The 72,089-nt window shown below is 44.9% G+C and overlaps 2 protein-coding genes across 2 annotated transcripts; one reads left to right on the forward strand and one right to left on the reverse strand.

The window, feature by feature from the left end:
- Nucleotides 1–16,928: 16,928 nt before the first annotated feature.
- Nucleotides 16,929–19,870, forward strand: LOC125519931 (bZIP transcription factor 12-like). The gene is made up of 4 exons (XM_048684712.1): nt 16,929–17,744; nt 17,859–17,930; nt 18,711–18,740; nt 19,460–19,870. The coding sequence occupies exons 1-4, from the start codon at nt 17,166–17,168 to the stop codon at nt 19,538–19,540; spliced, it is 762 nt and encodes a 253-aa protein (XP_048540669.1). The 5' UTR covers nt 16,929–17,165; the 3' UTR covers nt 19,541–19,870.
- Nucleotides 19,871–49,287: 29,417 nt separating this feature from the next.
- LOC125519941 (tubby-like F-box protein 8) lies at nt 49,288–52,500 on the reverse strand. The gene is made up of 5 exons (XM_048684724.1): nt 52,232–52,500; nt 51,074–51,579; nt 50,816–50,903; nt 50,428–50,560; nt 49,288–50,340 (listed from the first exon to the last, which is right to left on the reverse strand). Exons 2-5 carry the CDS (start codon nt 51,437–51,439, stop codon nt 49,560–49,562), a joined length of 1,368 nt encoding a protein of 455 aa, XP_048540681.1. The 5' UTR covers nt 51,440–51,579; nt 52,232–52,500; the 3' UTR covers nt 49,288–49,559.
- Between the last annotated feature and the right edge of the window lie 19,589 nt (nt 52,501–72,089).

Consider the following 72,089-nt stretch of genomic DNA (forward strand, 5'->3'; position numbering starts at 1 on the left):
TGCTGCGACGGTGGCTGCAAACACCGAGAGCGCTCGAGCTGCCGCCCGTGCCGCTGATGTCGCCCTGGCTCGGGTCGAGGCCATCCACGCCAAGATCGAGGATGCACACGCCAAGATATTCCAGGCCACCTCGGACTCCAGCATGCAACCCACATTTGAAAAGGCGGCGGTGGCCATGGAGCACCTGCTTCCTCATGAGGTCATCGAGCGGGAGCTGGAGATGCAGGAGGCGGCGGAGATCGAGGAGCGTCGGGAGGAGGAGTTTCGTGTGGCCAGGTCGAGGTAGAGAAGAGTCTGTCCGTTGAGGAATCGGTGGTGGAGTACCAATGCGCAGCCACTACTACGAGTACTACAACCTTGAGGGCGGTGCCAAGGATGAGGACGAGGACGTGGTCGACTTCAGCAGGGGATGCGGAGTCCACCAACGGCGGCATGTCGCCAGGACAAGTCATCGACATCTCATCTCACACCGGCGATGCATAGGCCGGCACGGCAGCGGATTTTTAATTATGCATACTTAGGCTTTGTTTTTAATGCTGGTCTTTTGTTAGAGCAATGTTTAGGTCAACTGGCTCTATGTAATTACTGAAATTGCTCAATTCAGTAAGTGTGGTTTGTCTGCTGTACGCTTTTTTCTGTGCCCAAATTAGCAAGCGATGTTAAATTATGCAATGATGTACCCGGGGAAATTTCCACCAAAATTTTAATTATCAAACTCATCCCATGCGCGTAAAGCAGAAAAATCATTTGCGATGCACACAATCGTTCAAAGTGAATGGTCCGGCGGCACCACGCGCGTTCAAAGTGAATGTGCCCATGCCTTGAGACCAAAATTTGAATTATCAAACTCATCCCATGCGCGTAAAGCAGAAGAATCGTTTGCGATGCACACAATCGTTCAAAGTGAATGGCCCGGCGGCATCGCACGCAAAGTTTCCCTCCACATTTCCAAAATTTTGGCCTACCGCCAAAATATCTACCCCCGCCCCTTCCCCCCTTCCCCACCGCCTTTTCTCCCCGACCACAAGTCACATTTCCCATGTTTCCTCCTTCCTTCCTTCCTTGCTAAGCTATAGCCGCATCCTCGCTCTCGCCGTCTCGCATCCTACCGCCGGGGTCGCCATGGTCTTCTTCAAATACATCTCCAGTGGTTCCTCCTCCGGCGACTACTCCTTCACCACCCGGGTATGCCTCTCTTCTCTCTCTCTCTCGGGCTATGACTTGGAATGAAGGATTTTTACCCGGAGGTCGATTCGAGTCGTTTCTTCCTCTTGTAGCTCCCTAAGACCATCGGTGGCAACGAATGGAGAGGGGTGGCTGAAGATCTATCTGCTCATTGTCACCATCAATCTCCATGTGTGAAGCTACTTGTGTTTGATTTTGTGGACACTGGGGGAAGTTTCTGGCATGTGCAGAGAAGGTTGGACCCTCTTTCGTTGTTACAAATCATTTGTTAGATGTGATTCAAACACTGTCATGGTCCCAACCCATTCATACCACACATTCAACCAAACGCATCCTAAGTCAGTGTCACAGTTTGTACCTAGTATCTTAAATTGTTGCCATCTCATCAGCGGTGCCATTAGAAAATTATTTGGCATCGCTTCAGCAGTTTGTGCAGCCAACTTTGGTCCACACATCCGAGCAACCAAGCAGTAAAATACTAAATCTTTATGGCACGAAGGAACTGGGCATCGGAGCAACTACGTGCTCCGAAGTCCAGGTCCTTGATTTTTTTTTCTGTTGCATCAGCTCGCCAGTTCAGGGCACCGGTGCAAGATGTAGCAATAGTTGTCTTTACACCAGTTTTGGCATACATAGTGGACGGCCTTAGTGCTATTAGTTCTATGTTACTAAATTTGTGCGTGTACACACCTGTTAGTATCAATTTGCTGTCATCCAAACACTTTCGCTATATTGTTGCAGTTATATTTACCTTCCTCATAAAATGTTCAATTTTTATTTATTGTACATGAGTAAGAACTTGTAGCGTCGTTGTAGTTAATTATAGCTTTTGATGTTCTAGAAGTTGGTTGTTGTCTCAGTACCAATTATTTCATTTGCACATTGATCTTTTTGAGAAGATATGTCATAATTAACATGTTTCTTCAGTTTTTCAAAATAAGCATTGGTGACTTTCTATGTTGCTATAAACCCATTTCCCCTACAATTGTTACTGATCTAGTTTTAAATATTATAGGATGAACGGAAGTGTTCTTAATTGGAGTGGGTTGTTCAAGAGTGGCCACAGTCTTTGAAGATGTGCCTAACGAAGCTTTAGAGCATGTATGAGGAAGTGAACACAGCTAGGCTTAGAGAAAGTCTTGTCAACACTGAAGCATATTTCAAGATGCGGGATAAAAAGTTGAAGGTGAAGAATGAGCTCATATTTTTTAAAGACTTTGCTAAGATGGTGTTGGCGAAGGAGGAGGCACTTTCCCAGTTGGCCCGTGCAAAACGGGTTCTTACTGAACTGAAAGCAGAGGTGGATAAGATGAACCTATAGGGAAATGAATATATTGTTCTTATGAAGTTGAACTAGCTATATGTTGTACTGTGTTGTTTTCATGTAGCTACCGTACTGTGATGTTATAATATATTTATGTGCCTGATATGAAATTGGCAAACAGTTGTTCGATATGAAATGTGAATTTGCGTAATACTGGAATTATTAATTGTAAACTAATAAACCTGCTAAATGTGTCATGGACCTTTGCAAACGGTTCTAGCAATAAAAGCGGTTGCGATGGATAGCCCAATGCCACACAGTTTTCTTCATCAAATCGTGTGTGATATATAGTTGATAAAAGCAAACAGTTAACCAAGGAAGACCGTGTGTGATAGTTACACCTTTCACACACGAGCCTGCACATAAAACTGTGTGGGATTTACGTTCGAACGGAAACGTTTTCCCTGGATTGACTGTGTGGGATGTACATAAGAACGGAAATATATTCCTTGGATTGGCTATGTGTGATATACATACGAACGGAAATGTTTTCTGGGATTCACCGTGTGGGATGTACATACCTACGGAAATGATTTTCTCAGATTACCGTGTGGGATGTACATACCTACGGGAATGATTTCTGAGATTCACCGTGTGGGATGTACATACCTATAGAAATGATTTCTGGGATTCACCGTGTGGGATGTATATATCTATGGAAATGATTGGGTTTCGATGCCTCGCCCGATCGCACACGGCCCCAGCCTGGGTCCCAGGAGGGCCTATCCCTGACGATTTCTGGGTCGTGTGGGAAGGACACCCTATCGCACACACTCACTTGGCGATGGATCCAAATGCCGTCGCAGAAAGGGGTAAAAAACCATTTGTTTAGGACCGACGCGCACCAGTGTTACTTGCTCATTGCAAATTATCTTGCTATCAAACTACTCGCTACTTACAATTTCAGCACTTGCAGACAATACCTTACTGAAAACTACTTGTCATTTCCTTCTGCTCCTCGTTGGGTTCGACATTCTTACTTATCGAAAAGAGCTACAATTGATCCCCTATACTTGTGGGTCATCAGTTTCGTACCCTACAAACAATTTATTCTTATGTTCTCCGCTAGATAGGAACTTTGGAGTGATTCTTCGTTGCACGTTGAGGGATAGTTATATGATCCAATTATATTAGCACCATTGAGAGGTTGCACTAGCGAAAGTACGGACCCTAGGCCTCATTTCAAGCATTGTAATACCGTTTGTGCTCAGTTTTATCAATTGCTACCTTGCTGTTTTTTATTGTTCTTATTACAAAAATCAATATCTACTATTGTTACTGCACTTTTATGACCATCTCTTCGCCGAACTAGTGTACCTATACAATTTGCCATTGTATTGGGTGTGTTGGGGATACAAGAGATTTTTTGTATTTGCTTGCAGGGTCATTTGAGAGAGATCATATTCATCCTACACCTCTCATGGATTGATAAACCTTAGGTCATCCACTTGAGGGAAAATTGCTGCTGTCCTACAAAACTCTGCGCTTGGAGGTCCAACATGTGTTTACAAGAATAAAGTTGTGTAGTAGATATCAAGTCCCTTTGCAAAGGACGTTGGGTTGTTGGGTGGAGGAGTTGCCCTCAGTACTATGGAGTATCAATACTACCCCCAACAGATCTACAGGTTACACACCCCTCTTCATGGTTTATGGAGCAGAGGCAGTTCTCCCTAGTGACATACGTCACGACTCGTCCCGTGTGGCTGCTTATGTTGAAACTGATAATGAACAAGCACGTCAGGATGCTCTTGACCTGTTGGATGAGGAGCATGACCTTGCGGCGGCTCGTTCGGCGATTTACCAGCAAGATCTGTGTCGTTATCATAGCCGCCAGGTTAAAACCAGGACCTTTCAAGAAGGTGACCTGGTGCTCCGGCTCATCCAGGATCAAACTGACATGCACAAGCTATCCCCACCTTGGGAAGGGCCCTTTGTGGTGAGCAAAAATCTGAACAACAGGTCATACTACCTTATCGATGTTCAAGACCACAAGGACTCACGCACGTCGGAGGAGGAGACCGGCCGGCCATTGAATATTGCTCATTTTCGGCCTTATTACACCTGAGCCACCGGCTCTTATGATGTACATACTTCTGCCAATGTATATATTATGATTAGTATAATAAAGCCGGCATCCCTGATAATTCAGGGCCTCTGTCGTTTCGTTTCTGAGAATCCGAGTCTTTATTGTTACTTCATAAGATCGCTTGGGGGCTTCCTGCTTATTGAGCATAGCTATGACTACCCTCTTGATCCGGCTTGTACGCCTTGATTAAAAATTGCTTGGGGGCTTCCTGCTCATTGAGCATAGCTATGACTACCCTACTGGCCTGGCTTGTACGCCTTGATTGAAATATTACTTGGGGGCTTCTTGTAAATGAACAGAGCTTTGTTGTCCCTCATAATAGGCTTGGACGCCAGGTGTATTCACCAAAAATCCGGGTTATCCTGCCTTTGTATGCCTGCCACTCCGACCAGTTAATCCTGGAATGACTCACTATACTCTTGACAGTCAATCTTATAAAGACCCTGAACTTGTCAAAGTTAAAACGACGATTGGTCATGTGAGGCTCGGCTTACAGGTTTGAATTAAGGATTAACTAAGCGGTCGTGCGGCCCTTGAATAGCAGTTGATCTTGAGGCTTGGCAGCCTATGAAGGCCTTGTTTTCAATAATTTGTTATTTGTTTTTGAACTTTGTTTTGGGTCATAGTTTTATACCATATCGATATATGGTTTAATATTGATTCAAGCCATGTTGCCTTGATCCTTATGATTCATATTTGATTCTATCCGGAGTTTTGCTAACCCAGCCTGGCTTTGGATGTTAAAGTTGCCAGTGTGTGATGATTATGCACTTGGAGTTCTGCACTCTAGGTTTTGGGATGTTACCCTTTGTTGCGTCTGGCATTGTAAGCCGACGGTATGAATAAATTGAACAGAGCATTGTGCTATAAATCTTTGGGTTGTTACCCTTACTGCATACAGCATGGTAAGACGGCGTTATGAACAAATATCACAGGTATGACTTTGTTATGATTATATGAGGTTTTGATAAACCCACCCTGGTTATGGACTATATAGTCACCAGTGGATTTTACATGGGGCGTTGTGACCCGCCCTGGGGTAAACCGCCAGGGCACTTGTTATCTGCTTGTATGCGGGGCTAATGACAACATGATCAGCAAGGTTGACACAAGTTATGAGCATAAATAGTGGAGTTTGAACTCAACTCCGGTGGCTTAAAAGTGTTATGCAAATAAAACACGCACGATGGCATGGCAGATCATGATTTTTTAACTAGCCTATTATAAGGCATCATGTGGCCACAAAAGAATCAATGTTTTGAGACGCACAACCTCTCAGTGTTGAAGCTGATAGACCAGGTCATGGCTCACGATTCCTAGTCTTGGCGGGTTGAGGCTTCCGGGTCATCTTGTTCCGGCTCTCTTCTCCTTGGTTATCCATTGGCTGGAAGTTGGGTGTAGACCCGTTGATACCGGTCAAATCTCCAAACACAGCCTCGTCATCTATAAGACTTGATGGATCAATGTCAGGAGTGAAGGTATGCTTACGAGTAGGTGGGATGAGATCCACCTCCTAATGAACTGGTGTCTTCACCTTTGAGTTTTCAGCATCATAAGTCGGGTGGTACTTGGAGATATATGTTTCTTCGGCCAACTTACTTGCCCAAGGACACATCTCCCTCACGATGTTGGTATGATCATCAGCATTGAAGGGAGATCCATCTTCTTTAAAACTGGGACAGTCAGTGGCTATTTCTTGAGGGTCAAGCTCTGCTTGCCATGCCTTTGCCTGGCTTAGGGGAGTGATGGAGTCGGCTCTAGTGGCTGATCACTTTAATTCCTCAATTCTATGGGCAGCACAGATAGCTTCTCCAATGTTTCCTTGATGAGGGAGGATGGCTGTTTTATATGAATAGCAGCAGAGATTGCCCGTTGAGCACCAGTGTATAGCTGCTCCACAAGAGTGTAGACAGCCTTAAGTTTGATGCGCATGTCTGGACCCAGCTTGGAGCTTCAGGAGCCCGCATCAGTAAAATTCTTCATAAACCGGCAAATGATTATGATATGTTGTTGGTACATAGGAGAGTATTTTTTGCTACTTACCAAAGATGGTTGATGTCATGTTGTTGATTTGATGCCTTAAACTGGACAATTCATCAGTTACCGATTTAAGGGCTGCTTCGACATCCTCTGCTTTTTTCAATAGAGCTACCTTCTCGATCTCCCAGCTGGTTTTATCAGCGTTGAAGTTTTGTTTTAGCTTTTCAATGTCTTCCAATGAAGTCTTTAGCTCGGATTTGGCTTTTGCAGTCTCAGATTGCTGGGTTTGAATGTTGGCCCTCAGATCTTTGACTTGGGATTCCTTCACATTAAGTTCATCCTGCAATATGAACAAGGTGGAAGGTATTATGATCATATTATTTTTGAAGTCCCAAGCACAATACAAGTATTTTCCTTGGCACTTGGGGGCTAATGTCTATTGCTCTTTTAAAGACAATTTCTGTGATGACCCAGACAAAATGATATGATTTACTCCGGCTCATGGGGGCTATACATATTTGGATTTTCTTCATGATTATGATGAGAAGTCCCAGTTTAGCTTCTCGGCTTAAGCTGACCCTTGGGGGCTACAAGTGCAAAGTTGATCATCGCTATTGAAAGGCCCGGCTTAACTTCTCAGTTTAAGCCGGCCCTTGGGGGCTACTTGTTTTATTCTACAATGAGTATGTCATAACATGAATGAAAGACTATAAAGTTATTTAAAGTCTACGGCATATTTGATTCTCATATCCAGTAGACTTGGCGACTGATATAGATATGTTTATATAGAAGACTGCAGTGCTTACCTCAAAACGCTCCTTCATGAGGTTGACCAAGCCGGCTTCAAAGTCACGACTGGTGTGGAGGCGGTTCAAGTAGCCCATGTGAAGCTCCTGGGCATTAAATTGGGCATAGCTCTCCAAGTCCAACTTCCACTTGCCCTTATCAATGGCAGAAAATTCTTCTTTCGCGCTATGCTTAGATAGGACAGTGGGGTTTCCTGGGGCCGTGTAAGTTATCCAGTAATCATTATGTCATCGGTTTCATGAGCCGGCTGAGCCGGACTGGGCGGTTTATCACTTTCTGGGTCAATGTCCATGGCATCCTTGGTGACAGGGTGTTCTTCTGGTGGCGGATCATCCATGGCTGCTCCTGAAACTTGATGCAAAGATTCAGAGATGGTGTGTTTCTCCAGATCAACAGTCTTGGGTTCTTCAGCTGGTTTGTCAACTTTTTGTTTCTTGCTAGGCTTGGCCATGGCGCTGAAAATAAAGCATAAGACAAGATTGATATGACAGTTAAATGCATGAATGAAAGCAAAATAGGCTTAAATGTTTCTTACCCAGGCACAGCCTTGAAAAGAGGGACCTAAGTCCCGGTTGAGTCACTAGAAGAAGAGTGAGAGGACCCCTGATAGTTTGAATCAAACGGGTTAAGAGGTTGCCGAAAAAGACCCGCCTTGGGGTAAGCTAAGTTGGAAATATTTGGAACCTCTGGCTGGCGCTTGAGAGGAGCCGACGTGTTTGGTAAGCCAGAGGAAAGAATCCCGCCACCACTGTTCCGGGTCATGCGGCGAGCTTCATGTTGCTACTTCTTCAAAATAAAGTTGGGATCCAAATAAGCTAAAGGGTGAGAAAACTTTACTTTTCGGCTCGCTTGACGAACTTTCTATCTTGGCAGATGTTCTGAGTCGGAGAAAAGGATAATTACCTCTTCACCATCCGTGTGGCTGCCTTCCGCGTCATCTTGATAGTAATCATTGCCAATAATATGTATAAAAAATAAGCCAAGAGAGTCAAGTTCTACCTCCGGCTCATCATCATCATCATCCAAGTCAAATAGCTTGGAGGTGTTGGTCTTTTTCTTAGCAGGCATTTTCTGAGCCTTATTCTTTGTCCGGGTCTTTTTCGCCGGCTTATCCTGGAGCTTCCTATTCCAAAAAGGTGAATCAGCCTACAAAAAATCAAATGAGTATGAGATGGAAATTTAAGTGAAGATATGATTCAATTGAGAATTGGTTAAAAACTTACAACTAGCGGCTTGTTAAGAGTGCAGAAAGGATTCAATCCAGTTCTGCTGCAATCTGCCAAGCTCTCGTTTAGCAGAGACTTGGTCATTTCATTGTTATCATTGTCGGTCAATTGTATCGGGCAGTGGCGTTGTGGATCTTTTAAGTCACAGGTGTAATCGCACATCAAGCTGGAGCGGCGGCTTAAAGGCATGATTCTCCAGGTGACCCAGCATCGAACCAGGTCTATTCCAGTCAGACCATTGGTCGTCAAGGCTCTAATCTTTGAAAAGATGGGCATATACTTGGCCCGCTTTGTTGTGCTAATCCGGTCGGGGAGGGGGTGCCTGTTACTGAGCCGGCTTGCACGATAACCCGGCAGAGGGATTTCCCCTTCTGGAGAGGTATCTTGACAATAAAATCAGGGTTGGTTCCAGTCCTTGGGGTGACTAGACAGTTTGGCGGCTGGGAAGGTGGCATCCTTCCGTCTCTGAATTGAAATTCTGCCTAACTCTAGGCTTGGCCCGTCTGTAAATTCAGTCTGGCGGTTTAAATAATAGAACTCTCTGAATAGTTCTACGTGTAGGGTAACATAGTAATTTCAAAAAAATCCTATGCACACGCAAGATCATGGTGATGCATAGCAACGAGAGGGGAGAGTGTGTCCACGTACCCTCGTAGACCGAAAGCGGAAGCGTTAGCACAACGCGGTTGATGTAGTCATACGTCTTCACGATCCGACCGATCAAGTACCGAACGCACGGCACCTCCGAATTCTGCACACGTTCAAATCGATGACGTCCCTCGAACTCCGATCCAGCCGAGTGTTGAGGGAGAGTTCCGTCAGCATGACGGCGTGGTGACGATGATGATGTTCTACCGACGCAGGGCTTCGCCTAAGCACCGCTACGATATGATCGAGGTGGATTATGGTGGAGGGGCGCACCGCACACGGCTAAGAGATCAATTGTTGTGTCTATGGGGTGCCCCCTGGCCACGTATATAAAGGAGTGGAGGAGGGGAGGGGCCGGCCCTCTCTATGGCGCGCCCTAGGGGAGTCCTACTCCCACCGGGAGTAGGATTCCCCCTTTCCTAGTAGAACTAGGAGCCCTTCCAAGTAGTAGGAGTAGGAGAGAAGGAAAGGGAAAAGAGAAGAGAAGGAAGGAGGGGGCGCAGCCCTTCCCCCTAGTCCAATTCGGACTAGGCCTTGGGGGGCGCGTGGCCTGCCTCTCTCTCTTTCCCCTAAAGCCCAATAAGGCCCATACACTCTCCGGCGAATTCCCGTAACTCCCCGGTACTCCGATAAATACCCGAATCACTCGGAACCTTTCCGATGTCCGAATATAGTCGTCCAATATATCGATGTTTACGTCTCGACTATTTCGAGACTCCTCGTCATGTCCCCGATCTCATCCGGGACTCCGAACTACCTTCGGTACATCAAAACACATAAACTCATAATATAACCATCATCGAACTTTAAGTGTGCGGACCCTACAGGTTCGAGAACTATGTAGACATGACCGAGATACGTCTCCGGTCAATAACCAATAGCGGAACCTGGATGCTCATATTGGCTCCTACATATTCTACGAAGATCTTTATCGGTCAAACCGCATAACAACATACGTTGTTCCCTTTGTCATCGGTATGTTACTTGCCCGAAATTCGATCGTCGGTATCTCAATACCTAGTTTCAATCTTGTTATCGGCAAGTCTCTTTACTCGTTCTGTAATACATCATCCCGCAACTAACTCATTAGTTGCAATGCTTGCAAGGCTTAAGTGATGTGCATTATCGAGAGAGCCCGGAGATACCTCTCCGACAATCAGAGTGACAAATCGTAATCTCGAAATACACCAACCCAACAAGTACCTTCAGAGACACCTGTAGAGCACCTTTATAATCACCCAGTTACGTTGTGACGTTTGGTGGCACACAAAGTGTTCCTCCGGTAAATGGGAGTTGCATAATCTCATAGTCATAGGAACATGTATAAGTCATGAAGAAAGCAATAGCAACAAACTAAACAATCAAGTGCTAAGCTAACGGAATGGGTCAAGTCAATCACATCATTCTCCTAATGATGTGATCTCGTTAATCAAATGACAACTCATGTCTATGGTTAGGAAACATAACCATCTTTGATCAACGAGCTAGTCAAGTAGAGGCATACTAGTGACACTCTGTTTGTCTATGTATTCACACATGTATTATGTTTCCGGTTAATACAATTCTAGCATGAATAATAAACATTTATCATGATATAAGGAAATAAATAATAACTTTATTATTGCCTCTAGGGCATATTTCCTTCACTACGGTGGGCTCCTGTTGAAGGTATACTTTGCAAAATACTTGGAAATTGAAGATGTTGGTGATTGAGTTGGGTCCGATGTCTTGAGGATGGAGTTGGAAGAAATGCAACACATCAGGGAAAAAATTTGAGCCGGGCGGAGTGAACCCCCGGAGCATGTGATCAGTGAAGACAGCGACTTTGCCTTGGGCTCAGGGATGGTTTCCGTTCCTGGAACTCTCCAGTGGATGACGTTTTTTGCGGCTAACACGCCTACTTGAATGTGTTCGTTCAATGTTTGCTCAGTAACCCGGGAAGGAACCCAATTGCACGAGGTGACAGTCATGGTCATTTTGAGGAAATCTAAAAAGGAAAAGATTCCCGGTTTAAGATCATGCTATTAAGTCGGCCATTGATTCACAAAATTGCTACAAGGAACCGGTATGTTGAGCCGGAGAATAGTACTGAGGTATACAAATGCATAGCATGGCGACTTAAGAGGGGACTAATGGTATCTGGCGGGTTATGGTTTCTTAGTTGAGCCGCCCAAATAGTTATGACTCAGATTTATAAGTGAAGAACTGCTAAGTGGTGGATAAACAGATTTCACAAGCTGGTGCTATAATTTTGGATCTACAACGGCTCTGAAAATAGGATAAATTCTAGACTAAAGCGATATCAGTGGAAGAACTCCTATATCCAAATGAGATTTTTACTACAACAGCAAGATCTTTTTTCATTGAAAGGGGATGCTAGCAGGTGCCTCACCACTTTGGCAACAGATTCGAATCCAACCATGAGATCTAAAGAGGAAAAACAAAGAGCAGCTAAGAAGACCAACGAACTAGGGCTAACCCTAATGGAGATCTGCTGCGAGAAAGGAGGAGTACCTGTTGGGGATGTTGAACAGCGAAGGCGTGTCGCGGTGCTCGGATTCGTTCAGGTCGATGCAGTGGCCGGAGTAGAGGCAGTTGACGAAGTCAACGGCGGCGGAGCTCGGGCGTGCATAGCATTGCGAGGAAGACAAAGATGAGGAGGCAAGGGGGGAAATGAAAAGGACCTATTTATAAGGAGATGGATAAAAGGCATGCGCGGGAATCGAGGAGGCCAGAATCATCATGTGGCTATGTGGACGCCTCGATTTTCAGGATGTTCATTAAAAGATAAGGATATGTTAGGATATTCTGGGCCTCGTGCGGAATTAATGAGAGATGACATCATGGCGGGTCAATATGATCATGTGAGCTGACATCGTGGCGGGTTATAGCAAGTTCATAAAATGGACGATGCAAGATTTTGACAAGTCAAGCACTGAAGATTGATGTGAACAAGTTCAAATCAACCTGGGGCCTAATGTTGGGGATATAACTATTAGGTATGACCCGCCCAGGAGGGGCCGGGTTATACCTCTGGCGGCTTATAGATGAAGATGGAGGGTCATGAAGGAAGCCTATTGAAGGCCCAAGACCCAGAGGCGACTTCAGGCCCAAGAGGATGAACCACCATGTGTGTAACTTATATTGTAAGGCAAGCTTAGTTTGTCACCGGGCCAGACACGTTGTGTATGAGCCGGCCGGGACTCTGTAAGCCGCCAGGCATCAACCTGTGTATATAAAGGGGTGACCCGGCGGCGGGTTAACTCAAGAAACAACTGATCGAGAACTAGGTTAAGCGTATTCGCTCCCTGGTAATCGAATCCCAAGCAATACAACTATAAGCAAGACGTAGGTTTTTACCTCGTTGAGAGGGGCCAAACCTAGGTAAACTCTTTGTGTCCTTTATCCCATTTAACCCCTTCAAGCTAACCTAGTTGCGATGGCTCCACACCTAAGTCCTTTTGCTAGGGCATCTGCCGTGTTAAGTCCACGACACAATTCCTTCATTTGGTGAGTCAAATATGTCGTAGGAGTTGGATGACACAAGTGCAAGACCGGCAACACCTTCATCTTGAGTATATTCAGAGTCGGAGTGATAGCTTCTCTCGGTGTAGTTGTCGGAGTCGAAACCGGATACCCATTCACCAACAAGAGCTTGATGTCTTCGTCTTGTGTGGATCTTTGATGACGTGTCCTTCCTTTTCGAATCCTTGCTTCTACGAGAGGGTCTTCGTTCATAACGATCATCTCTACTCCTTCTCTCTCTTGGTGGTGATTCATCTCTTTTACTTCTCCTTTTTGGTGAATAGTCTCTTTTCTTGTAGGGATTTGTACACTCATTGGAGTAGTGTTCGGGTCTTCCACAATTGTGGCAATTGTGATCACAACTAGAAGATCTTTTGTCATTGTAGGATCTTGACTTGGAGCTTCTCTCTTTGCTTCTATTATTTTAGAACTTGTTGAAGTTCTTCGCCATTAAGCTCAATTCTGCATTGAAGACTTGTTTCTCACTTGATGTTGTAGGAGCATCACTTGAAGCTTTGTAAGCACCGCTTGACTTGTTATGGAGCTCTTCCTTAACATCTCATGAGCAACAATTCTACCAATGACTTCCGTGGGCTTGCGATCTTTGTAATTGGGCATCATTTGGATCAAGGTGCACACAGTATCATATTTTCCATCCAAGGCTCTTAGGATCTTCTTGATGATGAATTTGTCGGTCATCTCTTCGCTTCCTAAACTGGCAATCTCATTTATGATGAGAGCAAGCCTAGAGTACATCTCAGTGACTCCTTCACCACCTTCATCTTGAATTTGTCAAGTTGACTTTGAAGCACATCCAATTTGGATTCCTTGACGAACTCGGTACCTTCATGCATATCAACCAAAGTACCCCAAATTTCCTTTGCATTCTCAAGGCGGCTGATTTTGTTGAATTCTTCAGGGCACAATCCGTTGAAGAGAATATCGTAAGTTTGAGAATTGTATTGCAACATCTTCATTTCTTCCGCGAACGCTTCACGATTCGGTTCTTTTCCATCCTCAAATAAATCACCTTGCAAGCCAATGCACACAATAGCCCAAACGGTGGGGTTATGACTAAGAATATGCATTTTCATCTTATGCTTCCAACTAGCAAAATTAGTACCATCAAATCAAGGACCTCTACGGTGGTAATTTCCCTCGCTAGACGCCATACTCTCCTAGGTTGTGAAACCAAGGCTATGATCACCAAAGCTATGGAAATCCAAGCAAATGGAGACCAAAGCTCTGATACCACTTGTAGGATCAAAAGTAGGTCTGGAGGGGGGATTAGACTACTTGACCAAATAAAAATCTAACATTTTCCCAATTTTAGTTGTGGGCAGATTTTAGCAAATTGCACAAGTCAAGTAATCAACCAACACATGCAATTATAAGAGTGTAGCAGCGGAAAGTAAAACATTGCATATGAAGGTAAAGAGAAGGGTTCAGAGAGTGCAAACGCAATGATGACACATAGATTTTTGACATGGTTCTGATAGGCGATGCTATCATACATCCATGTTGATGGAGACTTCAACCCATGAAGGTTAACAGTTGCGCGAGTCCACGAAGGGTCCATGAAGAAGCAACCTTGTATATCCCACAATGGCCATCGCCCACGAAGGACTTGCCTCACTCGGGTAGATCTTCACGAAGTAGGCGATCTCCTTGCCCTTACAAACTTCTTGGTTCAACTCCACAATCTTGTCGGAGGCACCCAAGCGACACCTAACCAATCTAGGAGACACCACTCTCCAAAAGGTAATAGATGTCATGTTGATGATGAACTCCTTGCTCTTGTGCTTAAAATGGTAGTCTCCCCAACACTCAACTCTCTCACACAGATTTGGATATGGTGAAAAGATAATTTGAGTGAAAAGCAACTTGGGGAAGGCTAGAAATCAAGATTCTTATGGTTGGATTGAATATCTTGATCTCAACACATGAGTAGGTGGTTCTCTCTCAGAAGATGTAAGCTGGAAGTGTAGGCACGTTCTGATGGCTCTCTCACATATGGAGAAGGGGGTGGAGGGGTATATATAGCCTCCACACAAAATCCAACCATTACACACATTTGACCCAACTCGGTCGGACCAAATAGAAGAACTCGGTAAGACCAATTCAGTTCAAAATGTGAACGTTAGGAATCTCGGTGGGACCAACTGGAACAACTCGGTGGGACCGATGTGCTAGGGCTATCTCGGTGGCGCCGATTGCGTGAACTCGGTGAGACCGGTTTCAGCAAAGAGCAAACAAAGAGTTGGTCAAGCAAATTCGGTGTGACCGATCGCTCATTTCGGTGAGACCGAAATGATACAAAAGGGAAACAGGGAGTTTGCAGGGCCATCTCGGTGAGACCGAGATACGTATCGATGTGACCGAGGTGTTAGGGTTTCTGGCAGTGGCTAAGTCAAATGAACTCGGTGGCGCCGGATAGAAGATTTCGGTGGGGCCGAGTTTGACTTTGGGTTTTGGACAAATTTGGAAATGAGAAAGTGGTTGAGGGCTTTGGAGCAATATCACTAAGCATTTTGAGCAAGTAGACCATTAAGCAACACCTCATCCCCTTTTAATAGTATTGGCTTTCCTACGGACTCAATGTGATCTTGGATCACTAAAATATAAATGAAGAGTCTTGAGCTTTTGCCAATAAGTGTCCTTTGCATTTTGAGGGGTCCACATCTCCAGTCCATTCCATGCCATTCACTGAACTTTCTGAAATATTAAACTTGAATGGATGTTAATTCAATGAGCTGTATGTTGTTATGAATTACCAAAACCACACGGGGATTAGTTGCACTTTCAAGCACCCAAAAATTGTTTCTCCACAAACCATCTCCCTACTTAATCAAGTTTGGCATGATAAACAAATGGCGCCAAGGGTTCAAACATTTGCTTTGAGGCTCCTCGGGGAAGCACTCCCGACGAGAAAGAGGGCAAGCATGTATTCCAAACACATCAAAAAATGTTGCTCTAGATGTGGTAATAGAGAAGATGAAATGCATATGCTTTTCTTATGTCCTTTTTCTAAAGCGACATGGTTTTGTTTTTCCTGGTCCATTAGAACTGAACTCTTTGCCGCTCAATAAAGCTTCCTTACTGATATGATTCATGTCTTACTCACATGCATATGGACATCCACCAATAAAACCCGCTACTCTTTGTACCTTTTTTTGGTGTCTATAGAAGCCTCAAAATGACACTCTATTTTGCAGAAAAGTTAGCACACCTTCACAGGTTTTTGAAGAAGCAAATGCCATTATCAATGCAACTAAGTCAGAGGTCTCTAGCTCCACTGAACAACACGATAGAGTGCATTTGACCAACATTCAGGTACCTAAACACATGCTACACCTCCAAGACTTTGAATTTACTGCAGGGAATGCGATCTTCTGTTATGCCACATGGGAGAAGCAACAAGATTCAAGGAAAAGTCAAGCAGGATTAGGCGTAGTCATCCAATTTCAAGGGAATCGACATCTTCAACATTTGTATATCTCAGTGCTCTCACTCCAGCATCTTCACCACTCCAGGCAGAGACTTATGAGCTTTTTCTAGCAACCAAGCTAATCGATATTTTACAGGTTCAACAACCACACTTCTATACGGATTTCTTGGTGTTGGCTTCGGCAGCTGCAGCGAGGACGGTGTTTCAAGCTCTTGGACATTAAGATAACAAATCGCAACTAGCAACAACACATGCTTCTTCCTCCTTCCATCATAGTAACATCAGTCCAAGAAATTTCAAAGCTCATCACCAAGCTCGTTTAGCATTGAGAATACAATCTACCTCTTTGGCTATTCGGTGCTTAAGTACCGAAGCAGGGCAATGTCCTAGTAAGGACATACTCTCTGTATCAAGCTTGATGTAAAATGCTCCTATTGGATAAAATCTTTATTTTTTTTAAAAAAAGAGCTTATGCCAATGTGATATTTTTCTTATGATATATGTGATCCTTTTTCCTTGAAACCGATGATTTAGTGTAATGGTTGCTTCAATTATTGCGGATGTGTTTAATTAGTGACAAAAGAGGAAAGAAAAAGCTATAGACTCAGCCATCGAGAGCTCACGCGGAAAGCAGGCTGTGGTGCGCACACCACACCACACCACACACACACTGGCAAAAAGCACGGAGCCTGGCCTGAGCCCCCGCCTCCGCGCCATAGACAGTCGCAGTCTCACACAACCCTCCCGCTTCCATCGTTCCCCCACGTCTCGCCTCGCCTCCAGAGCTTTCCCCCCTCTCCCTCTTTCCCTTTCCCCCTCCCCCGAAACCTTCGACCCCGAGAGCCTAAAAAATTCGAGCCAACAACACACAGAGAGACTGCGACAGCCCCCCGGCGCCGGCCGCCGGGTCCTCGCCGGGCTGCGGGCCGCCAGCGCATGGCATCGTCGCGGGTGATGGCCGCGTCGTCGCAGCCGCCGCCGTCCGGCTCCTCCGATCTCGCGCGCTTCCGGAGCGCCAGCGGCATCGGATCCATGAACATGGACGACATCCTCCGCAACATATACGGCGAGGCGCCCCCCTCCGGCGCCGGCGCCCCGGCGGACCCCGCCCCCGCGCCGGAGGCCGCCGCCGCCCGCCGGACGGCCGAGGAGGTCTGGAAGGAGATCTCGGCCACCGGGGGCCTCTCCGCCCCCGCCCCCGCCCCTGCCCCCGCCGGCGCCGGAGGCGGCGAGGCGGGCGGCGCGGCCGTGATGACCCTGGAGGATTTCCTCGCCAGGGAGGACGACGGTAGGGTTACGGCCGTGGAGGGGAATATGGCGGTAGGGTTCCCCGATGTGGGGGCGGATGTGGGGGCGGGAGTGGCCGGAGGGCGACGACGAGGCGGCGGTGCCGGCGGCGCCGGAAGGGCAAGGAAGAGGGCGCTGATGGATCCCATGGACCGCGCGGCCACGCAGCGCCAGAAGCGCATGATCAAGAACCGCGAGTCTGCGGCCAGGTCCAGGGAGAGGAAGCAGGTTACGCCAAATGTCTCAAAAGGGACAAATTTCGATGCATTTTGCACGGTTTGACCTTTGTCCCAGTTGTACAGTCCAGTGAAATTTGACGCTTTCATTTGGTTTTGGATGCAGGCTTACATCGCAGAACTGGAGGCACAGGTCACACAGCTTGAGGAGGAACATGCCGAACTGCTTAGAGAACAGGTATGTTTTTGGTTCTGCCTTAGTTTGGAATGAAAGTTATGAACTGTGGGGATTGAGCATGCTGCCATGACACTATGAACCTATGCTTACTTTCCAAGGTTCGATGGCTTAACAGTCAGTTAGATAGTGACCCCATTATATGTTCAGACTGGGCATGAGGGAACACTATGATTATGGAACTAGGCTAACCAAGGCAATGCCGAATTCATCATTCTAAGTTGTTATATTTATACTCATACCAAATGTGCCAGCTCTTTCACATAACTACAGCAAGCTATTTTATATCTTATGAGTTTCTGGGAAATACTTATGTGGTTATGTTACTAAGCGATAGATACCTTAAAAGTGTGGTTAGTCTTTTGTCACCATTGCATCATAGACCATCTGGATTCTTTTCTTGTTGTCGCATTAAGAATTACTATTAAGTGATAACATATTTCCATCGGGGAACTGAGTTTGGCAGTGAAGTGTATTTCTTGGTAGTGTCATTTGCTGGGTTAGCACTTATGTAATGCATTTTTTTGTAGTGCCAATAGTTATTGCAACCCATATCTTTGTTCGTTGATTCATTATGGTTTCGGCTTTTTATTCCTGTCAATGTCATACTGCCATCACCAGGATTACCCACCGATATAGTGTGCCAAAGTATCTTCCTGGCAAAAATAGACTGGGGACTAATTGCCTCTTGCATGCACCTGGCTGTCTGTATGTGCCTTCATCTTTAACTTTTGGTTATATGACCTTCTGCTGAATTGTCTCTATTTTATTATTCTGTCGCAGGAGGAGCAAAACGAGAAGAGGCTTAACGAGGTATATTCTTTGCAAAACGTTATTGCTTACAAGCATGTTTAGATTTAGCAAGTTGCTTTAACATATATATGGATCACCATGTCAAGTATATTTTTCGTGGATTTCATTACTCACTATCTTTCTTCCTCCATATGCCAAATAGATATGTAGAAGCGTTTTTCTTTTTATTTAAAGATGGCCCAGCCAGCAATTTTGGTAACTATTTCACCCTGGAAAGCTAGTCAAGTTGAAGCATCATAGTACTCTATGTTGTCACCTTATCTGTGGTACACGGATGTTTTTTCTGCACAATTGATGACTATGGGCAGATAACAGTAACAACATTGGCATTACATCCTCTATTCTTATATCTCAGTGCACTCAAGGCCTTGCAATAAAGGATTTGTATATGAATTAGTCATTGTATTCCCATGTCTCCACTATCGAGAACTATCCTTTTTGTTGCTAAAGCTTAAGTACTCTTTGATTGCAAACCATAGGATTTTTCCATAGGATTAGTTCGCACTAGATGTCATAGAAAAACTTCCATCAGCTCCAATCTCTCGGAAAGAATTCCTATGTGTTTTCCTATGGCATGACACTCTAATCTTGCATTTCCTTACCCCTGGTTTTGGAAATCCTGCGAATAAAAAGGGCCCTTATTTGTTGCTCGGTATTCAAACATGCATTGGCGGCTGTTTTTCAACTTCATTTCTTACAATTATTGTGTGTTTATGCAGCTCAAGGAACAAGCATTCCAAGTCGTCGTAAGGAAAAAACCATCGCAAGATCTTAGAAGGACCAACTCGATGGAATGGTAGAAGTATCCGCAAGCTCTGTTGTTATTCTCTTACAGTTACAGGGTTTCTTCTTTTGCTTTCTGTTTACCCTAGTCGTCGTTGCTGGCGGCGATGTAGAAGCAGCAAGACTTGTTAGGTGAAGGGCTCTAGCTCGAAAAGAGAAGAGAAGATGTAGTAGACGAGGTTCTGTGCGTGATCGGAAAGGTCACGCCATTCAGTATCGGTGTGTGATCAGCTATTTAATTTTGCTGTCATTGTATGTACAAACCAGAATAAGCAATGTTTGCATAAAATGTAGAATAGAGTTGCCTCAGTTACAAAGACATTTGAAGAGATGTTTGTTTATGTTCAGTTTTCAGCCTCGTACAGTTTCAGTTTGACACATTGGCGTGTTGGTTCATAGCCACACATGCCAAACTTTGCCACAAGTGTGAAATACTTTTGTCAAATCGTGCCACACTTGTGATGATCAATTTGTTCACCAAACTTGTGATGGCATGCCCCAACTTACTGAGGAAAGTGTGGTGAAAGCCTGGCTATAATCAAACATGACCTAAATGGTCAGTGTGCATATTTTGAGACCATTAAATGTGGATAGAATCTACTCCCTCCCGTCCCATAATATAAGATCATTTTTCAAGCTATGTTAGCTTGAAAAAACAATCTTATATTTGGGGACGGAGGGAGTAATTGCAAACCGTAGATACTCAAAATTCCATGGAAGTGATTCAGAAAGCGGAATATTATTTCTGTGAACTTTAAGCTGTAAGCAACTTTATATTACACAAAACAAAGGGGAGCAAATGTTTGGATCACGAGCTTCTCAAACATATTGAGATATAAAACGCACCAGTTATCCATTCCATTTGAAACGGCTACAAAACGCGGGTGGCTTTGTGAGAAGGGTTGACGTTGGCTCCCTCACAAATAAAATGAGATGTTACAATAGAAACGTTCCATCAATCAGTAATGGCACATACCAATCACTGAAACCAGAGAAATCCAACCACCACTGAAACATCAGAGATGTACTACACAATAGTCACATATGTGCCCACCAGCATATTGCATCTTGCCAGAAAAGGTATCAATTCCATTTCAGAAAAGATATTGATATACAGTTACAAAAATCTGGTTGTCCCAAAGGTTCTAGACAGGCATGAAAGAGAATAGAAACGATACGCACTCAGACACAAATGATACGGCACCATGGATAGCACAAGCTTTGATCTGACATCCATCGTCTCTCAAACCCACCACCAGCAGCAGCGGCAACAAGGATGCAAGTAGAAGACTTGTTGCGTCAGCAGCAGCAGCAGCAGCAGCAGCAGCAATGAAGGGGCTACACAAGGAGCATCGGCAAACATTATGATTCCCCAAATATATTGTACAACCTGCGGAAGGAGGAAATGAAATGAAGTGTATAAATATAACGAAAAATGAATCACACAGGGGCTGTTATGTCTGTCAGGGATTGATCTTATGCCTTCAGATCTAATACATTTTGGCCTTCCTAAATGGTTAAAGAGATGATCATCATGGGTTATGAAAAATCAACACAAAAAAGCAGTCATGAAATCTGCTAGCACATAAAATGGAGTCAAAGGGACGTATCAGCTAGGGCAGAGGCAGCGATAACAGTACACGTGAGCAAAGCAAATGGGAGCAGAGAAGCAGGGCCATGCAGCATATCCTCCCGTAGGGAGGTTCCAGTCCGATAATATAACATAATAAAAGACAATGTGCAGAAAAGCTGTCTGTTTTAAAGTATGACCATGCAAGAGAGTTCGAATAATTCCGAGAATTCTGAATCACAACATGGCCCTCAGATTTCAGTTTCATCATAGGCTAATGCAATGGGCTTCAAAGCTTGGCACTGGGGCATGTCTGGGTGAAATGAAGAGGAGGCATGGCGATGGCGGCGACGAGGAGGAGAGGTAGACCTGCAGCAAGAGCCGGCCCATCACTCAGTGGTAGGGCTTCCGCAGAAGCAACGGCTGATCCAGACACATGCCCCAGCGCCCAGAACAGAGAAGCAAGCGCTGCATTAGCCATTTCGTGGGCTTCAACCTTGCGAATGCAATGGCTGACCCCGTTTCGAGCTCAAATCTGAGCCAATCTATCTATCCATCCCCACATGGGGCTTTAAACATCATCATTGGGCCAAGGGGAAATCCATGCAACAAGCGAAAATATAGTAATGGATCAAACAAACTACGAAACTAAATCCGTACAGAGCTCGATCAAAACAAATAATCAAACCACCAGAAAACTGGATAATCGAAAAGGAAAATAGCCATAGGAGACTTGTTGTGCCACCAGCAGCAGCAGGAGGAATGAAGGGGCCACAGGAGGGACCATCGCATTAGCATTCATTCAAGAGCAGCAAACAGAAAGATTATGATCCCATACTGTACGGCCCGAGGAAAGAGGAAATGAAATGAATATACCGAAAAATGAACCACGCAAGGGTTGTGGCATCTGTCAGGTAGTAATCTTATGCCTTCAGATCTAGTAATACATTTGGCCTTGCAAAATGGTTCAAGAGATGGTCATCACGGGTTATCAAAAATCAACAACAAAAGTTGTCAAGAAATCTGCTAGCCCACAAAAGAGAGTCAAAGGGATGCATCAGGTAGGGCAGAGGCAGCGCTAACAGAGATGGGGAAGGGATGTTTTAGTGACGTCATGTCGTCAATCAATCATCAAGGCAAACAGAAGCAGAGCAGGCACGCACCGATGCACCATCTCCTCCTCTACCTAGGTAGGTTCCAGTCCACCATTGCGCGTTAAACGATAATACAACACAACAAAGACACGGTGTGTATACTGATGGTTTCGTAGCACGCCCATCAGGAAGATGGCCCTCAGATATCAAGAGTGTCCCAAATGGATCGGTAGAAAACCTGAATAGTACGACCATTGCAATGACAAACACAACAGAAGCGCCAAGCAGAAAGAAAGAAAGAGTAGAAGCAGAGAGATGACCCTTCCACATGAACAGCAGGCCCATCTGTCAGTTTTCACCTGATTCCCACTTTCCAAGAACAGAACAGAAGAAGCCAACTCTGCATTAGCCATTCCAAGAGCTTAGACCTTGCAAATGCAAAGGGCAGCCGCATTTAGGCACAACCAAAGTCAGTCTATCTTTCCATCTATTAATCATCATAGGGCCAATGGTAAATCCAAGCAACAATTGTAACTATACAAACAATATAGTGCAAAAACAAACAGACCAGCAAAGCCTATCTGTACCAAGATCAGATAAAAGAAATGGAAACAACAACACCACAATATTGGTGTGTGGGCTTGGCGGTAGGACAGGAAGGAGAAATTTGAAGAGCAACTCATAAACATGCCAATTGAACCACTAATGAACATTGCAGAGAGAAACCAGCAACACTTAAGCCACTTCAAAATCTTCACCCTAGTAAAGGGCTACCACTTGGGAGATCGGAACTCAATTCCAAGCTGATTTACAACAGTGATCTCTCCTGATAAATCATCAAACTACAAAGTTTTTCTCCACTGAGGCAAAAAGCAAAACCATGAAATAAAAAGGTACTAGAAATGTATGAAGAAATCAACCACACTTGATCATAATCAGATGAAACCATAGCAAATGCAGAAAATGATGTAAAATCTAAACATAGGAGGCAACAATGCCAATTACGGGTCCCCATCAAGCCAACGAGAAGTATCTGGAAGATGGAACTGAAAATAAATAAAACAATCAAAACTTAGCCGGCAATTTGTACAAGGTATGAGAAAGAAACATCATGCCCTCAGGTGCAATAGATGTAGGATGCAACGTTCACTGATGGCACAAGAAATGATCTTCCTTTTGTCCATAAGGCCATGTGAAAGGTTGATCTGCTGTGAACTGCTGTTGTTGTTGCTGCTGCTGCTGCATGCGTGATTACCCATCCAGAGAGAGAGAGAGAGAGAGAGAGAGAGAGAGAGGGGTGCCGGGTGGGGGGAGGAGAGGATCATGTAAGTGCCATCTCTACATTTTCAGTTTTCATCATTGGGCAATGCATTATAGAAGCTAATATTTCAATGATTCTATCCACCACCCAAAATGAAATGAATCAAGATTCTGTCAAAATAGAAATTTAGTGCCCAGATTCACAAGTGGGTATTAATTGGGTCAAGGTGTAATATGATGTTTCATAAAGAGGCACAGGAAAACTGATAAAGAAGCAGAAAGAAAATCAACAAGCATAGGCAAGAGAACAATGATAACGCAAAGAAGCAAATAATGAATGTATGAAAAATTATCCTGAGATGGACTGCTACATCTGTCAGAACATGATCCTATGACGTCATATCTAAAGACATGACAGAGGGATGTGAGTGAATTTGTGTCATCCATTAATTACTCTCTGGATCAATGATTCATCAAGCACGTACCTTTATTCAGAGCACTAGCCTAAAGCTTTGCCAAGACACCAAGATAGCGAAACAAGAGAAGCAAAGGATGCATGCCCAGAGGATACCTCATGCTATGTCTGACTTATTGTGAGGTTCCACCATTGAGCATCTAAATGACAGTATTGCACCATAAGAACACATGTACACACTGGCTGTTGGCAGTGAGCACGCGCAAAAGTGTGCAATTCCAATGAAAACACCAAGAAAAGTTGTATTACAACCCTCAGATTTCAGTTTCATCACAGGCTAATGCAGCGGGCTTCAAAGCTGGCACTGGGGCGTTCCTGTATGCACCGGTATACGAGGTGACCGCTACGACGACGACGGAAAAAGAAGAAGAAAAAGAAAGAGATAGAGCTGCCGCATGGGCAGGTCCATCTGTCAGTGGTCAAGCTTGCATCCGATCCCCACACACCTTGCGCCGAGAACAGAGAAGACATCGCTGCATTAGCCATTTCAGGAGTTTCAACCTTGTGATTGCAATGGCTGACCCTGTTTGGAGCTCAAAACTGAGCCAATCCATCCATGGGGTTCCATCATAATCATCATCGGGCCAAGGGCAAATCCAAGTAACAAGGGAAAATATAGCACAGTAGAGATGCACCAAACAAAATAAGAAAGCAACATTATACCAAGATTGATCACATCAAATAGCCATGGCAAAGCCAAACAACGACAAAAAAAGGATACTAGAAACATAATAAACAAATTAATAGAACAAACCTGACCTTGACCAGATTAAACAAGCAAATTCACAAATTTGAAGCCAAATGGTGATAATGCAAAATCTAAGGACAAGAGCCAGCAAATGCAGATGAAGGGTTTCCATCAAGCCAATATATACAGATCTGCAAGACTAAATTGAAAATCAATATATCAAACAAAGGTTTACCAGTAATTTGTGTAAGATATGAAAATGAAGCCTGTGCCTTCAGTAATTCATATATGTAATATGTAATATGTAGCATTCATTGACGGCACGAGACAGAGAGACAATCTTCAATTCATCCATAAGGGCATAAACAAAGGTACTGTCAGCACACACAGGCCCGCACACACAGAGATCATGACATGTGCCATCTCTACATACTACTCCCTCCGTTCCATGATTCTTGTCGTAATTTTAGTTCAAATTCTCGCTCCATTCCATAATTAGAACGGAGGGAGTAGTTTTCATCATTGGGCAATAAATTCTAGAAGGCAATACTTCTAAGAACAAGCCAAAACAAAATAAATCATCACGATAGTCAAAATAGAAATTTTAGCGCAAAGCCCCAAGTTCACAATTAGATTCTTAAATGGGGTAAAATGTAATATGAGGTTAAACTGCTAAGAAAAAAGAAAGAAAAACAGGAAACATACTCCCTCCATCCATTTTTACAGGGCCTAAGTTGTGAATCTCTTATACCAAGGCACTCTATGAAACCTAGAACAGAGTATAAATGGATGCACCTTGTAAAAATGGATGGAGGGAGTATAAAATATGCTCGGTCACAAAATCTGTACCAAAAGTATGCCATATTTACTATGAAAGAGCCAACCTGCATCTGAGAATGGCAAATGAACAGTTCTTGATAACACGTGACACAAAATAACGTAAAAGAGATGAAATCAAGAATATAAATGTACAAAAATGATCCTTGGATTAACTGATAACATCTGTCAAGGGTGTGATACTATGCCTTCATATCTAACAAATCAGGTATGGGTGCGGGTGATTCAGTGATATCGATTAATTAGCATATCTATACACTAGCCTAGATATTGGCGAAGACAGGCAGACAGCGCATACATGCCCGGATGGACTGCTCCACATATTGCGAGGTGGCATTCCACCATTGCACATACATGTGAAAGCTGGTTGTTTGACAGTGAGCCTGTGCAAAAAGTTCAATTCAGATGAAAATACCAAGAATTCTGTATTACAACATGGCCCTCAGATTTCAGTTTCATCATAGGCTAATGCAGCGGGCTCCAAAGCTGGCACTGGGGCGTGTCTGGGTGGGCAGATAGAGGACACAAGACGATCATGGCGACGACAACGGCGACGAGGGCAGCGGTGTCACCAGAGTGACACATGAGCCGGAAGGAAGGGAAGGAAGGAAAGAGAGACCAGCAGTATAGGCCGGCCCATCAGTCAGTGGCAAAGCTTCAGCTGAAGCAACAGCTGACCCAAGACACATGCCTCAGCACCCAGAACAGAGAAGACAGTGCTGCATTAGCCATTTCAGGGGCCTCAACTTTCAGGATGCAACGGCTGGCCCTGTTTGGAGCTCAAAACTAAGCCGACTCATCCATGCATGGGGGTTCCATCATAATCATCATTGGGCCAAGTGCAAATCCAAGTAACAAACAAAGTATATAGCAGTAAAAATGTACTACAAAATAAACCAAGAAAACAAAACTATACCAAGATCAATCAGATCAAATAGCCAAAGCGAAGGCAAACAACAACAGAAAAGGTACTAGTAGAAACATAACAAACAAATTAACAGAACAAACCTGACAATGGCCAGATGAAACAAGCAAATTCATAAAACTGAAGAAGCCAAATGGCAATAGTGCAAAATCTTAACATAAGAGACAGGAATACAAATGAAGGATTTCCATCAAGCCAATATATATAGATCTGGAAGATGAAACCGAAAATAAATATATCAAACCAAGGTTACTGGTAATTCGTGTAAGATGGCAAAAATGAAGCATGTGCCTTGAGTTGTTCAAATATGTACTCCCTCCGTTTTAAATTACTCGTCGCATAAATGGATGTATCTAGAACTAAAATACATCTAGATACATCCATACCTGCGACAAGTAATTCGGAACGGAGGGAGTAGCATTGACTGATGGCACAAGGGATGATCTTAAATTCATCCACAAAGGTAGATCTGCTGTCAACACATGCACACTATATAGAACCGGTATCAGGACTTCATGGACAATTTTGAAGCACAAATCATAACCAAAATACTCCCTCCGTCCCAAAATAAGTGTCTCAACTTTAATACAACTTTAGTACAAAGTTGTACTGAAGTTGAGATACTTTTTCTTTTGAGGGAGTGCTAATTTAAAACCACTAATAAACATTACAGAGAAACCAACAATGCTTTGGCCACTTCAAAACCTTCAACCTCGTAAAGGGCTACCACTTCAAGATTGGAACTCAAATGCAAGCTGATTTACAACAGTGATCGCTCGTGATAAATCATGAAACACCAACGATTTTCCTCTGCTGAGGTGAAAGCAAATTAAGCTAAGAAGGTACTACAAAAGTCATGAAAAATCAACAGAGCAAACTTAATCATAATCAGATGAAACCACAGAAAATGCACAAAAATGATGAAGCAGGGCAAAAATGATGCAAAATCTGAACATAAGAGACAGCAATACTAGTGAAGGGTCCCCATCAAGCCAACACAGATGGATCTGGAAAGATGAAACTGAAAATAAATATATCCATGCGAAATTTTCCGGTAATTAGTAAGGTGAGGAGGAGGAGGACAGGATCATGTCCAAGTGCCATCTCTACATTTTCAGTTTTCATCATTGAGCAATCCATTATAGAAGCCAAGACTTCTATGATTCAATCCACCATCCAGAACAAAATGAATCATCACGATTCTGTCAAAATAGAAATTAAGTGCAAGCTGTGGCGTCTGCTCGGTATTCACATTTGGGATTCCGCCACCCCAGATGGCCTCGACATCAACATCTGGCCCTCCGTCGCCCTCGCCATTCTGTGGAAACTCTGGGACTCCTGCAATGCCCAGGTGTTCCGCTCAGAGACTCACTCAGCTTTGGATACTCTTCGGAATGTACTCTCTGATTTCACGCTTTGGGTCTTTAGGTTAAAAGAACCAGCTGCTAGAGATGCCGCCTTAGCTTGGCGCATGTTCCTCTCCTCACGTTGTAATATCTGATGTACCTTCGCCCCTCGGGGCTTTTTGAGTAATATATTCAGGTGGGGATGCTCTCCCCCCCCCCCCCCCGGTGATTGTTCAAAAAAAAGTGCAAGCCACGGGCCCATGGTCGGGATATTAATTGGGTCAAGGTGTAAATGAGGTCTCGCAAAGAGAGACGGTAAAAAAAAACAGATAAGAAAGCAGAAAGAAATCAAGAAACATAGACAAGACATTTGGTCATTAAATGCCTCGCGTTTACTACAGAAGAACCAACCTGCATCTGAGAATGGCATATGGAATGTTTGGCAGTGAGCACATGCAAAAGAGTTTGATTCCATTGTTACATTCTGATCATGAATCTTTGAAACACATTAAAAGTCAAGCAAAACTGAACCGTAGACATGCTAAATGGGTTGAATTCATTGAGACTTTCCCTTATGTCATTAAACACAAGAAGGGTAAAGAAAATGTTATTGCTGATGCCTTGTCTCGTCGTTATACTATGCTTTCACAACTTGACTTTAAAATATTTGGTTTGGAGACCATCAAAGATCAATATGTTCATGATGCTGAATTTAAAGATGTATTGCAGAATTGTAAGGAAGGGAGAACTTGGAACAAGTTCGTTCTTAACGATGGATTTGTGTTTCGTGCTAACAAGCTATGCATTCCAGCTAGCTCCGTTCGTCTTTTGTTGTTGCAGGAGGCGCATGGAGGAGGATTAATGGGACACTTTGGCGTCAAGAAGACGGAGGATATACTTGCTACACATTTCTTTTGGCCAAAGATGAGACGGGATGTTGAGCGTTTTGTTGCTCGCTGCACTACATGTCAAAGAGCTAAGTCACGACTCAATCCTCATGGTTTATATATGCCTTTGCCAGTAGCTAGTGTTCCTTGGGAGGATATATCTATGGACTCTGTTTTAGGTTTACCTCGAACAAAGAAGGGGAGGGATAGCATATTTGTTGTCGTGGATAGGTTCTAGAAAATGGCACACTTTATACCATGTCATAAAAGCGATGATGCTATTAATGTTGCTGATTTGTTCTTTCGTGAAATTATTCGCTTACATGGTGTGCCAAATACTATTGTTTCAGATCATGATACTAAATTTCTTAGCCACTTTTGGAGATGTTTATGGGCTAAGTTGGGGACTAAACTGCTTTTTAGTACTACTTGTCACCCCCAAACTGATGGACAAACTGAAGTAGTCAATAGAACATTGTCTACTATGCTTAGGGCTGTTTTGAAGAATAACAAGAAAATGTGGGAAGAATGCTTGCCTCATATTGAATTTGCTTATAATCGCTCATTGCATTCTACTACTAAGATGTGCCCTTTTGAAATTGTTTATGGTTTCCTACCTCGTGCACCTATTGATTTGTTGCCTCTTCCATCTTCAGAGAAGGTTAATTTTGATGCTAAAGAACGTTCTGAATTGATTTTAAAAATGCATGAGTTAACTAAGGAAAACATTGAGCGTATGAATGCTAAATATAAACTTGCTGGAGATAAGGGTAGAAAACATGTTGTGTTTGCGCCTGGAGATCTTGTTTGGTTACATTTGCGTAAAGATAGATTTCCTAATCTGCGCAAATCAAAGCTAATGCCACGTGCTGATGGTCCTTTTAAGGTGTTAGAGAAAATAAATGATAATGCATATAAACTTGAGCTACCTGTAGATTTTGGGGTTAGTCCCACTTTTAACATTGCAGATTTGAAGCCTTATTTGGGTGAGGAAGATGCGCTTCCGTCGAGGGCGACTTCATTTCAAGAAGGGGAGGATGATGAGGACATCAGTACCATTGTTACACCCACAGCCCCTACTGTTACATATACTGGACCAATTACTAGAGCTCGCGCACGCCAATTAAATTACCAGGTACTTTCGTTTCTTGGTAATGATTCTAATGTTCATGAAATTATGATGCTGCCTAAATTGGATACATTTGTTTTGCTTACAAATGAAGGGCCTAGCTTGGAGAAGGATGAACATTGAAGCAAGAACACGCATGGAGTTGATGGCATGCGCAAGGGGATCAAGAACGGAGTTACAAGTGATGATTTCAGGACTTTGAAGCCGCCATAAGGAGTGCATGAAGCCTTGGACGAAATATACAAGATGCCACTTCATAATATTCGTCCATAGGCTATTCTAGGTGCTGCGTCACCTTATTAATGGGCCAGGCCCATGTAATTTCGAAATACTTAAGTATAGGCTATTTTTAGAGTCCGTATGTGTGGGGAAACAAGAGTTAGGGTTGGTTTCGGACCCCACCCTCAAGGGCCACGAAATTCCCCCCTCTTCCTCCATATATACAGCCCTTAGGGCGTCGTTTAGACTTTGGGTTTTGTTTAGATTAGAAGTTCGCCGTAGCTGCAACTTCGCGTACTTCGTTTGTGTCCAACGACCAGACCAAGACGTCACAGAACCCCACCTTGATCAATAAAGCTTTCATCTTATATTCGCAATATCCCGATTGCAATCTCAGTTTCTTGCTTGTTCTTCGTTTGCTCGCAGGAAACAGACCCTCGTGGTCAGGTTGATCGTGCTCCGGCATGGTCAATAACCCTCGGAAGTTGGTTTAGCGATTGCTAAGGCGCGACGTCTCGCACGTTCGTAGTCGGATCGTCAAGGTCGACTCCCACAGAAAACGATAGCCACCATCTCATCGAAACATCGGGACACCTTAGCCTCTATCAAAATACCAACAAGGTTGTATTACAATATGCCCCTCAGATTTCAGTTTCATCACAGGCTAATGCAGCGGGCTTCAAAGCTGGCACTGGGGCATGCCTTGGTTCAACAGTAAGAAGAAGAAGATGAAGAAGAAGACCTTTTGCCATGACCTAGAGTCAGTGCCAACGGTTGACCCAAGACACGCCTCAGCGCCCAGAACAGAAAAGACAGCGTTGCATTAGCCAATTTCAGAGGCATCAACTTTGCAAATGCAACAGCTGGCCCTGTTTGGAGCTCAAATCAAGCCGATCCATCCATGCATGCATTAGAGCTCCGTCGTAATCATCATTGGGCCAAGGGCAAATCCAAGTAACACGTAAAATCTACAGCAGTAAAAATGTACCACCAAATAAACCAAGAAAACAAAACTATATCAAGACCAATCAGATCAAATAGCCAAAGCGAAGGCAAGCAAACACAATAAGGGCATGAACACATGTAGACTTGCTGTCAACATTACAGACAGAAACCAACAATGCTTTGGTCATTTCAAAACCTTCACCTTGATAAAGGGCTACCACTTCGAGATCGGAACTCAAATGCAAGCTGATTTATAACAGTGATGAATCGTGATAAATCATGAAACACCAAAGATTTTCCTCCGCTGAGGTGAAAAGCAAAACAACAAGCTAAGAAGGCACTACAAAAGTAATGAAGAAATCAATAGAGCAAACTTAATCATAATCAGATGAAACCACAAAAAATGCACAAAAATGATGAAGCAAAGCAAAAATGATGCAAAATCTGAACATAAGAGACAGCAATACTAGTGAAGGGTCCCCATCAAACCAACAGACGGATCTGGAAAGATGAAACTGAAAATAAATATATCCATGCAGATTTTTCGGGTAATTAGTGTAAGGTAAAGAAACATCATGCCCTCGGGTGCCATAGATGTAGCATTCATTGATGGCACAAGAAATGATCTCCCTTTTGTCCATAAGGCATGTGAAAGAATGATCTGGTGTGAACTGCTACTGCTGCTGTTGCTGCCGCATGTGCCATTACGCGTCCATGCAGAGAGAGAGAGAGAGAGAGAGAGAGAGAGAGAGAGAGAGAGAGAGAGAGAGACGGGAGGAGGGGGGGGAGGAGAGGATCATGTCCAAGTGCCATCTCTACATTTTCCGTTTTCATCATTGGGCAATGCATTATAGAAGCAAACACTTCTATGATTCTATCCACCATCAAGAACAAAATGAACATTACGATTCTGTCACAATAGAAAGTAAGTGCAGGCCACAGGCCTAAGATTGGGATATTAATTGGGTCAAGGTGTAATATGAGGTTTCACAAAGAGACAATAGGGGAAAACACAAACTGATAACAAAGCAGAAAGAAAATTAACAAACATAGACAAGATATTTGATCACTAAATGCAGATGGCACGTTTACTACAGAAGAACCAACCTGCATCTGAGAATAGCAAATGGAATGTTTATGATACATGTGACACAACAATAATGATAGCACAATGAAACAAAAAATATGAGTGTATGAAAAACTATCCTTAGATGAACTGGTACCATCTGTCAGGTGTGGTCTGATCCTCTGCCATCGTATCTAAAGACATGGCAGAGGGATGTGAGTGATATTGTGCCATTAATTGTGGATCAATGATCCATCAAGCACATACCTTTATTCAGAACACTATAGCCTAAACCTTGGCCAAGATGCCAAGATAGTGAAGCAAGAGAAGCTAAGCATGCATGCCCCAGTGGATACCTCACGCCCTCGCGCCATGTCTGACACATTGTGAGGCCCATTACACCATTGGGCATCCACATGACAGTGTCCATGACAACACAATGTGCACCCTGGCTGTTTGGCAGTGAGCACATGCAAAAGAGACCGATTCCTACGAAAATACCAAAGAGGTTGTATTACGATATGACCCTCAGATTTCAGTTTCATCACAGGCTAATGCAGCGGGCTTCAAAGCTGGCACTGGGGCGTGCCTTGGTGCACCGGTGTAGTACATGAGGTGCCAGAGATGTCAACAACTGCAGCAGCAGCAGGAAAAGAAGAAGAAGAAGAAGAAGAGATAAACCTGCCACATGGGCAGACCCATCTGTCAGTGGTGGAGCTTGCATCCAATCCACAAGCACACACCTCGGAGCCGAGATCAGAGAAGTCAGCACTGCATTAGCCATTTCAGGAGTTCCAACAATTGTGGCCCTGTTTGGAGCCCAGACCTGTGCCGGTCGATCCATCCATGCATGCATGGGGGTTCCATCGTAATCATCATTGGGCCTAGAGCAAACCCAGTAACAAGCAAAAATATAGTACAGTAGAATGCACCAAACAAACTAAGAAAGCAAATCTACACCGAGATTGATCAGATCAAATAGCCTAATAAAGCAAATCGAAGCAACAACGAAAAGATAGTAGAAACACAATAAACAAATTAACAGAACAAATCTGAACATGATCTGATGCAACAAGCAAATTCAAAAAATTGAAGAAGCCAAATGGCAATAATGCAAAATCTAAGCATAAGAGACAGCAATGCAATGAAAGGGATCGCATCAAGCAAATATAGACAGTTATGGAAGATGAAACCGAATAAATATATCAAGCAAAAGTTCACCAGTAATTTGTGATACGAAATGAAGCCTGTGCCTTCAGGTGTTCATATATGTAGCATTCATTGATGGCACAAGAGATGATCTTCAATTCACCCATAAGGGCCTGAACAAAGGTAGAATTTCTGCCAATGCATGCATGCGCGTGCACACACACACACACACACACACACACACTCAGAGAGAGAGAGAGAGAGAGAGATCATGTCATGTGCCATCTCTACATATTAGTTTTCATCATTAGGCAACGCATGCTTCTAACCACCATCCCAAAAACTCAAAACAGAAATTCTAGTGCAAAGACACAAGTTCACAATTAGGATTTTATCAAATGGGGTAAGATGCTATATGAGGTTAAACTACAGAAGAACCAACCTGCATCTGAGAATGGCAAATGGAATGTTTGGCAGTGAGCACAAACAAAAGAGTTCGATTCCATTGAAAATACCAAGTAGGTTGTATTACAATATGACCCTCAGATTCAATTTCATCACAGGCTAGTTCAGCCGGCTTCAAAGCTGGTACTGGGGCATGCCTTGGTTCACCGGTATGGAGAAGAAGAAGAAGAAGAAGAAGACATTTTGCCATGGCCTGGAGTCAGTGCCAAAGCTTCAGCAGAAGCAACGGTTGAAGTCAGCAGAAGCAACGGTTGACCCAAGACACATGCCTCAGCGCCCAGCAGAGAAGACAGTGCTGCATTTCAGGGGCTTCAACTATGCGAATGCAACAGCCGGCCCTGTTTGGAGCTCAAATCTAATCTGATCCATCCATGCATGCATGCATGAGGGCTCCATCGTAATCCTCATTGGGCCAAGGGCAAATCCAAACAACACGCAAAATATATAGCAGTAAAAATATACCACCAAATAAACCAAGAAAACAAAACTATATCAAGATCGATCAGATCAAATAGCCAAAGCAAAGGCAAGCAACAAACAAAAGATACTAGAAACACAGTAAACAAAGTAACAGAACAAACCTGACCTTGACCAGACGAAACAGGCAAATTCACAAAACTGAAGAAGCCAAATGGCAATAATGCAAAATTTATGCATAAAAGACAGGAATGCAAATGAAGGGTTTCCATCAAGCCAGTATATACGGATCTGAAGATGAAACTGAAAATATAAATATAACAAACACAAGTTTACCGGCAATTTGTGTAAAATGGCAAAAATGAAGCCTGTGCTTTCAGTTATCCATATATGTAGCATTCACTGATAGCACAAGGAATGATCTTAAATTCATCCACAATGTTAGATCTGCTATCAGCACACGCACAAACACATTCGTGCGTGCTCAGCTATGTTTTTAAAGCGTCCCTAAGGCGACGCCTAGGCGTCGAAGCGCTCCCCCTCCGCTTTGGAAAATCGACCGCTTTGGGCGCCTAGGCGTCCAAAGCGCCCGCCTAGGCGTCGCCTAGTCGCCAAAGCGCCCCCCCCCCCTCCCTAAGGCGGTAAGGCGTCGCCTTAAAAACATAGGTGCTCAGAGAGAGAGTACCACCATCCAGAAGACCAAAACAAAACCATCACAAAATAGTCAAAATGTTTTTTTAGCACAAAGCCAAAGGTTCACAATTAGGATCAGAAATGGCGTAAGATGTAACATGAGGTTAAACTGGTAAGGAAACTGAAAGAAAAGCAACAAACATGTAAAAGACGTTTGGTCACCAAATCTGTAGCAAAGCATGTCATATTTGCTACGTACAAAGGAGCCAACCTGCATTCAAGAATGGCAAATGATGACACATGACACAAAATAGAGTAAAAGAAACGAAATAAAAAATAAAAATGTACGAAAATGATCCTGAGATAGACTAGTAACATCTGTCAGAGCATGGCTTAGGATCCGGGCTAAGTTGGTGATTCAATGGCATCAATTAATTATCTTACACAATGTGCGGAAGCTGCCTGTTTTACAGTGTGACCATGAAAAAGAGTTGGGTTCAGATGAAAATACCAAGAATTCTGTATCACAACATGGCCCTCAGATTTCAGGTTCGTCATAGGCTAATGCAGCGGGCTCCAAAGCTGGCGCTGGGGCGTGTCTGGGTGAACCGAAAGAGGAGGCGAGGCCATGGCAAAGGTGCGGCGACGAGGAAGAGGAGATGGAAGCAGAGGTAGACCTCAACAAGGGCAGGGCCATGGGTCAGTGGCAGATCTTCAGCGGAAGCAACGGCTGACCCAGACACATGCCTCAGCGCCCAGAACAGAGAAGCCACGCCGCATTAGCCATTTCAGGGGCTCCAACCTTGCAACGCAACGACTGGTCCCTTCTCGAGCTCAGATCTGAGCCGATCTATCTATCTATCCATCCATCCACATCCCCGCGTTTGGGGGTTTCAACCTAATCATCATCGGGCCAAGCCAAGGAAAAATCCATGCAGCAAGCAAAAATTACAGTACACTAGAGATGGACCAAACAAGCTATGAAGGTAAATCTACACCGAGATCGACCGGAACAGAGCATCAAGCCACCGGAGAGCCGATGGAATCGAAGGGGGGAAGAGACGTAGGGGACGGGGCAATGCGGCGGAGAACTTCCCACCGAAGCGAAGGGGACGATGCCGGCGGCGGGCGAGCAGATCCGGAGACTCCCGGCGGCGGGCGGAGGGCGCGAGGGATGGGGTTTCTCCGCCCAGCGGCGCTGGCACCAAAACCCTCCCCGCTCCAGTCTCCGCCCTTTCTGTGTGCGCCATTTACTCCGTTCTGCTTTTGTTTTTTGTTTTTGAGGGGTCTCCGTTCTGCTTTTTTTTTAGGGGTCTCGGTTCTGCTTTCGATGCCTCAAGGCGACTCGACTCCCGATGGGCCACGCGGCTTTGGATGGGCTTTCCTGGCGGGCTGATTGACCTGCGGTGGGATCCGGAGAGAGTGGTTCTGTGGGCCAGTGGTGGATGCAGACAGCCAGTTTCCTGGGCCGTTACAAAGGCTATTTTCTCGATCAAAAAATGGACCGAACTGGACACCTCTCCACGTGTGGCTTATACATTACTCAAAAAAACGTACGGCTTATAAACCCATGATATCTTTGTAACTCCTGTAAATTTGAATATCAATCAATAAAGCATGTTTACCCCTCAAAAAAATTTGTCTCGATAAAAAAACCCTTCCTCTCCCTAAAAATGTGGATAGCAGCGTTGACTTTTGTATGAAAAATGAAAGCATTGGTGGCCTGGGGAACTCCGAGGGTCGTGTAGTAATCTCTGTGCGCATGTGTACTAAAAGTTGCGTATTGATCTAAGAAAAAACTAAAAGTTGCATATTATCCTCAATGCAACTTTCAGATGAACTATGTACCTTCCGTCACAGGTATGGCGAGTCATTATGGATGGGAGAGATGTTCTCACCCAGGGCCTTATCCAAAGGATCGGCAATGGTGCTACTACCTCAGCTTGCAATATGTAGTGGTTATCAAGGGAGGCGGACTTGTGACCCGTTGTGTCTTTATCAAATGAGCCACCTCGGCTTGTTTGAGAGTTGATAGGTCATACTTTGGCCTCGTGGAACAGAAATTTGATTCGGCAAGGTTTCCATCCAATGGATTTTGATGTTATCTTGAGCATTCCCCTACCCATGTGTAATATGGAAGATTTTTGATCACGGAATCATGACTCTCGGGTCTCATTCTCAGCCCGGTCTGCTTGTCATATGCTTTGTAGCGACGAAAATGTGAAGAGAAGCTTGGTTGGATGGGGAAAGTGACCCTCAAGCTCAGGCTCGAAAGCAAAAGAGAAGGCATGGGCTGCTCTGTGGAAATCACAAGTTCCTTTGAAGGTACGCTTGTTCATTGGAGGTTAGCTCAACTCTCTCTTCCAACAACTAATGTTTTGCGATATTGAAATATGTCTGCTACTATTAGTGCCACAGTCGGATGCATGCGGGCATTGGGTGATGAGGAGCTTGTTGAGTGCCAAATACGAAATAGATGATTGTTTTTCATTGATAGAATCATTATCGCATGATCAGCCAACTTGTGTTTTTTTTACAATCTGGGTCGTCTGGACGCCGCGCAACAAGACCCTTCATGAAGGGGGTTTCCAGGCTCCGTCATCTACACATGCCTTCATCTCACTGTTCATGGATTATCTTAACATTGCCAAGACACAAAGGATGAAAAAGGTTCATCGACCAAAAACAACCAGCACAAAAAGATGAATCCCTTCCCTAACATGTATTGCCAAGTTAAATTTTGATGGTGTTGCATCTCGAGTCTCGACGGGGAGACATTGGAGTTGTGCTTGTCTTATGTCGTATCAGTGATGGGAACTATCTCGGATAGTCAGCGGTAACCTTGTTAGCACTCATAGATCTAGCTATCATATAAATGATTGTGTGTCCCAGGGCTCTTGCATTGGTTGGGGACTTAGGTGTTCATCGAGTGAGGATCGCCTTAAATTGCCTTTCTAATGTCAGTGATATCCATCAAAGTTCAGGTGGTCGTAATGCCTCGATGATCAAGGAAATAGGTAAGTGGTGCAAGAAGTTTCAGGAAGCAACATTTGCTCATGAAGGGCATTGCTCCAACTTGGAAGAACACAAAGTAGCATGTTATGCTCTTTCTTTTTCATTTTGGTCGCCATTCATGGATTTGTTGGAAATATGCCCTAGAGGCAATAATAAAATGGTTATTGTTATATTTCGTTGTTCATGATAATTGTCTATTGTTCATGCTATAATTGTGTTATCCGGAAATCGTAATACATGTGTGAATGCATAGACCACAACGCGTTCCTAGTGAGCCTCTAGTTGACTAGCTCGTTGATCAATAGATAGTCATGGTTTCCTGACTATGGACATTGGATGTCATTGATAACGGGATCACATCATTAGGAGAATGATGTGATGGACAGGACCCAATCCTAAGCATAACTCAAAGATCGTGTAGTTCGTTTGCTGTAGCTTTTCTAAATGTCAAGTATCATTTCCTCAGACCATGAGATTGTGCAACTCCCGGATACCGTAGGAGTGCCTTGGGTGTGCCAAACGTCACAACGTAACTGGGTGACTATAAAGGTACATTACAGGTATCTCCGAAAGTGTCTGTTGGGTTGGCACGAATCGAGACTGGGATTTGTCACTCCGTATGACGGAGAGGTATCTCTGGGCCCACTCGGTAATGCATCATCATAATGAGCTCAATGTGACCAAGTGGTTGATCACGGGATCATGCATTACGGTACGAGTAAAGTGACTTGCCGGTAACAAGATTGAACAAGGTATTGGGATACCGACGATCGAGTCTCGGGCAAGTAACGTACCGATTAACAAAGGGAATTGTATACAGATTGATTGAATCCTCGACATCGTGGTTCATCCGATGAGATCATCATGGAGCATGTGGGAGCCAACATGGGTATCCAGATCCCGCTGTTGGTTATTGACCGGAGAGGCGTCTCGGTCATGTCTGCATGTCTCCCAAACCCGTAGGGTCTACACACTTAAGGTTCGGTTACGCTAGGGTTGTAGAGATATTAGTATGCAGTAACCCGAAAGTTGTTCGGAGTCCCGGATGATATCCCGGACGTCACGAGGAGTTCCGGAATGGTCCGGAGGTAAAGATTTATATATATGAAGTCTAGGTTCGGCCATCGGGAAGGTTTCGGGGGTCACCGGTATTGTACCGAGACCACCGGAAGGGTCCCGGGGGTCCACCGGGTGGGGCCACCTATCCCGGAGGGCCCCATGGGCTGAATTGGGTGGGGAAACAGCCCCTAGTGGGCTCGTGCACCCCCCCTTGGGCCTGCCCTGCGTCTAGGGTTGGGAAACCCTAGGGGTGGGGGCGCCCCCCACTTGGCTTGGGGGGAAGCCACCCCTTGGCCGCCGCCCCCTTGGAGATCCATCTCCTTAGGGCCGGCGCCCCCCCCAAGGCCCCTATATAAAGAGGGGGAGGAAGGGAAGCTGCACCCTTGCTCTTGGCGCCTCCCTCTCCCTCCGTAACACCTCTCCTCCCCGCTTGCGCTTAGCGAAGCCCTGCCGGGATCCTGCTGCATCCACCATCACGCTGTCGTGCTGCTAGATCTTCATCAACCTCTCCTCCCCCCTTGCTGGATCAAGAAGGAGGAGACTTCTTCCTAACCGTATGTGTGTTGAACGCGGAGGTGCCGTCCGTTCGGCACTAGGTCATCGGTGATTTGAATCACGTCGAGTACGACTCCATCAACCCCGTTCTCTTGAACGCTTCCGCGCGCGATCTACAAGGGTATGTAGATGCACTCCCCTCTCCCTCGTTGCTAGATGACTCCATAGATTGATCTTGGTGATGCATAGAAAATTTTAAAATTCTGCTACGTTCCCCAACAGTGGCATCATGAGCTAGGTCTATGCATAGTTTCTATGCACGAGTAGAACACAAAGCAGTTGTGGGCATTGATATTGTCAATTTGCTTGTCGTTACTAGTCTTATCTTGATTCGGCGGCATCGTGGGATGAAGCGGCCCGGACCGACCTTACACGTACGCTCACGTGAGACTGGTTCCACCGATTGACATGCACTAGTTGCATAAGGTGGCTGGCGGGTGTCCGTCTCTCCCACTTTAGTCGGATCGGATTCGATGAACAGGGTCCTTATGAAGGGTAAATAGAAATTGGCAATTCACGTTGTGGTTTTGGCATAGGTAAGAAACGTTCTTGCTAGAAACCTATAGCAGCCACGTAAAAACTTGCAACAGCAATTAGAGGACGTCTAACTTGTTTTTGCAGCAAGTGTTTTGTGATGTGATATGGCCAAAGGATGTGATGAATGATATATGTGATGTATGAGATGATCATGTTCTTGTAATAGGAATCACGACTTGCATGTCGATGAGTATGACAACCGGCAGGAGCCATATGAGTTGTCTTTATTTATTTATGACTTGCGTGTCAACATAAACGTCATGTAGTTACTTTACTTTATTGCTAAAGCGTTAGCCATAGTAGTAGAAGTAATAGATGATGAGACGACTTCAAGAAGACACGATGATGGAGATCATGGTGTCATGCCGGTGACAACGATGATCATGGAGCCCCGAAGATGGAGATCAAAAGGAGCAAATGATATTGGCCATATCATGTCACTATTTGATTGCATGTGATGTTTATCATGTTTTACATCTTATTTGCTTAGAACGACGGTAGCTTAAATAAGATGATCCCTCGTAATAATTTCAAGAAAGTGTTCCCCCTAACTGTGCACCGTTGCGAAGGTTCGTTGTTTCGAAGCACCACGTGATGATCGGGTGTGATAGATTCTAACGTTTGAATACAACGGGTGTAAGCCAGATTTACACACGCAATACACTTAGGTTGACTTGATGAGCCTAGCATGTACAGACATGGCCTCGGAACATAGAAGACCGAAAGGTCGAGCATGAGTCGTATAGAAGATACGATCAACATGAAGATGTTCACCGATGTTGACTAGTCCGTCTCATGTGATGATCGGACACGACCTAGTTGACTCGGATCATGTTTCACTTAGATGACTAGAGGGATGTCTATCTGAGTGGGAGTTCATTGAGTAATTTGATTAGATGAACTTAATTATCATGAACTTAGTCTAAAATCTTTACAATATGTCTTATAGATCAAATGGCCCATATTGTCCTCAACTTCAACGCGTTCCTAGAGAAAACCAAGCTGAAAGACGATGGCAGCAACTATACGGACTGGGTCCGAAACCTGAGGATCATCCTCATAGCTGTCAAGAAAGATTATGTCCTAGAAGCACCGCTAGGTGACGCACATGTCCCACAGAACCAAGACGTTATGAACGCTTGGCAGTCACGTGCTGATGATTACTCCCTCATTCAGTGCAGCATGCTTTACAGCTTAGAACCAGGGCTCCAAAAGCGTTTTGAGAGACACAGAGCATATGAGATGTTCGAAGAGCTGAAAATGGTTTTTCAAGCTCATGCCCGGGTCGAGAGATATGAAGTCTCCGACAAGTTCTTCAGCTATAATATGGAGGAAAATAGTTCTGTCAGTGAGCACATACTCAAAATGTCTGGGTTGCATAACCGCTTGACTCAGCTGGGAGTTAATCTCCCGGATGACGCGGTCATTGACAGAATCCTTCAGTCGCTTCCACCGAGCTACAAGAGCTTTGTGATGAACTTCAATATGCAGGGGATGGAAAAGACCATTCCTGAGGTATATTCAATGCTGAAATCAACAGAGGTGGAAATCAAAAAGGAACATCAAGTGTTGATGGTGAATAAAACCACTAAGTTCAAGAAAGGCAAGGGTAAGAAGAACTTCAAGAAGGACGGCAAGGGAGTTGCCGCGCCCGGTAAGCAAGCTGCCAGGAAGAAGCCAAAGAATGGACCCAAGCCCGAGACTGAGTGTTTTTATTGCAAGGGAAGTGGTCACTGGAAGCAGAACTCCCCAAATACTTAGCGGACAAGAAGGCCGGCAACACTAAAGGTATATGTGATATACATATAATTGATGTGTACCTTACCAGTACTCGTAGTAGCTCCTGGGTATTTGATACCGGTGCGGTTGCTCACATTTGTAACTCAAAGCAGGAGCTGCGGAATAAGCGGAGACTGGCGAAGGACGAGGTGACGATGCGCGTCGGGAATGGTTCCAAGGTCGATGTGATCGCCGTCGGCACGCTACCTCTACATTTACCTACGGGATTAGTTTTAAACCTCAATAAATGTTATTTAGTGCCAGCTTTGAGCATGAACATTGTATCAGGATCTCGTTTAATTCGAGATGGCTACTCATTTAAATCCGAGAATAATGGTTGTTCTATTTATATGAGAGATATGTTTTATGGTCATGCTCCGATAGTGAATGGTTTATTCTTAATGAATCTCGAGTGTAATGCTACACATATTCATAGTGTGAATACCAAAAGATGTAAGGTTGATAATGATAGTCCCACATACTTGTGGCACTGCCGCCTTGGTCACATAGGTGTCAAACGCATGAAGAAGCTCCATGCAGATGGACTTTTGGAGTCTCTTGATTACGAATCATTTGACACGTGCGAACCATGCCTCATGGGTAAAATGACCAAGACTCCGTTCTCAGGAACAATGGAGCGAGCAACCAACTTATTGGAAATCATACATACTGATGTGTGTGGTCCAATGAGTGTTGAGGCTCACGGTGGCTATCGTTATGTTCTCACCCTCACTGATGACTTAAGTAGATATGGGTATGTCTACTTAATGAAACACAAGTCTGAGACCTTTGAAAAGTTCAAGGAATTTCAGAGTGAGGTTGAGAATCAGCGTGATAAGAAAATCAAGTTCTTGCGATCAGATCGTGGGGGAGAATACTTGAGTCACGAATTTGGCACACACTTAAGAAAATGTGGAATAGTTTCACAACTCATGCCGCCTGGAACACCTCAGCGTAATGGTGTGTCCGAACGTCGTAATCGCACTCTATTAGATATGGCGCGATCTATGATGTCTCTTATCGATTTACCGCTGTCATTTTGGGGCTATGCTTTAGAGACTGCCGCATTCACTTTAAATAGGGCTCCGTCGAAATCCATTGAGACGACACCGTATGAATTATGGTTTGGAAAGAAACCTAAGCTGTCGTTTCTAAAAGTTTGGGGATGCGATGCTCATGTCAAGAAACTTCAACCTGAAAAGCTCGAACCCAAATCGGAAAAATGCGTCTTCATAGGATACCCTAAAGAAACTGTTGGGTATACCTTCTACCTCAGATCCGAAGGCAAGATCTTTGTTGCCAAGACTGGGTCCTTTCTAGAGAAAGAGTTTCTCTCGAAAGAAATAAGTGGGAGGAAAGTAGAACTTGATGAAGTATTACCTCTTGAACCGGTAAGTGGCGCAGCTCAAGAAAATCTTCCTGAGGTGCCTGCACCGACTAGAGAGGAAGTTGATGATGATGATCGTGAAACTTCAGATCAAGTTGCTATTGAACTTCGTAGGTCCACAAGGACGCATTCCGCACCAGAGTGGTACGGCAACCCTGTCTTGGAAATCATGTTGTTAGACAACGGTGAACCTTCGAACTATGAAGAAGCGATGGCGGGCCTGGATTTCGACAAATGGCTGGAAGCCATGAAATCCGAGATAGGATCCATGTATGAAAACGAAGTATGGACTTTGACTGACTTGCCCGATGATCGGCGAGTCATAGAAAATAAATGGATCTTTAAGAAGAAGATAGACGCGGATGGTAATGTGACCATCTATAAAGCTCAGCTTGTCGCTAAGGGTTATCGACAAGTTCAAGGGGTTGACTACGATGAGACTTTCTCACCCGTAGCGAAGCTGAAGTCCGTCCGAATCATGTTAGCAATTGCCGCATTCTATGATTATGAAATATGGCAAATGGACGTCAAAACGACATTCCTTAATGGTTTCCTTAAGGAAGAATTGTATATGATGCAGCCGGAAGGTTTTGTCGATCCTAAGAATGCTGACAAGATGTGCAAGCTCCAACGCTCGATTTATGGGCTGGTGCAAGCATCTCGGAGTTGGAACATTCGTTTTGATGAGATGATCAAAGCGTTTGGGTTTACGCAGACTTATGGAGAAGCCTGCATTTACAAGAAAGTGAGTGGGAGCTCTGTAGCATTTCTCATATTGTATGTGGATGACATACTGTTGATGGGAAATGATATAGAATTCTTGGAAAGCATAAAGGCCTACTTGAACAAGTGTTTTTCAATGAAGGACCTTGGAGAAGCTGCTTATATATTAGGCATCAAGATCTATAGAGATAGATCGAGACGCCTCATTGGTCTTTCACAAAATACGTACCTTGACAAGATATTGAAGAAGTTCAAAATGGATCAGTCAAAGAAGGGGTTCTTGCCTGTATTGCAAGGTACGAGATTGAGCACGGCTCAATGTTCGACCACGGCAGAAGATAGAGAAAAGATGAGTGTCGTCCCCTATGCCTCGGCCATAGGGTCTATCATGTATGCTATGCTGTGTACCAGACCTGATGTAAACCTTGCCGTAAGTTTGGTAGGAAGGTACCAAAGTAATCCCGGCATGGAACACTGGACAACGGTCAAGAATATCCTGAAATACCTGAAAAGGACTAAGGACATGTTTCTCGTTTATGGAGGTGACGAAGAGCTCGTCGTAAAGGGTTACGTCGATGCTAGCTTCGACACAGATTTGGATGACTCTAAGTCACAAATCGGATACGTGTATATTTTGAATGATGGGGCAGTAAGCTGGTGCAGTTGCAAGCAAAGCATTGTGGCGGGATCTACATGTGAAGCGGAGTACATGGCAGCCTCGGAGGCAGCACAAGAAGCAGTCTGGGTGAAGGATTTCATTACCGACCTAGGAATCATACCCAATGCGTCGGGCCCGATGACTCTCTTCTATGACAACACTGGAGCTATTGCCCTTGCCAAGGAGCCCAGGTTTCACAGGAAGACCAGGCATATCAAGCGTCGCTTCAACTCCATTCGTGAAAATGTTCAAAATGAAGACATAGAGATTTGTAAAGTACATACAGACCTGAATATGGCAGATCTGTTGACTAAACCTCTCCCTAAAGCAAAACATGATCAACACCAGAACTGCATGGGTGTTCGATTCATCACAATATAACTAGACTATTGACTCTAGTGCAAGTGGGAGACTGTTGGAAATATGCCCTAGAGGCAATAATAAAATGTTTATTATTATATTTTTTTATTCATGATAATTGTCTATTGTTCATGCTATAATTATGTTATCCGGAAATCGTAATACATGTGTGAATGCATAGACCACAGCGCGTTCTTAGTGAGCCTCTAGTTGACTAGCTCGTTGATCAATAGATAGTCATGGTTTCCTGACTATGGACATTGGATGTCATTGATAACGGGATCACATCATTAGGAGAATGATGTGATGGACAGGACCCAATCCTAAGCATGGCTCAAAGATCGTGTAGTTCGTTTGCTGTAGCTTTTCTAAATGTCAAGTATCATTTCCTCAGACCATGAGATTGTGCAACTCCCGGATACCGTAGGAGTGCCTTGGGTGTGCCAAACGTCACAACGTAACTGGGTGACTATAAAGGTACATTACAGGTATCTCCGAAAGTGTCTGTTGGGTTGGCACGAATCGAGACTGGGATTTGTCACTCCGTATGACGGAGAGGTATCTCTGGGCCCACTCGGTAATGCATCATCATAATGAGCTCAATGTGACCAAGTGGTTGATCACGGGATCATGCATTACGGTACGAGTAAAGTGACTTGCCGGTAACGAGATTGAACAAGGTATTGGGATACCGACGATCGAGTCTCAGGCAAGTAACGTACCGATTAACAAAGGGAATTGTATACGGATTGATTGAATCCTCGACATCGTGGTTCATCCGATGAGATCATCATGGAGCATGTGGGAGCCAACATGGGTATCCAGATCCCGTTGTTGGTTATTGATCGGATAGGCGTCTCGGTCATGTCTGCATGTCTCCCGAACCCGTAGGGTCTACACACTTAAGGTTCGATTACACTAGGGTTGTAGAGATATTAGTATGCAGTAACCCGAAAGTTGTTCGGAGTCCCGGATGAGATCCCGGACATCACGAGGAGTTCCGAAATGGTCCGGAGGTAAAGATTTATATATAGGAAGTCCAGTTTCGGCCATCGGGAAGGTTTCAGGGGTCACCGGTATTGTACCAGGACCACCGGAAGGGTCCCGGGGGTCCACCGAGTGGGGCCACCTATCCCGGAGGGCCCCATGGGCTGAATTGGGTGGGGAACCAGCCCCTATTGGGCTGGTGCGCCCCCTTGGGCCTGCCCTGCGCCTAGGGTTGGGAAACCCTAGGGGTGGGGGCGCCCCCCACTTGGCTTGGGGGGGAAGCCACCCCTTGGTCGCCGCCCCCTTGGAGATCCATCTCCCTAGGGCCGGCGCCCCCCAAGGCCCCTATATAGAGAGGGGGGAGGGAGGGCAGCCGCACCCTTGCTCTTGGCGCCTCCCTCTCCCTCCGTAACACCTCTCCTCCCCGCTTGCGCTTGGCGAAACCATGCCGGGATCCTACTGCATCCAACACCACGTCGTCGTGCTGCTGGATCTTCATCAACCTCTCCTCCCCCCTTGCTGGATCAAGAAGGAGGAGACGTCTTCCTAACCGTACGTGTGTTGAACGCGGAGGTGCCGTCCGTTCGGCACTAGGTCATCGGTGATTTGAATCACGTCGAGTACGACTCCATCAACCCCGTTCTCTTGAACGCTTCCGCGCGCGATCTACAAGGGTATGTAGATGCACTCCTCTCTCCCTTGTTGCTAGATGACTCCATAGATTGATCTTGGTGATGCGTAAATTTTTTTAAAATTCTGCTACATTCCCCAACAGGATTCTCCAACCTCATGGTGTAATTCATATTCCTCAAAACATAATGCATCAATAAAGCGGGTGAATTTTTCTAAAAAGGGAACTTGTTGCCTAGGGAGCTACTTTTTCCCTTGAAAAAGGAGAGTCCTTCCCTCTTCAGTGAGGTGGCGCACTCGTTGTGGTACAAATCCATATTCACCTCCCTGCTCACTTGTTCACCTTCCCTCTCCGGTCAAAAAACTTCAACAACCCCCTCTCCTCGCTCTGGCAGTGGCGATTGTCTCCTGCCTCTTCGAGAGGGTGCTCTCCCCCTCCTCCTCCTCCTCCTCCTCGTGTAGGGTCGGTGTTCTCCCCCTTCTCTAACATCGGTGGTATTGTCTTCCCTTCTCGCAGACAACGATTGTCACATCCTCCCTCTTTGGCACATACGATGGTGAAGCACCCCTCCCCCTCCGACGCCTTGCTTTGTTGGCTCCAACATTCGTGGTGACGTGGCAGCATCACGTTAGTGTGTCGCGTGTGGTTGACCTCATCCAGGGAAAATGGCGAGCTCTTCGCGCTCATGTGCATCTACCAAGTCTATTGAGACCGTGTGTGTTTGCACACACAAAAATGGCGCACTTAAAAACAATCACCATAGTGCGCACTTGATTCATAGTTACTTGTTTTGCATTATATTTCTGCCTTTTTTTCGAGAACACCTTGAAAGGGGCAGGCTTGTAAGTTGTTTGTACGGCTCCATCGCTTTGACTTAATGCACTACTTGGGTCCTTCGGGACCTTATTCCTTGTTGAAGAAAAAAGGGGGGGGGGCAGGAAGTTTCTGCATTGCATCACAGTTCTGCCTCGGAGACTTGTGGCACTCCCAAATTCTAGATGGTGGTCTTCCCAAACAAAGCAACACAAAAAAAGTTGCTTTCAGATAGACGGTGGTGGTACTCCTTGACGTTGTTCTCCCTTCGGTCCTTTTTACTCTACATATTAGATTTATGCCAAGCCAAACTTTATAAAGTTTGATCAAATTTATATTAAAAAATATCAACATCTACAATATTAATTTGGTATTGTGAATGTCGATACTTTTTCCTATAAGTTGGTCAAAGTAGAGATACTTTGACTTCGGACAAAACTTATATGCAGAGTAAAAAGGACCGGAGGGAGTACTACTAGTGTTGTGTTATGTTAAACATTTTTTTTTGCGAGGAATGTTAAACCTTCTTACAGAAGGACAGCCAGCAGGCAGAAAATGTTGCGAGGAATGTTAAACGTTTTTTTTTGGTTGCGAGGAATGTTAAACGTTTTTTTTTTCAAAAAAAAAGACCTCCCTATCCGAGCGCCAAAACTATTCCTGCTGCACGCCTACACCGACCGAACCCATACACACGCTACTTGTAAAGTGGGATGGCGGCCGCGTCGTCACATCCATCCATCATGCTCTCCACTCCACGATTCCATCGACCGGAAATTCCCCCACCTGAATTATAGCGAGGCGATGCCCGCATCCATCCATTCCGCCCACTTTCACCACAGCGCTTTCACCCCGCCTTCCAGTCTCCGGATCTCAACATGCCACTGCACACTCAACATCCCGCCGCACGACGGCGACCACGGATCCAACGCCATCGGGAGGCGAAGATGAACCACACGCAATGCCCACGGCCCCAACCGCCGGCCCGATTTGATTTGATCGCCGCTGTCAAATCATCCAGCGGATTAGTGCCGAGGCCACCCGCGCTGATCAACCTAATCAATCATCATCAGGATATGTATAATGTGACACTTGTGCTGGTACTCGGCGCGCTGTCACACGCCCGGGGAGCCATGAAAGCCTCCTCCCATTTGCCACTGCCCCGGGTTAAGAATGAATGAATGATCACCATGCACGATACGCTCAATTATTTCGTCCGTCCGAGCAAGCAAGCAAGCAAGCCACCTTTATACTACATAATACGTAGTACTCCCTTCATTTTATAATGTAGTGCGCCCGCGTTTTTCGAGATTTAAATTTAATTATAAATTTAACCAACGAGACCGACTCAATGTAGTGCGCCCACGTTTTTTGAGATTTAAGTTCAATCATAAATTTAACCAACGAGACCGACTGCGGCGGGAGTAAAAATTATACCACTAAATTCATATTTTCAATTTGAATTCGGTGACATAATTTTTGCTCCCGTCGCAGTCAGTCTCGTTGATTAAATTTACAATCAAACTTGGATCTCTGAAAGCGCGGGCGCACTACATTGTGGAATTGATGGAGTATGATTTTCTGGTATGGTGGGTTCGTTTCGCTGTCAGCCATATGCGCTCAGTCACGTAGCACATGATAACTTCTTCAGGAAAGAAAAATTGTTCCTCCCATCCGGTCACCCTCAGCAGCCACCATGGGCCCGGCCCAGATGCCTCTATTTTACTACTTTATTCCTTCTCTTCGCCTAGCTGTACTGGAGTACTTATCTTTCTCACTACAGGAAATGCGTCCTCCTCCATGCTGAAAAGAACTCGACCCACCTCCCAGAAATCATGGTAGCTGAACCCAAAGGAGATCGTGGAACACTCAAAAGCTCATGAAAAAGGTGGCAGGTACGTACATGTGCAATGATTCTCCCATTAGACAAAACCACTGTTCATGCTTGCTAAAACAACATGCACCAACCGCACCAAAAGGGCATGGACCGAGGAGGGAGAAGGCTTCATCATGTGAGACAAGCCCAGTGCGCATGATCCTCGTCTGCGCTGTAGAATAAGGCAAGCACACATGCTAATGTAAAAGAACAGAAGCACTGAACCCTTTCTGCTCTTTACCAGACAATGGGCATCCATAGAAACAGCTCAAAGGCAAATCATGAAGGTGAGGGAACCGTAGGTTAAATCCGGAAGAGACCAACCGCATCCACGAAACTTTGCTTCAAAGGAAGCAATCATGGTGCGAAGCAACGCATGCTACCGAGTCCCAGTTCCAGCAAGCTACAAACAAAGCAGAATTACAAGCAAACGAAAGGGAGTGTCCGTGATCTAGAATGGAAGTCCTATGGGGGGAATGAGGGTTCTACTACTTTCTTCCCTTCCCTCGACCGCCGCCGCCTGTGTCGTCGTCGACCTCCGTCGGTCGCCGGTTTTATTCACAGGCCAGCTTCGTGTCGAAGCTGCTCAGGCACATTGCGAAGGCCTGGAACGCCGACAGCGGGTAGCGGTAGTCCATGGTGAACATGTCCTTGGACACCTTGCCGAACTGCAGGATGATCTTGTCCTGCTCCAGCGCCGGGGCGGGCTGCGACGGGGCCGGGGCCGGCGCCCCCGCCCCCGCGGCGGGGGGCGGGGGCTGGCTCGGCGCCGCGATCAGCTGGAAGTTCTTCACCGAGGCGATGGTCACGCGGCCACGGAAGTTGAGGCACCAGCACTGCAGCTGCTCGTGCCACCTCGGAACCTTGTTGCGGAGCACCAGCGGCCTCTCCTTGTTCTCTCCGTCTTCGTCACGGCTTATGGCGGCGCCTCCGGCAATGTCGGACAGAAACCGGGAACTGCTGAAGTAACGGGAGCTGCTGAAATCCGTGGACCGGTCCATGATGGATGACTTGGAGAAGGAGCTCATGCTGCGAAACGAGTCCTCTAGAGCCCGGGGCATGATCTGGTCAGGCTGCCCAGGGACTATGCCGCCGGGCTCGACCGATGAGGCCGGTATGGAGTGCATGATGCAGTTCATCCGCCTAGGGCCCCTCGTGCCAAGAACATTTAGCTCGTAAGACACCTGAGCTATGTTGTAGCTGCCGGATGGCACCTTGGGAGACACTTTCTTAGAGTTGAATCTCCGGCTACTCCGTCCAACCGGAGGAACTAAAGCCCCATTGTAGGGGGGCTGCGTGTCATATACTATGAATTTTGTGCCGAGGAAGTTTGACCTGGAAATGAAAAGAAAGTTGGTTTCATTATCCGCAAATGCATGAGACCAGGAGGAAATGGTTACAGTATACATGTATAACTCGTACCTCAGTTTTCCAATGTAGGTGCTGCTTGATCTTGAGATGTTTTCAGCATCCATTGAGATAACATATTCGGTGCAGGTTGTCCTGCGGATCCTTTTAGCAGACAAGAGGAACTTGCCATTCTCCACAAGTACCGCTGATTCAAAATAAAAGAAATAAAAGATCAGCACCTCAACTTCACCATGATATCATTTTCTTTTTGCGGATAACTTCACCACGATTTCATCATAGAATAAAAACAGGTAGAAACATTTGAGACAAAACCAAGGCCAAAATGTAGAATTTCATACTAGCATATTAGCTAGTTTTCAGCAAAAGACATATCCTTGGGGCGACCTTAGCACAATATATGAATAGTATATACTTCTAAAGGTGAAAAAGGCTATCATACCATTAGTCAGGCACAAGTAGAGATGATAAGTAGACTTTGATTTATCTCGCTTTATAAAACATTGAATCATTCCATCTCGAGGGCCAGGCTGTTGAAAAAAATAAACGAGTGTCAGGTGTCTTGACTTAAGAGGCATGAGAATAAGCAAAACAACAAACACTCCTCAGTCTCAGATGTTGCCATCTAGGTAGAACAAAATAGCATTCTTGGTAGCATTCAGGTTAAGGATTGCTTTATTAGCACACGGGGAAATTTCACCTGCTTCAGAGAGACGGGGAAGGTGAGCTTTCCGCAAAACTCCGGGCTCGTCACAATCTCCCTGCACATCTCCCTCCACGCCTTGCAAACGGCGGCGCAGGACACCACATGCTTGCGCGACGGCCAGGTGCTCTCGCTTGCCTCCAGCCTCCGGATCACGTCGCTGAGGAGCTCGGGAGGGAGGCTGGCCCAGCGGCTCTCCTGGACTATGAGATCGGCGTCGCGGAGCTCGTGCACCGTGCTCTGGCACTTGCCCCTGTGGTGCCCGGTGAGGCCGGACAGGCCGGAGATGGTCACCTCGAAGCTCCGCCTTGACAGGCTGCCGAAACCGTCCCTGACATCACGAACTATGCTGCGGAACGACATCTGCGCTAGGTAGATGCAGGCTGGAAGCTCGAAGCTTTCTAAACTGTTCCTCTTATTGAGCAGAGGTCACAGATCACGGCACCAGAGCAAGGATTGCTGCTCCGGAGTATGTCTAGATAGAAGCAATCATCAACGTGTACCTGCGGAAGAGAGAGCAAAATAACCTTGGTGAGTATAGCATGAAAGAGACACCCGTCTTGGTGAAAAATTATACTAATTCCGTTGCAGCCCCCTGCTAGGAACAAATCGCCTCATCAAGAGAAAAAGAGTAGTCCACACATCGAAAATGGCCATGGCGGCGCCGGGAAAAAAAAAGAACATGATACCCCGGTGGCATGCTGCGACATTTGGAGAAAGAAATCTTCACCCTAGTACAGCTATCCCATGAAAAACTTGGAAATATGCCGTTCCATGGTAAAATAAATAAATCAAGAAGGCTCCATTTCACCCCGGATAGAGACAATAAAAAAGAGGATCTCTGAAGAACATATGTAGTGCTAAGAAATCGACAGGTTCCTACGCGAGATCTGAAGTCTTGTGCGAGGACAAGAACGACGACTGTGGCAGTCAAAGCCGAGGCGTTAGGACAGCTGAACGAACTCTTGGCACGGACGAATTTAACGGACGAGAGAACAAAAAGATGCCAAGAACTCGGCATTTACTGCCGCATCCGGACGCACGGTCGCTTGATCCGGACAGTAAACGCCCCGAAAAGCTCGCCCCCGCACAACCGGCGCGTCAATCAATCAAATCAAGGACGGAGGAAGGCCAAGACTCCCCGAAATAACTCACATCAGCGCGGACTCTGGGGGTCTTGAGCGCCGATCCGGAGCTCCCGCGCCCGTGCCGCCGCCTCTGGAGACGAACGAGGTCGATCCGGCTCCAGCCCCAGCTGCCGCGCTCACGCCGTCCCCGCCTGGAGGTTCCTTTCTTGGGCACGCGAAGAGGGTGGGAGAGAGAGGAGAGGAGGTGAGGTGGGTGTGAAGAGGGAGGGAGGGAGACCCGGAGCGAGCGAGCGGAGGGGAATGGGGAAAGGCGCAGAGACACACACACACGAGGCGGGTGCCGCGGCTGTTGTTTATCGTCTCCCGTCCGCGCTCGCTCGCTCCGGTCCACGGGGCGGGGGGTGGCGTTCGGTTGACCGTTCCGTTGCGTTCCGTCTCCTGTCCTCCTGCCGTGTGGGTGTGTGTGCGTGCCGACTTGCGCGCGGGGCGTGACGGCGTCAGCCTCGCTCCTGCCGCTCCATTTTCTTCTTGGTTCCTGACGTCTCCCGAGTCCGCTGGCGCCTGCGTCGCTCGCTACCTGCGCGCATTTCGCTGGCTCGCTGCCGCGGCAGGGAAAGCGGGTCGCTTTTGGTGGGCTTTGGCCGAGCTTTCTGCTTTCGCCCGCGTGCACGGCTGCCCGTGGGCGCGGGGGTTCCTGGCGCTGGCGACCGCACGCTGACGTGCTGCCGATTGGGTTAACACGGTTGTTTTAACAAATCAATCAGGGATCAGGGCGAGTGAATAGACCAGTCTACACTCTGGAAGATGTACTACTATACTATCTGTACGATGTATGATGTATGATGTACGACGTGTTAGGGCATCTTCAACACCAACCCTCAAATCAACCGTACGAGTTGTGCCATCCAAGGAAGTCTTGTATCGGTCCGCCGAGCGGTTCGGATCACGTTTTCCCGACAAAACTGGTACCAAACGTGGGGTTTTGCGGGAGTCCGAGCAGCAGACACGTAGGACCCCGACACCCTGGCCCACCCAAAAGGCAGGCGGAGCCCGCGCTTTTTGTAGTTGTTTGCCTTGTTTCCGCGGCAAAAACCCCAATCTCATCTTCCATACAGCCGCTCTCCACGCAACTCCCGCCCTTTTCTCCCACTCTCTTCTTCCCTTCGGCCCCCGTCGCCGCATGGAATCGGAGAAGAGCCTGCCGGAGACAGAGGGCGGGTGGAGGTGCTAGAGGATCCGAATGACGGCGTAAAATACCGTCAGATCCCTCTGTAGGGTTCATGACGAGGTTGAAAGTACCGGGACGGAGCCCGCACGCACAGTTTATCCCAGGGTCGGGCCTCCGTAGAGTAATACCCTACATCCCGCTTCTTCTTGTTATTCATGGTGGAGGGATACCTCGTGCGAGATATTACAATGGTCTGACCATACACCTGTCTTACACCTCATAACCCATTTTGTACTCACGTGGACATGACGCACTCTGGAATGTTACGTGTTATAGATGGTAACAACACTAGGAAGAGCACCTTTTTTAATTTGATATTTACTGTGAGAGATCATCCTAATAATTGACTACTGAGCAATCAAAGGGTGCAAACAACAAAAGGGATAAACATCTCAGAAAATTCATAATAGCATGATATGGTATAGCCCTGGATGCCCGGAACGTCTCCATGGTCCTCCAAGGTCTTCTCCGGAATCGTTGTCGTGGCGACAATTTTGAAAAACATCCGTTGTGGCTCCAATTTTGTTCTCTTGCGCTTGGTGAAGCTCCGGGTCCTCCGTGTAAGCTGTAGGCTATCTCTACATCTATTACATTAAGGTGGCAATCCCGTGGCTTCGGCCATCATGCCGTGATGCGCATGCCACTTAACATTACAACATATAACCATCGTATAGATAAATGCATTATCATGACGAAGGCAATACCACATTACGTGAAACCCTACGAAACCAAGTTAGACGTCCTCTAATCGGTTTGGCAAATTTTAATTACGTGACTTCTAAGTTTTCCGGATAATACTAGCTACTTACGCACACCATCAAGTCGATAATTCTTGTTGCTAGATTAACTTTCGGGGTGTGTGAAAGAAAAGACTTAATTAAAAATCTCGCCCCCACACTAAACTTCGTCAAACATGCGTGACCCCCTAGAAGATCATTCATCTTCATTGCCCTCTTGCATACGCGACAGTTCATTATTCTTGACTATGATGAAACCCAAGGAATTGTTAGCAGATCGTCGACAGCTAGAGCCGATCGATTGTCAGAACCTTGTAAAAGCGACATCATGACGTCAATGAACTGAATCGAAGCAACACTCGAGGGAAGCATAGCAAGAACATCACATCCACATGTGATCTAGATCGAAACCTGCATCTACTCATAGGACCGCTGATGGTGCCACTGTTGTGAAATGTAGTAGAAAACAAAAAAATCGCCCTACGATCAACCAGGAATAATATGAAGATGCATATAGTGTTTGGATCAACGATCGTTACCGAGTTCGGAATGCAGCGGATAGACGAGTTGGTGTAGATCATACTTTGAGTCCCTCGAACCGTAGATGATGATCCCGCGAACCGCCCTTGAACGATATCTCAAATGGAAGACTGAAAGTACGACCTATCTACTTGGTTGCAAGCGCACGATCTTCACGATCGCCATTCAGAGCTAATCCTCGTCGGAGAATTAGAAGGAGGAGATTAGAACCATACTAGGCTTCTAATTATGAGGATTAGAGGAACTAGGTATGGCTCTAATTAGTCGATTAGGACTAACTAGGACTAGAACTAGACGAACTAGAGGAGACATCAAAACTTGTGAATAGAAAAGGGCCAACACCTAATGTATATATAGGTTAGAGGGGAGAGGAGAGGCTGCCAGCAAGGAGGGAAAGCCCCATTATATCTTAGGTAATCCCATAAATGTTGAGACCAATATAATTGACACCGTAACACCGGAGGAGTACATAAGGGACACTTTCCAGAACGTTTCAGACTCTGAAAAGGAATAGGTATGTGGTACGGTAAGTAAACCAACTCTAAAACTGTTCTAATAGCAATTTTTCTCCATTTTGGAATATTTAAAAAATTAGGAAAATTAAAAGTAGTCCGAAAGAGACACGAGGAGGCCACAAGGGTGGAGGGCGCGGCCTACCCCCCTGGGCGCGCCCCCTGCCTTGTGGCCACCTCATGTGCCCTCCGGACTCCGTTTTCTTGCACAATACTTCTTTTGGTCGGTAAAATTCATTATATAATCTCCCGAAGGTTTTGACCACCGTACCATGACAAAATCCTCTGTTCTTGTTTTGAGTTGTTTTTCTGACAGATCTAGATCACCATGACGTCTCCAAGCGCCCCCAAGGACAAGTTTTTCGATAAGGTCATCAACCCTTACCTCGTGGAGGTGCCGCAACACCCTCAAACCATTGAGATGCGTGAGGGGGTGTTGCACATCCGCGATGTTGAGGGACCAAAGAAGACCGGAAGCATGGAGACAAGACTCGAAGCAATGGAGCAGCAAGTTTTCAAGTGCCAGGGGATGGTGGAACATGGACTCAACGCCAATTACATGATGATCGTGGAGTTCACCAACAATCACAAGCTGGATGCCAAGAACATCGGGGAGGCCATCTTCAAGCTTCACGAGAAAATCGAGCACCTCCAGGCCCAAATCTATGACCTGCAAAACCAAAACTATGAGCATGAATATAGATTCAAGAGGATGAGTTTGGCTGCATATTTGAGGATCCTGGAGACTCGTTCATCCTTCTACGATGGTGAGCCTATGCCCTGGAAGATGGACGACAAGCCTGCATCATCAACAACTCCATCATCACCACCTCCAAAGAAAGAGACATAAATACATGGGTATGGGCACTCCCCTTGGCAACTGCCAAGCTTGGGGGAGGTGCTCCGGTATCGTATCACCATCACACCTTTATCTTTATCGTTTTTCTTAGTTCGATCCTTTTGGTTATATCTTGATCTAGTAGAATAAAGTTTTAGTATGATATAGCTTTGAGTTTTGTTTTGATCCCTATCTATGTAACCGAGTCCGCAAGTTATATATAATAAAGAGTAGTTTTGAGTTGAGGGCTTTGCTTTCTTGCTATGATCTCGAGGGAATAGAACAAGAGAAAAATATAAAAAAATAAAAAGATCATATGTTGATCTTATGGAGAGTAATGACTTCACATATAAAGAGTATGATGAATAAAAGTTGTTGATAGTTGACAAACATAGTTTTGGTCATTGTTGCAATTAATAGGAAGTAATAAATAAAGAGAAACTTCACATATAAATATACTATCTTGGACATCTTTTGTAATTGTGAGCACTCATTAAAATATGACATGCTAAAAGGTTGATGTTGCACAAGGAAGACAACATAATGGGTTATGTTTTCTTATATCCGAATAGAAGTTATATTGCCATGGATCTTCCAAAATGTTGAGCTTGCCCTTTCCCTCTCATGCTAGCCAAATTCTTTACACCAATTAGAGATACTACTTGTGCTTCCAAACATCCCTAAACCCAGTTTAGCCATGATGTCGCTTGAAGCTACGCCGATATTTCCCCAAAGAGAAAGGGATGATGCAGCACAGTGGCGGTAGGTATTTCCCTCATATGTGAAACCAAGGTTATCGAACCAGTAGGAGAACCAAACAACACAACGTAAACAACACATGCACACAAATAACAACTTCTCGCAACCCGACGTGTTAAAGGGGTTGTCAATCCCTTTCGGTGTATGGCGCCTCAACATAGGCAAACGAACGTGAGGTAAATTTGTAGTAGATTGATAGATCGAACGCCAAATAAAATAAATAAGAATAAATGCAAAGGAAAAGTAGATCGCGAAGGCAAACATATGAGAAAGAGACCCGGGGGCCGTAGGTTTCACTAGTGGCTTCTCTCGAGAAAAATAGAAGACGGTGGGTGAACAAATTACTGTTGGGAAATTGATAGAACTTCAAATAATCATGACGATATCTAGGCAATGATCATTACATAGGCATCACGTCCAAGATTAGTAAAACCGACTCCTGCCTGCATCTACTACTATTACTCCACACATCGACCGCTATCCAGCATGCATCTAGTGTATTAAGTTCATGGAGAAACGGAGTAATGCAATAAGAACGATGACATGATGTAGACAAGATCTATCTATGTAGAGATAGACCCCATCGTTTTATCCTTAGTAGCAACGATACATACGTGTCGGTTCCCCTTCTGTCACTAGGATCAAGCACCGTAAGATCGAACCCACTACAAAGCACCTCTTCCCATTGCAAGATAAATAGATCAAGTTGGCCAAACAAAACCCAAATATCGGAGAAGAAATACGAGGCTATAAGCAATCATGCATAAAAGAGATCAAAGAAACTCAAATACTTTCATGGATATAAAAAGATAGATCTGATCATAAACTCAAAGTTCATCGATCCCAACAAACACACCGCAAAAAGAGTTACATCATATGGATCTCCAAGAGACCATTGTATTGAGAATCCAACGAGAGAGAGGAAGCCATCTAGCTACTAACTACGGACCCGAAGGTCTACAAAAAACTACTCATGCATCATCGGATAGGCACCAAATGGAGGTGGTGAACCCCATCTGAGATGGCGTCTAGATTGGATCTGGTGGTTCTGGACTCTGCGGCGACTGGATGAATATTTCGTCGACTCCTCTAGGGTTTCTGGAATATTAGGGTATTTATAGAGCAAAGAGGAGGTCCGGGGGCACCCAAGGTGGGCACAACCCACTAGGGCGCGCCTGGGCCTCCTGGCACGCCTTGGTGGGTTGTGCTCTCCTCGGAGCATCCCCCACGCGCAGCCAGGGCTCATTATATTCCTTCTAGTCCAAAAAATATCTCCGTAAAGTTTCGCTACGTTTGGACTCCGTTTGGTATTGATTTTCTGCGATGTAAAAAACATGGAAAAAACACAGCAACTAGCACTTGGCACTATTGAAAGTGCAACTATCCTTGGGTGGTTTTGGTAATTATTAACAACATATAGCTCATTGGACTAGTACTATTTCAAGATGATCATTTCAGAAAGTTCAATGATGGCATGGCATGGATTAAGAATGTGGACCCCTCAAAATGCTAAGGACACATATTGGCTCAAGCTCAAGACTCCACCTTTTTCATTTTAGTGATCCAATATCACATTGAGTCCATAGGAAGAGCCAATACTATTAAAAGGGGATGAGGTGTTGCTTAATGACTTACTTTCTCAAAATGCTTAGTGATATGCTCCAAAAACCCTCAACCACTTTCTCATATCCACATATGTCCCAAACCAAAAGTCAAACTCGGCCCCACCGAAGTATTCTATCCGGCGCCACCGAGTTCACTTGACATAGCCACTGTCAGAAACCCTAGTCATATCGGTCGTACCGATAGGGATCTCGGTCTCACCGAGATGGGATTGCAAACTCTCTGTTTCCCTTTGTAACGTTTCGGTTGAACCGAGATGAGCGATCGGTCCCACCGAGTTTGCAATGCAAACTCTCTGTTTCCCTTTCGTAATGTTTCGGTATCACCAAAATGAGCGATTCGATCCCACCGAGTTTGCCTGACCAACTCTCTGGTTAGCTTATTACCAAAATCGGTCCCATCGAGTTTGTGTAATCGGTCTCACCGAGATTACGTTATGCCCTAACCCTAATCAAATCGGTCCCACCGAGTTGACATGTCGGTCCCACCGAAAAGCCTAACGTTCACATTTTGAACTAAATTGGTCCCACCGAGTTTTCTGATTCGGTCCTGAGTTTGGTGAATTGCGTGTAACAGTTAGATTTTGTGTGGAGGCTATAAATACCCCTCCACCCACTCTTCACTCGTGGAGAGAGCCATCAGAACATGCCTACACTTCCAACATTCATTTTCCGAGAGAGAACCACCTACTCATGTGTTGAGACCAAGATATTCCATTCCAACCATATGAATCTTGATCTCTAGCCTTCCCCAAGTTGCTTTCCACTCAAATCATATTTCCACCAAATCCAAATCAGTGTGAGAGAGTTGAGTGTTGAAGAGACTATCATTTGAAGCACAAGAGCAAGGAGTTCATCATCAACACACCATTTATTACCTTTTGGAGAGTGGTGTCTCCTAGATTGGTTAGGTGTCACTTGGGAGCCTCCATCAAGATTGTGGAGTTGAACCAAGGAGTTTGTACGGGCAAGAAGATTGCCTACTTCGTGAAGATCTACCCTAGTGAGGCAAGTCCTTCGTGGGCGATGGCCATGGTGGGATAGACAAGGTTGCTTCTTCGTGGACCCTTCGTGGGTGGAGCCCTCCGTGGACTCGCGCAACTGTTACCCTTCGTGGGTTGAAGTCTCCATCAACGTGGATGTATGATAGCACCACCTATCAAAACCATGCCAAAAATCTCCGTGTCTACATTGCGTTTGCTCCCCCCAAACTTCTCCCTTTACCTTTATGTGCAATGTTTTACATTCCGTTGCTATACTCTTAGACTTGCATGTGTAGGTTGATTGCTTGACTTGTGCTAAGTTGTTAAAATCTGCCAAGACTTAAAATTAGGAAAAGGCTAGATTTTTATTTGGTCAAGTAGTCTAATCACCCCCCTCTAGACATACTTTCGATCCTACAAGTGGTATCAGAGCTTTGGTCTCCATTTGTATTGATTTCCATAGCGTTTGGTGATCATAGCCTTGGTTTCACAACCTAGGAGAGTATGGCGTCTAGCGAGGGAAATTACCACCGTAGAGGTCCTTACTTTGATGGTACTAATTTTGCTAGTTGGAAGCATAAGATGAAAATGCATATTCTTGGACATAACCCCGCCGTTTGGGCTATTGTGTGTATTAGCTTGCAAGGTGAATTCTTTGATGGGAGAGAACCAAACCGTGAAGCTACCGCGGAAGAGTTGAAGATGCTGCAATACAATGCTCAAGCTTGCGATATCCTCTTCAACGGATTGTGCCCCGAAGAATTCAACAAAATCAGCCGTCTTGAGAATGCAAAGGAAATTTGAGATACTTTGATTGATATGCACGAAGGTACCGAAGGAATCCAAATTGGATGTGCTTCAAAGTCAACTTAACGAGTTCAAAATGAAGGATGGTGAAGGTGTCGCTGAAATGTACTCTAGGCTTGCTCTCATCACAAATGAGATCGCGGCTTAGGAAGTGAAGAGATGACCGATAGATTCATCATCAAGAAGATCCTAAGAGCCTTGGATGGAAAATATGACACCGTGTGTACATTGATTCAAATGATGCCCAATTACAAAGATCTCAAGCCAATGGAAGTCATTGGAAGAATTGTTGCTCGTGAGATGTCACTCAAGGATAAGGAAGAGCTTCACAACAAGTCAAGTGGTGCTTACAAAGCCTCATGTGATGCTCCTACATCATCAAGTGAGAAACAAGCCTTCAATGAAGAATTGAGCCTAATGGTGAAGAACTTCAACAAGTTCTACAACAATAGAAGCAAGGAAAGAAGTTCCAAGTCAAGGTCCTACAATGACAAAAGATCTTCGAGTCATGAACGTAATTGCTACAATTGTGGAAGACCCGGACACTACTCCAATGAGTGAACGGCTCCCTACAAAAGAAGATAAGATTCACCCAAAAGGAAAAGTATAAGAGAAGAATCACCACCAAGAGAGAGAAGGAGTAGAGATGACCGTTATGAATGAAGAACATCACGGAGAAGCAAGGATTCGGAAAGGAAGGGCAAATCATCAAGGAGCTACACAAAACAAAGACATCAAGCTCATGTTGGTGAATGGGTATCCGGCTCCGACTCCGACAATCACTCCGAGAGAAGTTATCACTCCGACTCCGAATATACTCAACATGAAGGTGTTGCCGGTCTAGCACTTGTGTCAACCAACTCCTACGACATATTTGACTCACCAAATGAAGGAATTGGAAGATGCTTCATGGCTAAAGGTCCAAAGGTATCACACCTCGAGTATGTTGATTTCAATAGTGATGAAGATGATATGCTAGGTGATGATGATTTACTTATTGACAACTGTAGTGATGAAAACTATGATGAACTTGCTATTAATCATGCTAATTAAGATAAAACGAATGACGATGATAAGAAGGAGATTGAGCGTCTAACTAAAGAACTAAACACTCTTAAGTTAGCTCATGAAACTACCTTGGAAGATCATCGAGAACTTTTAAAAACTCATGAGAAGTTACGCTTTGAAAAGATCAACCTTGAGAAAGATCATGGGTTCTTAAAGGCAATCAATGATGATCTTCGCAAGAAAAGTACTTCTTACATTGCCAAGCGTTTACTCTTGTCTACTTACATGCCACAATTTAAATCTAGCAATAAGAGTAAGAAAGATTCTTCTTCTAGTAGTAACAAAAATCATGTTAAATCCAATATTGTTGCTTCTAGTAGTTCTCTTGATTCAACTAATGATTCTCTTAGCCAAGTTACACTTGAGAAAGAAAATAGCTTATTGAAGGGAATTATAGAGAAAGGTGTCTACAAGAGTCTTGCTGGAAGTAAGCAATTTGAGGAAATTGTACGCAAGAAAGGAAGGCACCGGAAGAATCAAGGTATTGGTTTTGAACAAAAGTTCAATGCCAATGGAGTTGAGTGGGAAGAATATCAATACCCCAAGACAAAGTTTGTTCCTCAACAAGAGAAGTATGATCCTACTTCTTTCCAAGGGACACAAGCTCAAGATGATCTTCCACCACAAGACCAAAAGCAAAAAGGGAATGACAAGCTTCAAGAGGAGATTGATGCATTTGAAGAAGCTCCTATGGCCTTGGTCAAGTGGGTTCCCAAGACTACATCAAGTTCTACTAAATCAAGTATGACTACAACTCCAAGGATTCCCATCAAGATGATGTGGATCCCGAAGAAGAAGAACTAGAGAGTTCTTGAGGGTGACTCCGCCAACATACTTCACTCATATATTTTTGGCAAGGACAAGTGCAAACAACCTCCACATCTTGCACTAGTTCAAGGAGTCACAAACCCTCTTGTTGGTAAGACAAGGGACAAGGTAACCTAATGCTTTCATGGACATCATCTTGTGTGTACATCACTCTATGTCTATGGATATCCTTGTTTGTTCCTTATGGGACTAACCTGTATAGGTGTTGAAAGTGCAACTCACTCCAATGGATTGCTCCAAATGATCTACATCAACATCAAGCATCCACATCTTCAACACCTTCATGAAGTCATCATCGACAAAACCCAAGGTTAGTTCATCCCTCTTAGGGGGGATATCACATCTAGGGGGAGCTTCACTCTAATCAATTGAGCTAAAGCAACTCTAAAGGTGTGAGCACAACAACGTTTTATGTAAAAGTGATAACCCCAGTTGTGCTTAAACGATGAGTATGACCTACGATCAAATGTTCTCATTTGACTCCTTAGTCAATATACTCATATATAGATGACCTAGTCATCGCCAATTGCTTGATAGATGCTAGAGTGTTTGTGCATGCTTTGCCACATATTTCATTTGCCATTTTATTGTGTGAGCATGTTGATTGCATATTTTAATCATTCGAGGACATCCACTTGTTGTTTTGATTGTTTGGCATTTTCCCTTTTGCCAAGTGGATGGACAAGAATGCCTAAGAACCTCCTGTAGCTATCAATGCTTTTCTCGTCTCAAACTCTATTCATGCTACATCACAAAGTTTGATCAAGTCAGATTCGAACCACTTTGTGTGAGGAGCACTCGGAGTCCCCGATTTGTCATAGGCTTAAACTTCCAAAACCTCTTTGTGCATTTCGGTATGACCGAGTCATCCACTTCGGTCACACCGAGTTCACCAAGTTGATCTAGGTTTTCCATCTCGGTGGAACCGATTTGAACTTTTCAGTCACACCGAGTTGTAGTAATCGCTTGCGATTCTGCATCTCGGTGCCACCGAGTTGTTCCACTCGGTCACACCGACAGGGTCGGGATATATATACCCATGGGTGAGAATTTGGAAATTTATTCAAACCTCCTCAGCCCACGCATATCCTGCTGTGCCTCCTCGGGTCTCCAGATTGTCTCCTCGCCGCCAGCGACCTCCCGCCGCTGGTTTCTGTCGCCGTCAATGGAATTCTGCTCTGCCGTTTTCACCGTAGAGAACTCCCGCCGAACTAGGGTATGGGTTCGATACTTTGTGCTATTTCATTACTCTGATTCCTAGCACATTGCTTTGTCATGATCATTACCACGTTTGAAAACAATCTATCCAGACAAAACATCCTTTAGGTTAGGCTTGATTCCAAAATTTAGGGTTAGGTTTCCGCCGAACTCATATCGGACCGACCGATTTGTAGAAATCGGTCTCACCGATTTGGCTTAGGCCATGCACATGCGTTTTCGGTCTGACCGAAAATTACAAATCAATGCGACCGAATTCGACACTCTGTGAAACCCTAGCAATCTCGATGCCACCGAACTATGACTCTGTTTGACCGAGTTCACTAGTTTAGGTTCCAAAAGTTGCTTCGATATCACCGAGTTTATCAAATCGGTAGCTCCGAAATGATTTCCGTGGAGAACTAAAACTAAGTTTTTGACTCATTTGTTTTACAAAAACTCTGCACTTTGTGTTGTTCATTATTCTACCTCATCTATATCTATTCACAGGGTTTGCTGTCAGTTTGCTTGCCAAGATGTCTGACCAAAGTGACAGCCAAAACAGATCTGAAGAGCCAGTGCAATTGAGTGAGGGCACTAGTCCCTCAAGTACCTCAGATGATGGCAGCAGGAGCACTCCCAGTAATTTGCCAAAGGCAGCCACCGTGTCAAGGAATAAGAAAACCTCAGATTCTGAAGATGAGGACTATGTGGCCACTGAAGAGGAAGTCAGCTCCAAGAAGAAGGTGCTAAAGAAAGAGTATGGTACTGCTGCAACAACCAAGCCAGGGTTACATAAGAAGGCACCTGCAAAAAGGATTCCTATGTCTAAGGCCAGAGCCTCCACTCAAGAAACTATGGAGTTCATTCTTGAACCCAAAGAGGCTGGAGATGACAAGAAGAGGAAGGAGATGGTCAAGAAGACCACTGCTAGAGTGCTTGGTAGATCCTTCATCATGAGAGATCCAGAAGAAGATGAAGAGGAAGAGGATGCTGCTCCAGCTCCCAAATCTCAAAAGCTCATGGGAGATGCAATCAAGTCAGGGGCTGCCACATCAAAGCCCAAAACTGCTCCCAAAGCAACAGCTCAAGCTCAGAAGCCTTCTAAGCCCAAGAGAAGCACCAGAAACATTCCTGCTGAAGAGAAGAACAAGGCCCCAGTGCCTGAAGTTGAAGAAGAAGATGATGAAGCCCAAGTGCTGAGAAAATTGAAACCCAAGATTCCATATCACAATGATGCTCATCCAGTGGCTGAGGACATGAACATCAGAAATGATGTAGGATTGAGACTTTGGAGGCAGTCTGATCCATATGCTATAATGAGGAGAACTGCAGTGGACTATAGGTTCCACACCAAAGAACAACAAGACTTCTATGAGACCATTTTGCTTGACAAGAAGCCAATTGTCAATGATATGAGATGGGTTGATTGGGAATTTATTGATGAGAATGAGGACCACTTCCCAGGTGTACATGGAAGCTTCAAAGCTTGTGGAGTTGACAAGTTTGTTGAAGAGAAGCTCACAAAATGGAAGGATGAGCTAATCATGCAATTTTAATCCACTCCTCATTTCTATCCAGATGGGAGGATAGTGTGGATGTCTGAAGGTACAGGGTACCAATCAACTATAGATGAATGGGCCAAGTTGATCAATGCCCCAGAAGAGCAAGAGGATGATTTGGATGTGTATGCCAAGAAGAAGAAGGACCACAACTCAATGGCAAATATGTACAAGGAGATCCCCGATAAAGCTTTGGAGACACACAAGCTTGGATATGTGCACTATTTGTTGTCTGGTCTGCCCACTATCAACACCATCTTAAGGCATACTCTGTTACCCAAATATGGAGATCACAAGATGATAAGGGTACATTCCATCAACTTGCTGCAAATATTTGATGTACCACAAAAATTTAAGGTCATGAGTTTGATTGCGGAGACAATCAAGAGGACAACTGCTGACCAGAAAAGATCTTGTGGGTATGCTCCACACATTCAGGTGCTCATCAACTCAAAGATGGGCACATGTACTTACTTGTTGGATAAAGAGCATTTAGCCTTATACTCAGATTTTGAAGATAATGAAGTTGTAATGAATGACAATGAACCTTCATCAGCACAAGCACATGAGAAGAGAGCCAAGGCAAAGGCAGAAAAGGCTGCAAGGATGCCAACTACCAAGGAAGCATCTCGGGTGTTCCTAGAGAGCAAACAAGATCAATTGGGTTATATAATTCAAGCTACATTGAGGATTGAGAAGGGCTTGGACACCCTAACTCAGAATCAGGAGAGCTTGGAGAGGATCATAGAGACCAAGTTCTATGATCTTGACCTCAAGGTGACTGAGATACATACTGCAGTTGAACAGGTCTAGGAGGAAGCTGAGGAGAGGAGAGGAAGGGCAACTACGGATGCTTTTCAGCATGTGCCAAGGAGTCAGAGGTCAGCTGCAGTGCTAGTATCAGATATAAGAGCTACTTCATCTGCACCAGCGACAGCTTCAGTACCACCTCCAACACCTGCTCCACCAGCTCCAACATCATCCACTGATGCCTTCGTCCTTGGAGTTCTCTCTACACCACCTCCCGAAGACCAAGCCCGAGAGACGCATAGCACTATGTATTTTTGTCTTTTTGGTAACTTGTTGCCAAAGGGGGAGAAATGTATAGATCATAGGCTTCGAGAGAGAGTGTTTTGCTTCTTTGTCTCTCTTGTTTTTGGTTGAACTTTATTGTGTGCTTGGTTGATACTCTATGTCCTTCTGTGAGATACTTGTATGATCATGTGTTTGATCACATGCTACCTTAATGCTTGCTTGGATGACATTATCTTTTATATCCCTATATGATCATTCACTTTGCTTGGTGATGAGTGCATGTTTTAATTCATATCATTTTGAGCGCTCCACCAAGATGTATGTGACATACAAGAGTGACCCATGAACCTAATCGATTATGCATTTGCATTCAAAAGCAAATCTTAAATAGTGCACAAATTTAGGGGGGGGGGGCTCTTGCTTATCACATACTTCTCAAAGCGACGATGTATTTCAATCTTATTATCATTTGTCTAAGCTTTGATCTATATGTTGTCATCAATTACCAAAATGGGGGAGATTGAAAGTGCAACTATCCCTGGGTGGTTTTGGTAATTATTAACAACATATAGCTCATTGAACTAGTACTATTTCAAGATGATCATTTCAGAAAGTTCAATGATTGGCATGGCATGGATTAAGAATGTGGACCCCTCAAAATGCTAAGGACACATACTGGCTCAAGCTCAAGACTCTACCTTTTTCATTTTAGTGATCCAAGATCACATTGAGTCCATAGGAAAAGCCAATACTATTAAAAGGGGATGAGGTGTTGCTTAATGACTTACTTGCTCAAAATGCTTAGTGATATGCTCCAAAAACCCTCAACCACTTTCTCATATCCACATATGTCCCAAACCAAAAGTCAAACTCGGCCCCACCAAAGTATTCTATCTGGTGCCACCGAGTTCACTTGACATAGCCACCGCCAGAAACCCTAGTCATATAGGTCGTATCGATAGGGATCTCAGTCTCACCGAGATGGGATTGCAAACTCTCTGTTTCCCTTCGTAATGTTTCGGTTGAACCGAGATGAGCGATCGGTCCCACCGAGTTTGCAATGCAAACTCTCTGTTTCCCTTTCGTAACGTTTTGGTTTCACCGAAATGAGCGATTCGGTCCCACCTAGTTTGCCTGACCAACTCTCTAGTTAGCTTATTACCAAAATCGGTCCCACCGAGTTTGTGTAATCGGTCCCACTGAGTTTTTGTAATCGGTCTCACCGAGATTACGTTATGCCCTAACCCTAATCAAATCGGTCCCACCGAGTTGACATGTTGGTCCCACCGAAAAGCCTAACGTTCACATTTTGAACTGAATCGGTCCCACCGAGTTTTCTGATTCGGTCCTGAGTTTGGTGAATTGTGTGTAACGGTTAGATTTTGTGTGGAGGCTATAAATACCCCTCCACCCACTCTTCACTCGTGGAGAGAGCCACCAGAACATGCCTACACTTCCAACATTCATTTGCTGAGAGAGAACCACCTACTCATGTGTTGAGACCAAGATATTCCATTCCAACCATATGAATCTTGATCTCTAGCCTTCCCCAAGTTGCTTTCCACCCAAATCATCTTTCCACCAAATCCAAATCAGTGAGAGAGAGTTGAGTGTTGGGGAGACTATCATTTGAAGCGCAAGAGCAAGGAGTTCATCATCAACACACCATTCATTACCTTTCGGAGAGTGGTGTCTCCTAGATTGGTTAGGTGCCACTTGGGAGCCTCCGTCAAGATTGTGGAGTTGAACCAAGGAGTTTGTACGGGCAAGGAGATCGCCTACTTCGTGAAGATCTACCCTAGTGAGGCAAGTCCTTCGTGGGCGATGGCCATGGTAGGATAGACAAGGTTGCTTCTTCGTGGACCCTTCGTGGGTGGAGCCCTCCGTGGACTCGCGCAACTGTTACCCTTCGTGGGTTGAAGTCTCCATCAACGTGGATGTACGATAGAACCACCTATCGGAACCACGCCAAAAATCTCCGTGTCTATATTGCATTTGCTCCCTCCAAACTTCTCCCTTTACCTTTATGTGCAATGTTTTACATTCCGCCGCTATACTCTTAGACTTGCATGTGTAGGTTGATTGCTTGACTTGTGCTAAGTTGTTAAAATCTGCCAAGACTTAAAATTGGGAAAAGGCTATATTTTTATTTGGTCAAGTAGTCTAATCACCCCCTCTAGACATACTTTCGATCCTATAAGTGGTATCAGAGCTTTGGTCTCCATTTGTCTTTATTTCCATAGCGTTTAGTGATCACAGCCTTGGTTTCACAACCTAGGAGGTGCCTCCTAGTTGGTGCTTTTTATAAGAGATGATGGAGACTCAAATTCAAAAATAAAAATTGCATAAAGTAAAAAAGAAAGGCCCTTCGCAGAGGCAAGTAGGGATTTGTAGAGGTGCCAGAGCTCAAAGTGAAAAACTTAGAGATAAAAACATTTTGGGAGGTGTATCCATCCCACCAACGAAAACGACTTAGAGTTCCCAACACTTTTCATGCTTAAATATGTCATAGGCGGTTCCCAAATAGAAAATAAAGTTTATTTCTTTTTCCACCATACTTTCACTTTCCATGGCTAAGCGTATCCACGGGTGCCTTCCATACCAACACTTTCCAAGGAATTTATTATTTGACAACATAAAGTAAATTCATTTTTCATTTCGGGACTGGGCATCCCTAATATCTGTGCCTTACTCTTGTGCAATGACAAGTTAATAAACACTCATCATGAGAATAACAGATCTAGCATGGGAAATATTAGCCACCCCTCATCGCTCCGCGAGTGAAACAAACACACAAAAGAGAAGTTTATTTTGAAAATTAGAGATGGCACATGCAAATTTGCTTAGAACGGCAAAAGAATACCACATATAGGTAGATATAGTGGACTCATGTGGCAAAACTGTGTTAAAGGATTTTGGATGCACGAGTAGTGATCATACTTAGTGCAAAATGAAGGCTAGCAAAAGATTGAGAAGCGACCAACCAAGAAACATATAATCTCATAAGCAAGCATTAAGCATAATTAACACCAAATAATGCACCACAAGTAGGATATAATTTCATTGCATGACTATTGACTTTCGTGCTTGCATAGGGAATCACAAACCTTAACACCAATATTCTTACTAAAGCATAATTACTCATTAAGATGACTCACATATCACATAATCATATCTCAAAACTATTACTAAGAATCAAGTTTATTTTGTCCAATGATCTTCATGAAAGTTTTTATTATATCCTTCTTGGATTTCTATCACTTTGGGACTAATTTTCATGTGTTGCTTTTTATAAGCTCAAACAAATATAAGTGAAGATCATGAGCATAATATTTCTTTCTTTCTCTCAAATTAATTTAAGTGAAGCAAGAGAGAATTTCTTGAAAATTTTACTAACTCAAATAAATCTAAGTGAAGAAAGAGAGCAGTTCTTCAAAAAACTAAGCACACCGTGCTAAAAAAGATATAAGTGAAGCACTAGAGCAAGTACATAGCTCATAGAAATTTAAGTGAAGCAAAGAGAGCAATTCTAACAAGTCATTACATAATTTTAGCTCTCTCAAATAGGTGTGTCCAGCAAGGGATCAAGACTTAAAACACAAAATAAAACAAGCAAATACTCATATCATACAAGACGCTCCAAGCAAAACACATAATATCTGATGAATAAAAATATAGCTTCGAGTAAAATACCGATGGTCGTTAGAAGAAAGAGGGGATGCCACTCAGGGGCATCCCCAAGCTTAGTTGGTTGCTCAGTTTTGGATAATAGCTTGGGATGCCGGGGCATCCCCAAGCTTAGGCTCTTCTACTCCTTATTCCTTCATCCATCATAAGATAACCCAAAACTTGAAAACTTCAATCACACAAAACTCAACAAAACCTTCGTGAGATCCGTTAGTATAAGAAAATAATTTGCTACTATAAGTGTTGTATCAAACCAATTCATATTTTGTTCTTGCATTGTATCTAATGTATTCCAACTTTTCTATGGCAAAAAATCATCAAAGAAAACCATAGAGCCATCAAAGTAAGCACACACCGCAAAGAAAATAGAATTTGTCAAAACAGAACAGTCCATAGTAATCTGACTATTTTGAATACTTCTGTAACTCCAAAAATTCTGAAAAATTAGGATGACCTGGCAAATTTGTATATTGATCTACTGCGAAAGGAATGGGTATTTTATCTCTCTGGTAAAAAATTAGAATTACTTTCGTTAGCGCAAAAGTTTCTGTTTTTTCAGCAAGATCAAACAACTATCACTCAAGAAGATCCTAAAGGCTTTACTTGGCACAAACACTAATTAAAACATAAAAAACACAATCATAACAGTAGCATAATTGTGCTAACACTCAAGAACAAAAAGCAAAAAGCAAAAATAAATTTTATTCGTTGGGTTGCCCCCCAACAAGCGTTATAGTTTTACGCCCTTAGCTAGGCATAAGGCAAGGATCTAAGTTTTGTCATCCTTGTTTCGAGATTCATAAGATGCCCTCATGATTGATTCATATGGTGGCCTAATTATTGTTCTAGGAAAGTGTTCCATACCCTTCCTCAAAGAAAATTGGAACTTAATATTGCCTTCTTTCATATCAATCATGTCACCAATAGTGCGTAAAAACGGTCTACCAAGAATAATTGGAAAAGACGGACTACAATCAACATCAAGAACAATAAAATCAATGGGCACTGTCGGCGTTCTAGGACCGGGGGTACCCAGACTTGCCTGCCTGTGGCCCAGGGCGTGGCTCCACCAATGGCCTGGTACGGCCCATCTTTAGCAGCAACAACTCAAGACCCTCGCGAGGCGGACGACACCAAGACCTCCCTGGGGGCAGCCTCACTAGGCTGGCTCTTGAGGAGCGGATATATCTATGCAAGGGGCACCTCGCGAGGTTCACGTGACGTGAGCCATGACGACCAAGGCCAGGCGGACGCCAGCGGGCGCAGTGTACCAGTTTCCTCTTTGGTGCTAAGGAGGCAAGCGCAGGCGCGGGGTCCCAAGATGTCAGGCAAAGGTTTCCATATCAGTGCAATGAGACCAAGACCAGTAGGACGGCAGGGCGGAGGTCATCCCAGAGCCCGCAACAGCATCACCACGAGAGCCTTTGGCAGGCGAAGATCACCTTTTGTCAGGACAGCTTGTACTAGTTGTCCCCTTCAAACTTGGCCATTGTGGGATCCCTTCCCGCTTAAACATTTGGGAAGAGGACAAAGGCCACTATAAATAGGACATGACCACCACCATAGGGACGGATCAATCCATTCCACCCTGATCAGCTCATCGAGCCCAAGAACACCTCACCTCTTGAGGCTGTTCATCCATTGTACTAGTTCATCCTCAGCCCCTCGAGGCAATCCACCCACAAACTGGAGTAGGGTATTACACCGCAAGGTGGCCTGAACCAGTATAATCCCTCGTGTCTCTTGCTCTTTGGGTCCATCGAGCTAGGCCATGGAATCGTTGAGCGTGCGAGTCGGGGAGAGAGTGTTCTTCGTGTGCACCCCGGAGTTCGAACCTCACAAGGGTTTGACAGAACCCGTAATACAACATTTGGCGCGCCAGGTAGGGGGCTGTTGAAGCCTTTCTTTCGTTGATTGACGCACCACCGCTCCACCGCGTCCATGGCTGACGCTCGCCGGGCCCGTGCTAAGCGCTGGGCTGCCCTTGCCGCTCGCGTCGCCCAGACAGCGCCCATCGGCGGACCTCCCTGTCGCTCTCCATCACCCGCTGCCAACGCCGCCACCGGCCCGATGGGAAACGAGCAGCAAGCTTCGTCGCTGCACCCCTCTGTGCGGCGGGACGGACGCACCGCCACCCCGTCATTGACTCCGGCCGGCTCGTCGTCCCACGCTCGCCGTGGACGCGATGGCCGCACTGCTCATGGCGTGCGAGCTCCCGTGTTACTGCCCCATCAACGATATCTACGAGGACTGACTGGACCGCATCGCCGAGCTCGTCAGGATCGCTGGGGGCTCTCCTGCACCATCCCTTTCGCCGCCTCGTCCGCCCCCTACTGCGGGCGACGTAGCCCATGGAGCACCTCCGCCACCTCCACATCAAGACGTCGCCCTCGCACCAAGACGCGTGGCCCTGCGACATGACCCACCGTGCAGGGCGCCCGCGCGTGAAGAAGGAAGCTGCCGGGAAATACCATGGCTGCAAGAAGATGCTCCGGCACTCCCAGCACCACCACATCAAGACC

The sequence above is a fragment of the Triticum urartu genome, chromosome 1 (genome assembly GCF_003073215.2).
Source record: "Triticum urartu cultivar G1812 chromosome 1, Tu2.1, whole genome shotgun sequence".
Classification (NCBI taxonomy): domain Eukaryota; kingdom Viridiplantae; phylum Streptophyta; class Magnoliopsida; order Poales; family Poaceae; genus Triticum; species Triticum urartu.

What these genes read in the sequence shown, in the direction of transcription:
- LOC125519931 (XM_048684712.1), top strand. Translation starts at nt 17,166, where the DNA reads ATGGCATCGTCGCGGGTGATGGCCGCGTCGTCGCAGCCGCCGCCGTCC. An exon ending in GGTCCAGGGAGAGGAAGCAG is followed by an intron (nt 17,745 to 17,858) that starts GTTACGCCAAAT and finishes TTTTGGATGCAG; the next exon opens with GCTTACATCGCAGAACTGGA. An exon ending in ACGAGAAGAGGCTTAACGAG is followed by an intron (nt 18,741 to 19,459) that starts GTATATTCTTTG and finishes GTGTTTATGCAG; the next exon opens with CTCAAGGAACAAGCATTCCA.
- LOC125519941 (XM_048684724.1), bottom strand. Translation starts at nt 51,439, where the DNA reads ATGTCGTTCCGCAGCATAGTTCGTGATGTCAGGGACGGTTTCGGCAGC. An exon ending in CTACTTGTGCCTGACTAATG is followed by an intron (nt 50,561 to 50,815) that starts GTATGATAGCCT and finishes ATTTTGAATCAG; the next exon opens with CGGTACTTGTGGAGAATGGC. An exon ending in ACCTACATTGGAAAACTGAG is followed by an intron (nt 50,341 to 50,427) that starts GTACGAGTTATA and finishes TTTCATTTCCAG; the next exon opens with GTCAAACTTCCTCGGCACAA.